The sequence below is a fragment of the Oncorhynchus mykiss genome, chromosome 2 (assembly GCF_057628025.1).
Source record: "Oncorhynchus mykiss isolate SJ-2025 chromosome 2, ASM5762802v1, whole genome shotgun sequence".
Lineage (NCBI taxonomy): Eukaryota > Metazoa > Chordata > Actinopteri > Salmoniformes > Salmonidae > Oncorhynchus > Oncorhynchus mykiss.
Window position 1 is genome coordinate 51,284,328 of NC_143023.1, and position 72,089 is coordinate 51,356,416.

Consider the following 72,089-nt stretch of genomic DNA (forward strand, 5'->3'; position numbering starts at 1 on the left):
GCGCTCGGTTCAACCCTACTCCTCGGCCAGAGAGTCCAGTGTGTGCTCTGAACGTTCCGAATTTAGAAAAGGACAATCTGACAATGCTATGAGTTTACGAACGGCCCAGAGAACATTCTGGCACTCTAGATTAAATTTACGAACACACTCGCAGTATAAACCTCACATGTGAATCCTTAAATAGACGAGTGGGGCTAAAGCTTAAGAGGGTGTGAACAATGCTGAATGGGTGTAGACAAAGAAGAGCTCTCCAGTAAGTACCAAAATATTCAAGGGACATTTTCTCAAAAGTGAGATTATATGTTTATCAACTTTCAAAGCATAAATACTTTCCAATTGTTCCTCAACTGTCGTGTATGATATAGCTCTAGCTCTGAGTCTCTACTTTTATCCAATGTAAAAAACCTAATTTCAAATTTTGCTATGTAAGACCGAATCGAGCCGGTCGGTCACATTTATTAATGTGTTATTCAATGCGTTTCTATGGGCTATAGTAGTAAAGGAAAAATTCAATATATTATCAAATCATTTTTAGATATATATATTTTTTAATACCAAAAGGGGTCCTAAAATTCTAAATCAGATAGCTACATGATCCATGGTATGACCATTTTAAAACAATTTCATATGTTAGTATTGAGAATAAACCAGATTTTATGTATATATCAAAGTCGATCAACCCTTTTCTGAAACCGTGTGAGTGTGCAATAGTTCTAACCAAGATCAAGACATGTTATCTAACGTGTGGACAACATTTTGTATTCTTACTCTAACAAATGGCCCAAATGGCAGGTAGCCTAGCGATTAGAGAGGCGAGCCATAAACCGGATGGTTGTCAGTTTGAATCTCAGGTCTGACGAGAAACACCTGGCAGAAGTGATCTGGCAGAAGTGAGCTGGCAACCGGGGGGTTGCCATTGCCTGCCTGCCGTTAGTCAAGGTAATATGTACATGTAGTAACAAGATGGTGCCGATAGAGATGGCAGCTTCGCTTCTAGTAAACTATGTACTATTTCGTTTTTTACATTGTTAGCCCAGAAAATCTTAAGTGTTATTACATACAGCAGGGAAGAATGATTAAATATTAGAGTGACGTCAACTTACCAGCACAACCAGCACTATGACCAGGAATTTCCTTTGTCTGCACCTCCCAGGGCATTTGAACTGATTCCAGAGGCCGACCCAAAACAACGCCGCCGGAGGAGATGGTGCCAGAGCGGTCTTCTGGTGAGGCTTCGGATGCGCACACACCACCCACCGCTTCCGAGTACATTACTCGCTAATATCCAGTCCCTAGATAACAAAGTAAATGAAATCAGGGCAAGAGTTGCTTTCCAAAGAGATATCCGGGATTGTAACATACTCTGTTTCACGTAGACATGGCTTGCTGGGGACATACTGTCGGAGTACGTACAGCCAACAAGATTTTCAGTGCATCGGGCCGACAGGAATAAACATCTCTCCGGTTAGAAGAAGGGCGGGGGTTTATGTTTCATGATTAATGACTCCTGGTGTAATTGTAACAACATACAATAAGTCCTTGTATGGTTTGACCAATCGGATTCCACTCTGGTTTGACCAATCGGATTCCACTCTTCAAGATTTCTTTGATCACGTGAACTGGGTCACATGAACTCGGATATGTTCCGGGTAGCCTCAGAGAATAACATATGACGCATACGCTGTATCGGTGAGTGAGTTGATAAGGAAGTGTACAGGAGCTGTTGTACCCACTGTGACTATTAAAACCTTCCCTAACCAGAAACTGTGGATTGATGAAATATTAGCAGAAAACTAAAAGCACCTACCACCACATTTAATCATGGCAAGGCGACTGGATACATGGCCCAATGCAAACAGTGTATTTATTCCCTCTGTAAGGCAATCAAACAAGCAAAATGTCAGTATAGAGACAAAGTGTAGACGTATGTGGCAGGAGACGTATGTGGCAGGGTCTACAAACAACCACGGATTACAAAAAGAAAACCAGCCACACGGACACCGAAGTCTCGCTCCCAGACAAATTAAACAACTTCTTTGCGCACTTTGAGGGCAATACAGTGCCACTGACGTGACCCGCTGCAAAAGACTGTGGGCTCTCCTTCTCCATGGCCAACATGAGTAAAAAAAATAACGGGTTAACCCTCACAAGGCTGCCAGCCAAGATGGCATCCCTAGCCATGTCCTCAGAGCATGCGCAGACCAGCTGGCTGGTGTGATTACGGACATAATCAATCAATTCCGACTTCAGGAAACAGCAATGGGTGCACCCCCATATCCACATCGATGGGACAGCAGTGGAGAAGGTGGAACGTTTTAAGTTCCTCTGTGTACATATCACCGACAAACTGCACACGGACAGTGTGGTGATGAAGGCGCAATTCCGTAAAGTGAGTGTGGAAGAGGTGAATTTGTTTTTGTTGTCTATCAACAAAGACAAGCCACCGTGGACTGATCATTTGAATTGAAAATGATTGAGGATAATAGAGGATGATATTGCCACTCCTATTTGCCATATCGCTAATTTAAGGCTACTAGAAAGTGTGCCCTCAGGTCTGGAGGGAAGCAAAAATAATTCCGCTACCTAAGAATAGTAACGCCCCCTTTACTGGCTCAAATAGCCGACCAATCAGCCTGTTACCAACCCATAGTAAACTTTTGGAAAAATTGTGTTTGACCAGATACAATGCTATTTTACAGTAAACAAATTGACAAACTTTCAGCATGCTCATAGAGAAGGACATTCAACAATTGGCTAAGAGAAATTGATAAAAAGATTGTTTGGGCTTTTTTGTTACACTTCAGTGAGGCTTTTGACATTATCGATCATAGTCTGCTGCTGGAAAATGTGTTATGGCTTTACACCCCCTGCTATGTTGTGGATGAAGAGTTTCATGTCTAACAGAACACAGAGGGTGTTCTTTAATGGAAGTCTCTCCAACATAATCTAGGTAGAGTCACGAATTCCCAGGGCAGCTCTTTAGGCCCCTTACTTTTTAAAATCTTTACTAACGGCATGCCACTTTGAGTAAAGCCAGTGTGTCTATGTATGCGGATGACTTAACACTCTACACTTCAGTTACTTAACACTTAACAAAAAGCTGCTGTTAGTTTCAGAATGGGTGGCAAGGAATAAGTTTAGTCCTAAATATTTCAATAACTAAAACCATTGTATTTGGGACAAATCATTCACTAAATCCTAAACCTCAACTAAATCTTGTAATGAATGATGTGGATATTGATCAAGTTGAGGTGTCTAAACTGCTTGGAGTAACCCTGGATTGTAAACTGTCATGGTCAAAACATATTGATACAACAGTAGCTAAGATGGGGAGAAGTCTGTCCATAATAAACCACTGCTCTGCCTTCTTAACAACACTATCAACAAGCCAGGTCCTACAGGCCCTCGTTTTGTCACACCTGAACTACTGTTCAGTCGTCTGGTCAGGTGCCACCAAGAGGGACTTACAAAATTACAATTGGCTCAGAACAGGGCAGCACGCCTGGCCCTTAAATGTACACGGGGAGCTAACATTAGTGATAGGCATGTCAATCTCTCATGGCTCAAAGTGGAGGAGAGATTGACTTCATCACGACTTGTTTTTTGTAAGAAGTGTTGGAAAGCTGAATGCATTGAGCTGTCTGCTTAAAGTACTGGCACACAGCTTGGACACCCATGCATACCCCACAAGACATGCCACCAGAGGTCTCTTCACAATCCCCATGTCCAGAACAGACTATGGGAGGCGCAAAGTACTACATAGAGCCATGACTCCATGGAACTGATGCAAGTAGTGGAATCCAATTAAGAAAACGGATAAAAATACACCTATTGAACAGCGAGGACTGTGAAGAGACACACACACAGGCACACAAACGCTAGCACACAAACTCTATACACACGTACAGTGTAATATTGTTGTATGGGGGAATTATACATTTTGTTTTGTAGTGGTGTAATAATGTCATATGATGTACTGTTTTATATTTTGTTTTATATGTAATATATTATATAATATATAATATATATAAATATAATATATTACGTGACTTAATGGGGACAAGCAAATACATACATACAAACACTGCCTGGAAATAATAGTTTTTTGCGTGGACATAGCCATTGATGACTTCCACCATTTTAAAGTAGTCAACTGGGTGGGACTTCCTATGGGTTTAGGAAGGATCACACAATTACATCCAGGTCATCAGGAGGGATCTGCCAAGGAATTATACTTGTGAGCAAATATTCCATAACTGCAGGTGAAAGTAAATCGGCAGCCTTGGCTTCATACCAGTTCAAACAACACACTCCAAGTGGCAGTGTGTTTAAGTGTGTTTACCAACTCAAGTAGGATAATAAGAAAATTTACTTCTTCTAAATGGAGATGGCCTCAATGGCACTGCCCAATTGGATACAAAGTCCATGTGAGGAACACTTCATATGGGGCGGCAGGGTAGCCTAGTGCTTAGAGCAATGGACTAGTAACCGGAAGGTTGCAAGTTCAAATCTCCGAGCTGACAAGGTAAAAATCTGTCGTTCTGCCCCTGAACAGGCAGTTAACCCACTCTTCCTAGGCTGTCATTGAAAATAAGATTTTTTTCTTAACTGACTTGCCTAGTTAAATAAAGTTAAAATAAAAAAAATAACAAATAAATATACAGCACAGTGTCCTCCTACAAAACAACTAGCATGAAAGTGAAGCTGGATATCAACTCCTGCCTCCCACTCTTAGTACAGTATAGCCCTACCCCTCAGACAAGGCTTGATGGCCCCTTGTAGAGCTGAAAACAACTGAATGGGTGTAAGCAATATGGCAAGCAACTCTGTCCAACCCACGAAAGCCTGCCTGCCTAACCCATGACAGTTTCCACCATAGGGAGACAGTCAGAGACACTGACACTTATCATTACAGACACACTGAACTGATTGTCAACATGACATCCATGTTGAATCTATAATGCATTGAAACACTAATGAAATACGTGCAGTGGTTTCTTTCTGTCTGTCTCACGGTGTAACCTGACACCACTGCTCCAGAGAGAGACCCCCTTCACCCTGCGGACCAGTATGCAACCTGGCTATATTTAAACTTCCCTAGTCAATCTCGTAATGAACTTTCAGGACTGTAACGCATGCAAGGATGACCGACTGTCTGTATGACTGACTGTCTGACTGATGAGGTGACTGACTTGAATAGTTATTATAAAAGCTAATAGCTGGACCTCAGCCTCAGAGGAGAGAGAGACAAGAAGAAAGACTCTTCAGCATTCATACCCTGGTAAGACAACACTGTGTCAGATTAGTAAGTACACTGTTCTGAACTCCTGGTTCTGGAGGGTTGCAGTCAAGGTTGAGGTCAATTGCATTTATATTCAGACAATTCAGGAATTAAACTGAAATTCCAATTCAATATTTTTTCTCATATACAAGCACAGATGTCTTGAGGGGGGAGTTGGAATTTTTGTTTATTTCCTGAATTGACTGAATTAAATGGAATTGAGGTGGTGACACTACTAAGCGTCGCTCAGTTCGCCACACTGATTTAAGACAATGCTCTAACCCTGGTTGCAGTATGAGCAGGGTTCTGCCCTAGCCCAGCACTAACACATGATATTCAGCTAATCAAGGTCTTGAGGAATTAGTTGATTATTTAAATCAGGTGTGTTAGTGCTGGGTTGGGACAAATACCTCCACAAGTCGCAGCTCTCTTGGACCACAAGATATACAGATATACTGTAAATTCTGGATTAGAGGTCAATTCTGGATTGGCTCCTAGCCACAGACAGACTAGATATAGACAATTTGTTGGGGCTCAATTTATACTTTTACTGGACCTTTCTGGTCATAGAGAGAATTACTTCTCAGCTACAATAGTCAAAAAAACTATTTGATTGAGTTGAAGTTATAGTCTAGTTGAAGTTATAGTCTGGTTGAAGTCGTAGTCTAGTTGAAGTTATAGTCTATTTGAAGTCATAGTATAGTTTAAATTGTAGTCTAGTTGAAGTCGTAGTCTAGTTGAAGTCGTAGTCTAGTTGAAGTTATAGTCTAGTTGAAGTCATAGTATAGTTTAAGTCGTAGTCTAGTTCAAGTCGTAGTCTAGTTCAAGTCGTAGTCTAGTTCAAGTCGTAGTCTAGTTCAAGTCATAGTCTAGTTGAAGTCATAGTATAGTTTAAGTCGTAGTCTAGTTCAAGTCATAGTCTAGTTGAAGTTATAGTCTAGTTGAAGTCGTTGTCTAGTTCAAGTCGTAGTCTAGTTCAAGTCGTAGTCTAGTTGAAGTCTTAGTCTAGTAGAAGTCATAGTCTAGTAGAAGTCATAGTCTAGTTGAAGTCATAGTCTAGTTGAAGTCGTAGTCTAGTTGAAGTCGTAGTCTAGTTGAAGTTATAGTCTAGTTGAAGTCATAGTATAGTTGAAGTCGTAGTCTAGTTGAAGTCGTAGTCTAGTTGAAGTCTTAGTCTAGTTGAAGTCGTAGTCTAGTTGAAGTCGTAGTCTAATAGAAGTCATAGTATAGTTGAAGTCGTAGTCTAGTTCAAGTCGTAGTCTAGTTTAAGTCGTAGTCTAGTTGAAGTCATAGTCTAGTTGAAGTCATAGTCTAGTTGAAGTCGTAGTCTAGTTGAAGTCATAGTCTAGTAGAAGTCATAGTCTAGTTGAAGTCATAGTCTAGTTGAAGTCGTAGTCTAGTTGAAGTCGTAGTCTAGTTGAAGTTATAGTCTAGTTGAAGTCATAGTATAGTTGAAGTCGTAGTCTAGTTGAAGTCGTAGTCTAGCTGAAGTCGTAGTCTAGTTGAAGTCGTAGTCTAGTTGAAGTCGTAGTCTAGTTGAAGTCGTAGTCTAGTAGAAGTCGTAGTATAGTTGAAGTTGTAGGATTGTTGAAGTCGTAGTCTAGTTGAAGTCGTAGTCTAGTTGAAGTCGTAGTCTAGTTGAAGTCATAGTCTAGTTGAAGTCGTAGTCTAGTTGAAGTCGTAGTCTAGTTGAAGTCGTAGTCTAGTTGAAGTCGTAGTCTAGTTGAAGTCGTAGTCTAGTTGAAGTCATAGTCTAGTTGAAGTCGTAGTCTAGTTGAAGTCGTAGTCTAGTTGAAGTCGTAGTCTAGTTGAAGTCGTAGTCTAGTTGTAGTCTAGTTGAAGTTATAGTCTAGTTGAAGTTATAGTCTAGTTTACTTGCTGCTGTTTTCCTTTTATTTCTCCTTTTTCTCTGACAGTTCCCTTGTAGACACAATGATAGTTTGGATTGGCTAGTGCATGTTAAAATGAGTTGTTCCCCTCCTCTTTCCCCCTCAATATTCCTGAACAACATCTGGGACCTCAGCTGAGAACTACATTATCTATTCTCTGTTTTCTTGGAAAAGGGGGTTTAGAAATATTAGTGTTATGCCATTGGCATTTTTTTAAATGTCCTCCAAAAAATTGCACAAAGTTGTCAACAGTTTCACTTGAATCACAGAGAAAAATGTATTATGATCTCTTCCTTCTGTTTAAATATTCAAGACAGGTGTTGTTATCTTTTATAGTAAACAATAAAGGATTGTTGGGGGCTAACAGGCTAATATGACAATATTACATTTGTTTGTTGAAAAAGAAAAAGGTAGACAGAATTAGAATTACAGATCATACAGTCTCATTGAAAGTGAGAAATGCAGCATTCCCTCATTAGAGATCTATCTTTTATCCAGTGCATTTGGAAAGTATTCAGACCCCTTAACATTTTCCACATTTTGTTACATTACATTCTTATTCTAAAATTGATTAAATTAAACATTTTCATCATCAATCTACATACAATACCACATAATGACAAAGCGAAAACAGGTTTGTATGCATTTTTGCAAATGTATAAAAAATGTAAAACAGAAATACCTTATTTACTTACATAAGTATTCAGACCCTTTGCTATGAGCCTCCATCATTCTTCAATGAGAGAAGTCTGGAATCACCCAGACTCTTCCTGGAGCTGTCTGCCCGTATTGACTCTCTCTGACAGAGCTCCAGGGCTAGGTACTCCCCAAACTGCAGTTAGTTATCCTCTTCCACTTCCGTTTCCACATCTGCCCAATCACACCCTCTCACTCTCATCTGAACTAAAAACATACTCCACATCCTCGGTCTCGCGTCCTCTCTCTTTTCCCTCTGAGTAGACGCTTCAGACCTCTAGGTGCTCCTGTTTTATCTCACACCTTTCGGGCCTGTGGCCTCCCATTTCTTCTTGAGCGGGTGCCGAAAGTGTCCATGAGGCGCTGCTTTTGGTAAGAGGGAAGTTGTGGTAGATAAAGAGGAGCCAACCCTTCAGGGTGTAGGTATTCAGGCCCTGAACATCTCCACCCAGTTTCCAACTGTTCCTTACTATCCCATTTTTTGCGCAACTGTACTCAGCCTGCATGCCATTGCAGGTCTGAGGGCATTATCTGAGTCAACATTAAAAGGGATACTGCGTTTCTGCTTGACCCCCCATCTCTCCCCCAGTGCCTGTCATTCACCGTTCCAACACTGTATGACTTACTTAAATGACTATACCCACATATTGTACTAGGTACTCCCCTCTCATAGTATAAGCTACATTTATAGTCTGATTGTGTCACTATTGTGGGTGTCTTGTCCATGATATCCTCTGGAACCACATACATGTCTGAATATTCACTTTCCAAGAGCCTCCAGACATCTATCCATCCTAAGGGAGGTACTAATTATTTTCCCTAAGTTTCCCTCTCTTCTCCTAACATTTTATAAAACAGGCCATCCAGTTTTCTAATGTGGCTTCTGCCACTGATCCTGAACTAGGATCTCTGGTCAGTTACAGCCTATCCTGTGGTTTAACCGGGTTCCAGTTTAATTATCATTCTTTCAATTCTACCATTAGATGAATCCATTTATCACAGTCAATGTTTTCACTCATTAACTTTACTTTTACTGTTTCTGGTATTTTGTCCCATACTAAGATTGAGAGGCTTCTTGTCACAACAAATTACTTTAAGTTGCTTTTTCGACGACCAGGTATATTTTACTCTGGCTGTCTTTAGACCAGTTACCTCAGGTCAATAAACTCAAAACTTAACTGTTATAGCCTGGACGTCTCTAATTGGATTTAATGAATTAAGACTCTGTTCCTAGAGTTTTAGTTCTTATACCTCTGGTTTTATTCTTTATTTCTCACGGCCTTTTTAGTTCTTGTACCTTTTATTCTTTATTTCTCAGGGCCTTTTTAGTTATTGCACCTTTTATTCTTTATTTCTCAGGGCCTTTTTAGTTCTTGTACCTTTTATTCTTTATTTCTCAGGACCTTTTTAGTTTGGCGCCTCACCTTTATTCTACTAACCAATTACTTTAGGTTACTTTGTAGATTAGATCCATAGATCCACGTTAGGCGCCAAGAATGTCGAGGTGACTAGTATGGATCGTCTCCCTGATGATCCTACTAAATTCACTCACGCATGGGTAGTCCTGTGGATCTTCACTTGACCTCACAGGTTGGGTCAACTCTCACCACACCTTGTAAGCCTGGATTATCCCATGGTATAAGCCTCTTTCCCAGTGAGGGGGCCTCCCTGTCGTGCTAGCCTAAATTGTGTTTAGAGCGTCAAACTGAATTTTAACAACCGGGTTACCCCTCTTGGTCTATCCCTGCTTGCCACAGGGGTTACCTCACTCCTTCCTACTGATTACACTTCACTGGTAGTTCGTGACAAGGTATACTATAAGTCAGTGGGGGCTATTCTAATATATAATGCTATTAAGCGATGCGATATTTAGTTATAGTACACTATGTACTATTTTAATACGTGGCACGGCTCTTACTACACTGCTGTCGCTGTACTCACAGGCTACGTTCCGCAATGGGGTTATACTACTTATTATAAGCGTGGCATAATCACAAACACTCCTACCAGCGGCTGGTCCTCCCTTCCTAACTGACCGGACAACACCCTCCCACGTGATTCACACTCGTTAAGTCCCGTTGTATAGGGTTTCAACTAAATCATCTTTAGCTGAAAGCAGGGGTTCAGGACTTCGTATGGGTAGAGGACTAAAGCGCTATAGGCTAGACTCCCAGTGCTCCTTTTGAGTGTGCCTTTAACACAGTTACCCTCAAGCTCCCCTTTGGTTGCCTGCTTGAGCTCACAATATGGTTTGGCAACGGGCCACCTTGAAGGTGAAGCCCCTTAGCCAACAGTCGTTATAAATGTTCCATTACTTCTTAGTGCTTTCTCAAACCAACACAATAACTGGTCAATGAAAAACAGTAAAACGTCTTATTTGATTCAGTGTTTAATAGTCACATGTACAGGGAGCAGATTCATTTGATATGGTTCACAACTGATGGATTTTATTAATTTTTAAAACATCTTCGGGATGGGTGTCCCATCCACCAGACGGTTGAGCTAACGTAGGCTAATGCGATTAGCATGAGGTTGTAAGTAACAAGAACATTTCCCAAGACATAGACATCAGATATTGGCAGAAAGCTTAAATTCTTGTTAATCTAACTGCACTGTCCAATTTACAGTAGCTATTACAGTGAAAGAACACCATGCTATTGTTTGAGGAAAGTGCACAATTTAAACTTCAACTAGACTAATAAACAAATTAGGCACATTTGGGCAGTCTTGACACAATTTTGAACAGAAATGCAATGGTTCATTGGATCAGTCTAACACTTTTCACATACACTGCTGCCATATAGTGGCCAAAATCTAAATTGCACCTGGGCTGGAATAATACATTATGGCCTTTCTCTTGCATTTCAAAGATGATGGTACAAAAAAATACAAAACGGTTTCTTTTTTCTTTGTATTATCTTTTACCAGATCTATTGTGTTATATTCTCCTACATTCCTTTCACATTTCCACAAACGTCAAAGTGTTTCCTTTCAAATGGTACCACAAATATTAATATCCTTGCTTCAGGGCTTGAGCTACAGGCAGTTAGATTTGGGTATGTCATTTTAGATGAAAATTGAAAAAAAGGGGGCAGATCCTTAAGAGTTTTTAGCAAACTCACATAATATACTGTCCCATTTACACATTATGTTTAAGCAAAGTTACACAACACGGCATCTCCATTACAGTTGATGTCTAGACAAAGTAACACATTGTCTGCTTCACACTTGACGATGTGGTGGCATCTGCTTCAACGCCCACGTGCCATCTGGCAGCTCCACCAGCTCTAACCCAGGGCTTGAGATCAACGGGGATGTCGCCATATAGAATTTACTTCCGCCCTCAGGCAGAGGAACATCTGTATACATACCATCCACAGCCGCCACTTCCTCCCTGCCTTTAACTGGGCTGTTATGAACCCCTTTGGCCCTGCAGTCTAGGGGGGATGGAAACGAGACCCGTAATATATCTCATGCAAATCATAACAGTGAAAAGGAACAGTGAGAACTAATAACCACAGACAACTTAAATCTACCATTAAACACAATTGATTTATTTTTAAACACACGGTAAAGGGGAGGGGGGGAGCTGAGCTGGACCCAAGGAAAGAAATAATAAACATTCAAAAACCAGGTGGTCCCTGTACAGGGACCGCTCAGCGGAAATTTCAGAGCGCCACCTATAGTACTTTACTTAGTAATCGATAAATCTCAAACTTTCATAAAAATACACATGCAAGGTACTGAATTAAAGCTACACTCGTTGTGAATCTAGCCACCAAGTCAGATTTGTAAAATCTTTCGGCGAAAGCATGAGAAGCTATTATCTGATAGCATGCACCCCCCAAAATACCAGCACGACACGTAAACAACAGATTTTGCGGTAGCTGGCGCTACCCAAAACGCAGTAATAAAATATAAAACATTCATTACCTTGGACGAGCTTCTTTGTTGGCACTCCTATATGTCCCATAAACATCACAATTGGGTCTTTTTCCCGATTAAATTTGTCACTGTATACCCAAAATGTAATTTGCTGAAGGCCAGTCTGATGCTGCAAAAAGTCCATTTACAAGACGCAACGTCACTTTTTAAAATTACAAAAGTCGCCTATAAACTTTTACAAATCACTTCAAACAACGTTTCTAAACCAACTTTAGGCATAAATAAACGTTAATGATGTATCAAATTGATCACGGGGCGATCTGTATTCGACAGCAGCAAGTCTGGAAATCATCGTCCATTTTTTCAGTTTCACAACATACTGTGGTGCTCCTCAAGAAAGGAGGGGTCTATTCGTGTTGTAACCAAGGATAAATGATTCAGATATTGATAGCAATGGTGACATTGTGTGGAAGCTGTAGGCGTTTACATGGGATTCGCATTCATTGAATGGCGGACAAATATTTTTTTTTTGTTTTTGGTAAACAGTTTTACCAGGGATTTTTACTCCTAAACACATTCTGTTATAGCCACAGACCCGATTTAACCAGTTTTAGAAACGTCAGAGTGTTTTCTATCCACACATACTTATCATATGCATATACTATATTCCTGGCATGAGTAGCAGGACTTTGAAATGTTGCGCGATTTTTAACAAAAAGCTGCGAAAATTTGCATCATCCATAACAGGTTATGAACCCCTTTGGCCCTGCAGTCTAGGGGGGATGGAAACGAGACCCGTAATATATCTCATGCAAATCATAACAGTGAAAAGGAACAGTGAGAACTAATAACCACAGACAACTTAAATCTACCATTAAACACAATTGATTTATTTTTAAACACACGGTAAAGGGGAGGGGGGGAGCTGAGCTGGACCCAAGGAAAGAAATAATAAACATCCAAAAACCCCTAAGCTAGTCTTACTTACTTAGGAGCAAAAACAAAAGAGAGATAGCTCAATCCAAAGAAAGAGGGAGAGAGACAGAGAGAGAGAGTTTGGGAAAACAACTGAGTGCGTTTTTAAACCAAGGGAAAGGGGATGTGATTAGGTAAGGGGAAAGGAGCAGGTGTGTCTTCTGTCGAGACTGATTAGAGAATGATGATTGCCACCTGTGAGGAGGGGAGAAGGAGAGAGAAGAAATACACGCAGGACACCTGTATCCGTAACATGGGCCATGCTGTTCCTCAGCAGATCCAGGCTGATCCTTTTCTTGTCCTTCTTATGCTTCCTGTTTCAGTGTTAACAAAGTCCGGTCGGGGGACTGAAGGAGTCATGAAGGAGGTCACAATGACCAGCCTTTTTCACAATACCAGGCAAAAAACCACTCCAAGACAAACCTTCAAACCATAATGTCTACACACAACCTACATCATTGTCATCATATTAGATAATGTCAGAGTCAACATAGCTACTAGAACTAACGCATTAGTAAACCCACAATCTAATCCATGTGTAGAATCACGCAGTAGTGTACGGCAAGCAGTTTAGCAGTTAGCAGATTACCTTGAATTGGAAGTGTTAGATAGCCAGCTACCTAACATAAATGTACCTCCTCTCTATTTGAGTCAGGTTGTTGAGTAGGTTAATTAGCTGGATTAGCTAGCGTAAGTGAAACTGAACCTGAAAGAGAGTTCTCTCTCTGCTGCTTCTCCTTAATTTTTTTTAACTGTTCAACTATTGTTTTTTACTCTCTTTGAGTCAACTACCCGCCACATTGTATGCACTGCAGTGCTAGCTAGCTGCAGCTTATGCTTTCAGTGATAGATTCATTATCTGATCCTTTGATTGGATGGACAACATGTCAGTTCATGCTGTGATAAGTTGGAGGACATCCTCCAGAAGTTGTCATAACTACTGTGTAAGTCTATGGAAGGGGGTGAGAACCATCAGCCTCCTAGGTTTTGTGTTGAAGTTGATGTACCCAGAGGAGCGGAAAAAAAAGTTGTCCTCTGGCTACATCATGGTGCTACCCTGTTGAGTCCTGTTGAGCCTGCTGTAGACCTTCATTGCAAAACAATGTGTTTTAATCAGTTATTTGGTGACATTTAGTATAGTTTGATCTAAAAAAGGATAACTTTTAAAAGTTTCACTATTAGTATTTTTATGAAATTCACTGATAAGGACAGTCCTCCACTTCCTGTTCTCAGGAGCCTACACTGACTGAGACATTGAGGAGCTGAGGGGATGATACTTGTTATGTATGGTACAATGGGCTGTATGTCGTACTGTACGTTGTTATGGTTTCCGACAGTGTGCTGCTTTACATATGAATGGGTTTTCAGAATTAGTGGCACATGTCATAAAACTTCAGAGTGATGTAGAATATTAAACTGTGCAGATGTGTGTTCTTCTACAACTAAGCTAGTTACACTGGTTCCTCAATTAAATGTTCCTCAATTAAATATTTGGAGCTTATGCCGCTGTCAAGGCTCAGGAGTAGACTCAGATGCAAACAGTTTCGAAGTAACAACAGTTTATTACAAAAACAAGGGACAGGTCAAAGGCAGGCAGAGATCAGTAATCCAGAGCAGAGTCCAAAAGATACAGAACGGCAGGCGGCCTCAGGGTCAGGGCAGGCAGAGGTCAATAATCCAGGGTGGTGTGACAAGGTACAGAACAGTACGCAAGCTCAAGATCGGGGCAGGCAGAATGGTCAAAACTGGGAAAAATAGAAAACAGGAACTAGAGAAAGGCAGGAGCACGGGAAAAACGCTGGTAGGCTTGACAAAACAAAATGAACTGGCAAAAGACAAACAGAGAACACAGGTATAAATACACTGGGGATAATGAGGAAGATGGGCGACACCTGGAGGGGGTGGAGACAAGCACAAAGACAGGTGAAACAGATCAGGGTGCGACCGTTTGAGTTCGATGGCGGCACATTGTAGTAAATTGCATGATTCTGGTCATTGCACCACACAATCAGAAGGGGAAGTTGCTGATCTATCAGTAGTCTAAACTGTGGCACAAATTGACTATCTTTTCGTAAATTCATGGAGGGGTGAATGTTTCAGTCCGGTTTTATGAGTGTAATTTCCCATTGTAATACTTCTGACAGCCAAATTTCTAACTCCACCCATCATTTATTTTTTACTTTATAACATTCCCGGAAGGCATGGATTATTATAACCTAATGAAAAACAAACCTGGTAATATAATTTAATTTACTGCAGGCCTAAGACATATGGGTTTAACCTTCAGAATGAATGGTTATATTGAAGATCGAAGCCGCCTCAATGACTTCCGAGAGGCAATCCGTTACCCAACAAAATAATATACCTAATTGTTTTTATGACCACAAATACTAGGCTATTATTCCTCTTTTCCTGCATTAATTAATGTGTCTGCTTGTCTATTTAACATTTGGATAAAAATAATACATGCCATGAATTGAGAACAGATATCTTTTTTTCACAATGCAATTTGTGCTACAGTTTGACAACTCAAATCACTTTAAAAAGCCTTCTAATATTAGACAACAAATAAATACACTAAAACAATAACTTTAAAAATAAGGTCCATTCGTCACTAGATTTCTTCAAATTACTGTGCAGGAAAAGGATGTCATTCAACGTGCCTGGTTGCAGGCTCGCAGCTGGCTTCTCCCTGAAACCACAGATCCATCTGAAGGTGACGCTTTATCCACCGTGCCTGGTCCCAGACTCGCAGCTGGCTTCTCCCTGAAACCACACATCCATCTGAAGGTGACTCTTTATCCACCGTTCCTGGTTCCAAGCTGACAGCTGGCTTCTCTCTGAAACCACACATCCATCTGAAGGTGACTCTTTATCCACCGTGCCTGGTCCCAGGCTCACAGCTGGTTTCTCTCTGAAACCACACATCCATCTGAAGGTCACTCTTTATCCACCGTTCCTGGTCCCAGGCTGACAGCTGGCTTCTCTCTGAAACCACATCTATCTGAAGGTGACTCTTTATTGTTTGGAACCACACAATTACCAGGTGGACAGTAGGCCTCTTGAAGAGATCATGGAAATTCGCAATAGCTGGCCTTATGTTTTCTGCAGTTTTCAGCTGCAGTATCACCTTTTTTCGAAAATCGTCAGTCCACATGTCAAGTGTAATTGCGCCAATGTATTTACCCAAGTTCTCTCATCATTGAATCATACCTGGACCTCATTACCTCCCCTTTATAAGTCCTTTCCTTCTGTTCATTCCTCAGTTGGTATTGCACCTGTGTTCATGTTGACTCGATTCTGTTATGCTGTCTTGTTTGTTGTTTTCATTAAACGTTTTACCTGCACCTGCTTCTGGACTCACAGCGTCAACGTTACATGTGGTCAATCAGAGTTGACTCCTATTGTAAAGAGTAGCCTAATGGCCAAAATCTTGCATCTGATGCTTAAGTACTCTAAAGTTTTACATTTCTAACTCAATATCACAGACCAGATTTGCCCTAAGGAAAAATGCATCCACCCGTAGAAATATATTTATTTATTATAATCCACATAATAATTCAAATGAAATTAGCTGTAGTGAGAGGAGAGACTGCATGCTAAAGACAATCAGAAAGAATGGTGTCTTTAACGTATATTATAATATAACTTATTTTGAACAAACGCCAGGAATGACTGAGCCCTATGCTGTTTCTGCTTCTGTTGCCTATTTGAGTTTTTGTTTTATATCCTACTGATTCTGTGATTACCAAGCCTCATGCAATCGCAAAATGTTGGATCAAGCAATTTCACAAATCCGTCTGTTTTTAAAAACTTTGTTATGCTGTATTAAAGACTTTACAATTTGTTTTCATTAGAACAGACTCGGCGGTATTACTTATACTTTATTTAGTATTGTTTAAACTGTTCCATATCTCTTGTGCTTTTGACAATGATTTTAAATGAGGCCCAATTCACATGACATGCCTAAAATACTTATATCCACTAAGCTAATAAATAATCACATTTTTCCTTTTGATTATGTTATTTTAATGTATTACTTTGGAATACATGCAAAAGCGATTTGGAGTTGTTGAACAAGAGTGACAACATGTATTATAATTCAATTTGAATTAACTGAATGATAAGGATGAAGAAGAAGAGTGTGATTGAATTTAGAACAAAAACATATTTTATTTTGTTTCTACTTTGTCAGAAAAAGCTGTAACTTGTAGCCGTGGCTAATTACTTACTAAACCTTACACTTACACTGTAAGGTTTTTATTCTGAGAGAAACAAAACTGGTCTGTTATATTCCATTATATTCTTAAAATATATGTGTTGACTGAATATAAGCAAATTATGTTTGCTAAATTAACAAGTTGATGTCGAATCCATAACGCCTCTGCTACTAAGCACATCTAATCATATCTACAGTATATACAGTATATGCAAATGAGGTAGGATATGAGAGGTAAGGTGATAAATAGGCCATGGTGGCAAAGTAATTACAATAAAGCAATTAAACACTGGAATAGTAGGATGTGCAAGTTGAAATACTTGGGTGCAAAGGAGCAGTACAGTATGGGGATGAGGTAGAATGGATGGGCTATTTACAGATGGGCTATGTACAGATGCAGTGATCTGTGAGCTGCTCTGACAGCTGGTGCTTAAAGCTAGTGAGGGAGGTAAGAGTCTCCAGCTTCAGAGACTTTTGCAGTTTGTTGGATGCAGTGGTGGGTAGTAAATGGGGCTTTGGTGACAAACGGATGGCACTGAGATAGACTGCATCCAATTTGTTGAGTAGAGTGTTGGTGGCTCTTTTGTAAATGACATCGCTGAAGTCGAGGATCGGTAGGATGGTCAGTTTTACGAGGGTATGTTTGGCATGTTGAGTGAAGGATGCTTTGTGGCTAAAAAGGAAGCCGATTCTAGATTTAATTTTGGGTTGGAGATGTTTGATGTGAGTCTGAAAGGAGAGTCTACAGTCTAACCAGACACCTAGGTATTTGTAGTTGTCCACCTATTCTAAGTCAGAACCGTCCAGAGTAGTGATGCTGGACGGGCGGGCAGGTGCGGGCAGCGATCGGTTGAAGAGCGTGCATTTAGTTTTACTTGCATTTAAGAGCAGTTGGAGGCCACGGAAGGTACCTTGGCACCTTGGCCTCTGCTCTGGATTATCGACCCCTGCCTGCCTTGACATGTCGTTTGCCTGCCCCTGTGGTTACAATAAACATTGTTACATCACACAGTCTTCACTTGGGTCTTACCTTGATTCATGATAGTAGGTGTTTTATTTATGACATTTACTTGTGAAATGTTACCGACTAGATAACAATAGAAAGACTAATCTGGTGGTATTGGCAGAGAGTCAGGTGGAGAATGGAGTGAAAGTGCACTGTACAGTAAGTACGCAACAACACTGTGGGATAGGTGTAAATGGTTTAGCAACCTTTACAATAAATTGGAATACAAAAGAAGCCATCCACCCTTGATGGGCTATCAGCAGAACAATAGACTCTAATCGAGTTGAGACTTTAAATGTATTAATGGGTGTTTGCAAGGCATGTCACTTCACTCATCTCTTTGCACAGCCCCACAAACTTTTCTAACCACATCTGGATGGATCCATAAAGAGTTACTGTGGGAATAAATATCACTGAATGACAGAAATACTGGAATAAAGTAGGCTAATGGCAACAAATTGTTGCTTACTGAAACACCCAAAGTCATCCAATCGTTATAATAGGATTTGAAGCAATCACCTATCCGCGTGTGGTCAACTATTTCAGCACTGTTTCGCGCTGCTTTGAGACAAGCATGGGGACTGGTCTTGCTTTTTTTCTACCTTTATTTAACTAGGCAAGTCAGTTAAGAACTAATTATTGTTTACAATGATGGCCTACAAGTACCAATCAATCAGATTTTTATTTTCACAGAATCTCGGTTTGGGTATGGGTTAGCCTACAATTCGAGTGTGGAAATGTTAGGATTATTTTGCTCTTCACTTGCAGTCGCTTAACAGCCTAGGCCTACTTCTGAATGGTCACGTTGTACAGTTCCTTGAGGGCCATCGTGGTATCGGTGTCACGTTTTGACCTTAGTTCCTTTATTATGTTTTTGTGTTAGTTTGGTCAGGGCGTGAGTTGGGGTGGGTAGTCTGTTCTTTTTTCTATGTTGTGTTTATGTGTTTGGCCTGGTATGGTTCTCAATCAGAGGCAGGTGTCGTTCGTTGTCTCTGATTGAGAATCATACTTAGGTAGCCTGTTTTCCCCATTTTAGTTGTGGGTGATTGTTTCTGTCTCTGTGTCTTTACCAGACAGAACTGTTTCGTTTTTGTTCGTTCTCCTTGTTATTTTGTTTTTGGTGTTAATTGTTAATAAATTATTCAACATGGACACGTACTACGCTGCATATTGGTCCGATCCTTCATACTCCTCATCAGAGGAAGACGAATATCATTACAATCGGCTTGAGGGGGATATACACTGCTGTGACACTAACCGACGAGAATTCTCTTGGGAGATAATACGTTCGGCGATTGATTGTGAGGAATTCTAGGTTAGATGAACAAAAGGACTTGAGTTCTTGTATGTTGTTACACTTACAACATGAGTGGTTAATCATGAAACATACACCCCGCCTTTCTTTTTCCCGGAGAGATGTGTATTTCTGTCTGTGAAAAGCACAAAGAATCCTGGTACCGACTCTGACAGCATATCCGGACAGAGCCATGTTTCTATGAAACAGAGCTTGTTAAAATTCCTGATGTCTCTCTGGAAAGCAACCATTGCCCTAATTTCGTCTACCTTGTTATCTAGAGACTGGACATTAGTGAGTAATATACTCGGAAGCGGTGGGTGGTGTGCACGCCTCCAAATTCTGATCAGAAGGCCGCTCTGTCTACTTCTGCTGCAGCGAAGTTGTTTTGGGTCAACTTCTGGAATCAGTTCCAATGCCCTGGTTGGTTCGGACAAAGGATCCGCTTTGGGAAAGTCGTATTCCTGATAATAAGTAAGTAAGTTAAGTTGGTAAGTTGACGTCTCTCTGCTATCCAATAGTTCTTCCCGGCTGTATGTAATAACACTTAAGGTTTTCTGGGCTAACAATGTAAGCAGTAATACATTTTTCTTTTAAATACTGCAAAGCTTCCTAAAGACTAGAAGCGAGGTGACCTTCTCTGTCGGCGCTATTTTAGGCAATACAACAATATTGAGAAAAGAGTATATGTAAAAAGTATATATTTTCTGTACTTACATTGATTAGGGCTGTATTTTATCATGTGGATTACAGGTGGATATCCTTGATCTAGAAAATGATTAAAAAATACTGCCTGAAACAAAACTTTGTAATTGATAGACATTTAATCCTACAACTGGAAGGTTTCAAATACCAATGTTAATTAGATAGATCGTTTTTCTACTTGTCAAGGCCTTTTAAAACAGAAAAGTCAACTCGGCTGTTTACAGCTAGCGCTAGACAACTGTCTCTTTGGTTGCTAACATTGACTAGCTAGGTCAAAGCAACGTAAAACACCAGTCAAAATTTTGAAAACCTACTCATTCAAGAGTAGAAAAAGAGTGAAACATCAAAACTATGAAATAACACAAAATCATTTAGTAACCAAAAAAGTGTTATTAAACAAATCAAAATGTGTTTGATATTTTAGATTCTTCGAAGTAGCCACCCTTTGCCTTTGACAGCTCTGCACACTCTTGGCATTATCTCAACTAGCTTCACCTGGAAGGCTTTTCCAACAGTCTTGAAGGAGTTCCCACATATGCTGAACACTTGTTGGCTGCTTCTCCTTCACTCTGCGGTCCAACTCATCCCAAACCATCTCAAATGGGTTGAGGTTGGGTGATTATGGAGGCCAGGTCATATGATGCAGCACTCCATCACTCTCCTTCTTTGTCAAATAGCCCTTATACAGCCTGGGGGTATGTTGGGTCATTGTCCTGTTGAAAAACAAATGATAGTCCCACTAAACGCAAGCCAGATGTTTTGGCGTATCGCTAGAGAATGCTTTGGTAGCCATGCTGGTTAAGTGTGCCTTGAATTCTATATAAATCACAGACAGTGTCATCAGCAAAGCACCCCCACACCATCACACCTCCTCCTCCATGCTTCACGGTGGGAACTACACATGCAGAGATCATCCATTCACCTACTCTGCATCACAAAGACAAGGCGGTTGTAACCAAAAAATCTCAAATTTGGACTCATCAGACGAAATGACAGATTTCCACCGGTTTATTTTCCATTGCTCGTGTTTCTTGCCCCAAGAAAGTCTCTTCTTATTATTGGTGTCCTTTAGTAGTGATTTCTTTGCAGCAATTCGACCATGAAAGCCTGATTTACGCGGTCTCCTCTGAACAGTTGATGTTGAGATGTGTCTGTTACTTGAACTCTATGAAGCATTTATTTGGGCTGCAATTTCTGAGGCTGGTAACTTTAATGAACTTATCATCTACAGCTGACATAACTCTGGGTCATCCTTTCCTGTGGCGTTCGTCATGAGAGCCAGTTTCATCATAGCACTTGACGGTTTTTGTGACTGCACTTAAAATAAAACTTTCAAAGTTCTTGAAATGTTCCACATTGACTGACTAATGTCTTTGCTTATTTGAGCTGTTCTTGCCATAATATGGACTTATGGTCTTTATCAAATAGTCCTATCTTCTGTATACCATCACTACCTTTCACAAAAACTGATTGGTTCAAACGCATTAAGGAAAGAAATTTCACAAATTAACTTTTAAAGGAGGCACACCTGTTAATTGAAATGCATTCCAGGTGACTACCTCATGAAGCTGGTTAAGAGAATGACAAAAGTGTGCAAAGCTGTCAGAGGCAAAGGGTGGCTACTTTGAAAAATGTTTTTATCACTGTTTTGAACGAATCAGTTGGAAGGGCCTATAGGCCTATAGGCCAATGCAGCAGTAGACCTAGAACTTCCATCGTCAACTAAGTAAAATACAATGCCTTTAGAAAATATACATACCCCTTATTCCACATTTTGTTGTTTTACAGCATGAATTCAAAATGAATTAAAAAAGAAATTCACCATTCTACATACAATACCCCATAATGACAAAGTGAGAAAAAAAGTGAGAAAAAAAGTGAAATTATTGAAAATGTATTGAAAATAAAATACAGAAATATGTAATTTACATACACTACCGTTCAAAAGTTTGGGGTCACTTAGAAATGTCCATATTTTTTTTAAAGAAAAGCTCATTTTTTTGTGTATTAAAAAACATAAAATTGATCAGAAATACAGTGTAGACATTGTTAGTGTTGTAAATTACTATTGTAGCTGGAAACGGCAGATTTTTTATGGAATATCTACATAGGCGTACAGAGGCCCATTATCAGCAACCATCACTCCTGTGTTCCAATGGCACGTTGTGTTAGCTAATCCAATCCAAGTTTATAATTTTAAAAGGCTAATTGATAATTAGAAAACCCTTTTGAAATTGTTAGCACAGCTGAAAACTTTTGTCAGTCAGTTAAGAACAAATTCTTATTTTCAATGACTGCCTAGGAACAGTGGGTTAACTGCAATGTTCAGGGGCACAACAACAGATTTTTACCTTGTCAGCTTGGGGATTTGATCTTACTAGTCCAATGCTCCAACCACTAGGCTACCTGCCACCCCGTTCTGATTAATGAAGCAATAAAGCTGGCCTTTTTCAGACTAGATGAGTATCTGGAGCATCATCATTTGTGGGTTCGAATACAGGCTCAAAATAGTCATTTACAACATTAACAATGTCTACACTGTATTTCTGATCAATTTGATGTTATTTTAATACACAAAAAAATGAGCTTTTCTTTAAAAAAAATATGGACATTTCTAAGTGACCCCAAACCTTTGAACAGTAGTGTAAGTGTTCACACCCCTCTGTCAACACTTTGTAGAAGCACCTTTGGCAGCGATTGAGTCTTTCTGGGTAAGTCTCTAAGAGCTTTCAACACCTGGATGTGCAACATTTGTCCATTATTATTTTTAGATTTTGAAGTAGATTGACGTCAAAACTGTAACACGGCCACTCAGGAACATTAACTGTCTTCTTGGTAAGCAACTCCAGTGTATATTTGGCCTTGTGTTTTAGGTTGTTGTCCTGCTGAAAGGTGAATTAATCTCAGTGTCTTGTGGAAAGCAGACTGAACCAAGTTTTCCTCTAGGATATTGCCTGTGATTAGCTCCCTTCTGTTTCTTTTTTATTCTGAAAAACTCCCCAGTCCTTAACGATTACAAGGATACCCATAACATTTGTATTTGTATTTATTATGGATCCACAATATCTAGTGCAACAGCAGCAGCTACTCTACCTGGAGTCTAGCAAAATTAAAGCAGTTATACATTTTAAACACATTACAATACATTCATAACAGATTTCACAACGTAAGTGTGAGCCCTCAGACCCCTACTCTACTACCACATACAGTGGGGCAAAAAAGTATTTAGTCAGCCACCAATTGTGCAAGTTCTCCCACTTAAAAATATGAGGCCTGTAATTTTCATCATAGGTACACTTCAACTATGACAGACAAAATGAGGGAAAAAAAATCCAGAAATCACATTGTAGCATTTTTTATTAATTTATTTGCAAATTATTGTGGAAAATAAGTATTTGGTCAATAACAAAAGTTTCTCAATACTTTGTTGTATACCCTTTGTTGGCAATGACAGAGGTCAAATATTTTCTGTAAGTCTTCACAAGGTTTTTACACACTGTTGCTGGTATTTTGGCCCATTCCTCCATGCAGATCAACTCTAGAGCAGTGATGTTTTGGGTCTGTTGCTGGGCAACACAGACTTTCAACTCCCTCCAAAGATTTTCTATGGGGTTGAGATCTGGAGACTGGCTAGGCCACTCCAGGACCTTGAAATGCTTCTTACGAAGCCACTCCTTCATTGCCCGGGCGGTGTGTTTGGGATCATTGTCATGCTGAAAGTCCCAGCCACGTTTCATCTTCAATGCCCTTGCTAATGGAAGGAGGTTTTCACTCAAAATCTCACGATACATGGCCCCATTCATTCTTTCCTTTACACGGATCAGTCATTTCTGGTCCCTTTGCAGAAAAACAGACCCAAAGCATGATGTTTCCACCCCCATGCTTCACAGTAGGTATGGTGTTCTTTGGATGCAACTCAGCATTCTTTTTCCTCCAAACACGACGAGTTGAGTTTTTACCAAAAAGTTATATTTTGGTTTCATCTGACCATATGACATTCTCCCAATCTTCTTCTGGATCATCCAAATGCTCTCTAGAAAACTTCAGACGGGCCTGGACATGTACTGGCTTAAGCAGGGGGACACGTCTGGCACTGCAGGATTTGAGTCCCTGGCGGTGTAGTGTGTTACTGATGGTAGGCTTTGTTACTTTGGTCCCAGCTCTCTGCAAGTCATTCACTAGGTCCCCCCGTGTGGTTCTGGGATTTTTGCTCACCATTCTTATGATCATTTTGACCCCACGGGGTGAGATCTTGCGTGGAGCCCCAGATCGAGGGAGATTATCAGTGGTCTTGTTTTTTCATTTCACCTTTATTTAACCAGGTAGGCAAGTTGAGAATAAGTTCTCATTTACAATTGCGACCTGGCCAAGATAAAGCAAAGCAGTTCGACACATACAACGACACATGGAGTAAAACAAAGATACAGTCAATAATACAGTATAAACAAGTCTATATACGATGTGAGCAAATGAGGTGAGTTAAGGGAGGTAAAGGCAAAAAGGCCATGGTGGCAAAGTAAATACAATATAGCAAGTAAAACACTGGAATGGTAGATTTGCAATGGGAGAATGTGCAAAGTAGAAATAAAAAATAATGGGGTGCAAAGGAGCAAAATAAATAAATTAATTAAATACAGTAGGGAAAGAGGTAGTTGTTTGGTCTAAATTATAGGTGGACTATGTACAGGTGCAGTAATCTGTGAGCTGCTCTGACAGTTGGTGCTTAAAGCTAGTGAGGGAGATAAGTGTTTCCAGTTTCAGAGATTTTTGTAGTTCGTTCCAGTCATTGGCAGCAGAGAACTGGAAGGAGAGGCGGCCATCATTGTCTTCCATTTCCTATTAATTGCTCCCACAGTTGATTTCTTCAAACCAAGCTGCTAACCTATTGCAGATTCAGTCTTCCCAGCCTGGTGCAGGTCCACAATTTTGTTTCTGGTGTCCTTTGACAGCTCTTTGGTCTTGGCCATAGTGGAGTTTGGAGTGTGACTGTTTGAGGTTGTGGACAGGTGTCTTTTATACTGATAACAAGTTCAAACAGGTGCCATTAATACAGGTAACGAGTGGAGGACAGAGGAGCCTCTTAAAGAAGTAGTTACAGGTCTGTGAGAGCCAGAAATCTTGCTTGTTTGCAGGTGACCAAATGCTTATTTTCCACCATAATTTGCAAATAAGTTCATTAAAAATCCTACAATGTGATTTTCTGGATTTTTTTTCTCATTTTGTCTGTCATAGTTGAAGTGTACCTATGATGAAAATGACAGGCCTCTCTCATCTTTTTAAGTGGGAGAACTTGCACAATTGGTGGATGACTAAATAGTTTTTTGCCCCACTGTCTATGCAGTATATCTTGTGTGTGTGTATAGTGTGAACTGTATGTTATTGTGTGTTTGCATGCATGTGTCTATGTTTGTGTTGCTTCACAGTCCCTGCTGTTCCATAAGGTGTACTTTTATCTGTTTTTTAAATCAAATTTTACTGCTTGCATCAGTTACTTGATGTGGAATAGAGTTCCATGTAGTCACGGCTCTATGTAGTATTGTCCGCCTCCCATAGTCTGTTCTGGACTTGGGGACTGTGAAGAGACCTCTGGTGGCATGTCTTGTGGGGTATGGATGGGTGTCCGAGCTGTGTGCCAGTAATTCAAACAGACAGCTTGGTGCATTCAACATGTCAATATACCTCTCGCAAGTACAAATTGTGATGAAGTCAATCTCTCCTCAACTTTGGGGCAGGAGAGATTGGCATGCATATTATTAATGTTAGCTCTCTGTGTACAACCAAGGGCTGCGCTGCCCTGTTCTGAGCGAATTGCAATTTTCCTTATTCCCTCTTTGTGGCACCTGACTACATGACTGAACAGTAGTCCAGGTGTGACAAAACTAGGGCCTGTAGGACCTGCCTTGTTGATAGTGCTATTTATAATGCAGACTACTGTTCAGGCTACTATTGTATCAATATGTTTTGACCATGACCGTTTACAATCCAGGGTTACTCCAAGCAGTTTAGTCTCCTCAACTTGCTCAATTTCCACATCATTCATTACAAGATTTAGTTGAGGTTTAGGGTTTAGTGAATGATTTGTCCCATATACAAGTATTTTAGTTTTTGAAATATTTAAGACTAACTTATTCCTTGCCACCCATTCTGAAACTAACTGCATCTCTTTGTTAAGGGTTGCCTTCATTTCAGTCACGGTGGTAGCTGACGTGTATAGTGTGTTGAGTCATCCGCATACACAGACACATTGGCTTTGCACAACTTGAAAAAAGTAATGGTCCTAGACAGCTGTCCTGGGGCATTCCAGATTCTACCTGGATTTTGTTGGAGAGGCTTCCATTATAGATAACACCCTCTGTGTTCTTTTTAGACAGGTAACTCTTTTTCCACAATATATCAGGGGGTGTAAAACCATAAAACATACGTTTTTTTCCAGCAACAGACTATGATCGATAATTTCTAAAGCCGCACTAAAGGCTAACAAAACACCCCCCCAGAATCATTTTATCATCATTTCTCTCAGTCAATCATCAGTTACTTGTGTAAGTGTTGTGCTTGTTGAATGTCCTTCTCTAGAAGTGTGCTGTAAAATAGCATTTTATCTAGTCAAACACCATTTTTTTCCAGAAGTTTACTATGGGTTGGTTACAGGATGATTGCTCGGCCATTTGAGCCAGTAAAGGGGGCTTTACTATTCTTAGGTAGGGGAATAACTTTTGCTTCCATCCAGGCCTGAGGACACTCTAGAAAGTAGGCTTAGATTTAAGATAATGCATATAGAAGTGGCATTATCGTCTGCTATTATCCTCAGTAATTTTCCATCCAAGTTGTCAGACCCTGGTGGCTTGTCATTGTTGATAGACAACAATAATTTTACTTACTTTACGGAATTCAAAATTACAATGCTTGTCTTTCATAATTTGGTCAGATATACTTGGATGAGTAGTGTCAGCGTTTGTTTCTGGCATGTCATGCCTAAGTTTGCTAATCTTGCTAATGAAAGAATCATTAAAATAGTTGGTAATATCAGTGGGTTTTGTGACGAATGAGCCAGCTGACTTATGATGGAGCGGAGTTTGCCTTTTTCATTTAAGGTGCTCCAAAGATTTGTACTATCATTCTCTATGTCATTTATATTTGTTTCACAGTGTAGTTTTCTTTGTATTCAGTTTTGTCACATGATTTCTCAATTTGTAGTACATTTTCTAATCGGTTGTACAGCCAGACCTATTTGCCATCTCTTTTGCCTCATCCCTCTCAACCATACACTTTTTCAATTCATCATCAATCCACGGGGATATAACAGTTTTTACTGTCATTTTCTTAATGGGTGAATGCACAATAGTAACTGGGATTGGCAATTTCATATATGTGTCAAGTGCAGCATCTGGTTGCTCGTCATTACACACCACGGACCAACATATGAATCACTACAAAACTTTTTGTTTGAACTCTTAAAACCTTTCTAGGGTATGTGGGACGCTAGCGTCCCATCTGGCCAACATCCAGTGAGATTGCAGAGCGCCAAATTCAAATACAGAAATGCTCATTATAAAAATTCAGAAAACAAAACATATTTTACATAGGTTTAAAGATTAACTTCTTGTTAAACCAACCACAGTGTCATATTTATAAAATGCTTTTCGGCGAAAGCATACCTAGCCCAGAACATACCTAGCCCAGAACATAGCCCAGTTGACAAATTATTACAAACAGTAACCAGCCAAGCAGAAGCGTTACAAAACTCAGAAATAGAGAAAATGAATCCCTTACCTTTAATGATCTTCATATGGTGGCAATCAGAAGACATTCATTTACTCAATAAATGTTCCTTTTGTTCGTTGAAGTCTCTTTATATCCAAAAACCTCCGTTTTGTTAGCGCGTTTTCTTCAGTAATCCACAGGCTCAAACGCAGTCAAAACAATCAGACAAAATAATCCAAATTGTATCCGTAAAGTTTATAGAAACATGTCAAGCGATGTTTAGATTCAATCCTCAGGTTGTTTTTTAGCCTAAATGATCTATAATATTTCAACCGGACAATAACGTTGTCAATATAAAAGGCAAACAAGAAATGCACATGAGCATGAAAAAGCTCTGCGACACGGTAGGGTCCACTCATTCAGACTGGTCTTACTCCCTCATTTATAATAATACTAAGCCTGAAACGATTTCTGAAGACTTTGTTCTACTAGATGTCAACAACCAACAAAAAAAACTACTTCCTGAATGGATTTTTCTCAGGTTTTCGCCTGCTAAATCAGTTCTGTTATATTAACAGACATTATTTTAACAGTTTTGGAAACTTTAGAGTGTTTTCTATCCAAATCTATCAGTTATATGCATATCATATCATCTGGGCCCGAGTAGCAGGCCGTTTTAATTTGGGCATGCTTTTCATCCAAAATTCCGAATGCTGCCCCCTACCCTAGAGAAGTTAAGTACTATACTAGGTTTCCTAGATATGGCTACTATATTGTGATCACTACATCCAATGGATTTTGATACGGCTTTCAAACTCATTTCTGCAGTATTAGTAAAGATATGATCAATACATGTTGATGATTTCATTTCTGTGCTGTTTGTAAATACCCTGGTAGTTTGATTGATAATCTGAACCAGGTTGGAGAAACTAGTTACAGTTTTTCTTTTTTGAGTGGGCAGCCTGATGAAAGCCAGTCAATATTTAAATCACCCAGAAATTATACGTCTCTATTGATATCACATATATTATCAAGCATTTCACACATGTTATCCAGATACTGACTGTTAGCACCTGGTGATCTATAGCAGCTTCCCACCAGAATGGGCATTATGTGAGGCAGATGAACCTGTAGCCATTTTACTTCAACAGCATTTAACATGAGATCCTCTCTAAGCTTTACAGGAATGTGGTTCTGAATATAGACCACAGCACCGCCCCCGTATGGCATTTCTATATTTTCTGTAGATCTTATAACCATGTATTGCTTCCACTGTACCATCAAATGTATTATCTAAGTGAGTTTCAGAACATGAATGTCATCTGTTACTAGAAATTATTGATTTCATGAACCTTGTTTCTTAAGCAACATATGTTAATGTGGGCTATTTCTAACACTTTTCTGGGATGCTTGATTGTTTTTCTTGCTTTACTGGGAAGATTATCAGAGGTAAACATGCTCGGGTTATTTTTGTTTGTGCAGGGTGAGCTGCACACAGTGGACTTCCTGCTAGGACACACAGCCTCAGTGTTAATAGTATAATTCTGGTTCATAGGCATATATTACTGCATACAATAGCTGTAGGTTCAGCAGAGACATTCAGGGCAGTAAGAGGGACATAAATTAGGTTACTTACATTGTGTCTATCATTTGAATGGTGTTTCCTCTGACACATTGGTGCAGCTGGGCGGGTGATCAGAAGCGCAGTTTGGCGGGTCATGTTTCGGAGGATGCATGACTCGACCTTTGCCTCTCCCCTGCCCGTTGGGGAGTTGCAGCAATGAGACAAGATTGAAATTGGAGAGAAAAGGGAGAAGAATAAACAATATTCTACAACTTGATTGGAGTCCACCTGTGGTAAATTCAATTGATTGGACATGATTTGGAAAGGCACACACCTGTCTATATAAGGTCCCATAGATTAGGACCTAATGAATTTATTTCATTTGAATGATTTCCTCAACTATAAGTCAGTAAAATCTTTGAAGTGGTTGCATGTTGCGTTTGTATTTCTGTTCATTGTATTTTAAACATGTTTTTACTTGTTACGTTGATAGACAGTGAGGGAACAGGAAAGACAAGAGAAAACATGGACTACATTCCGATTCTCTACCTTACCCAGAATAGATAATAGATAAGGGCAGATAATAAGAACACAGACGTTGTGTCAAATAGGTAGTGGGACAGATTCGTCCCAACACCATGGCCAACACCATACACTACCACCCGTGGAGGTGGTGGGACTAACCGCTCGACCACCCCCAGGCCTCTAGCTGACAATGTCTATTCTTGTTTTATGGTTGTGTACATAGAGGGAGAAGGGCACAACATTGACTATATTATATATAGTATGTATGACAGTATGATTACATTTCTTTATGGCCGATTAATGACAGATTACATGCAAACAATGTTAATGTGATTCCCATGATAGTCTGATCAAAGGATTGTCTGTGTTATATCTGTCCTGTTATTGTTTGTTGTTATTACCTCTACCTTTAGGGAGGTTGACACAAAACAACTTTATTGTCTAATCATATAAATTATTTGTTTTTCAGGATATTCACCAATTATTTGACACACTGAAGTTCTGTGAATATGGTAAGTTCAAAATTAATTTGAACTCAAAATGAATCAAATTTCAATAGCTATTGAAACCAAATAACGACAATCATAAAATGGGAAATTATTAAAACAGAGTATGTTTTTCATTGAGAGTAGTTTTGACTCTTTGCCTATCTCTCTCTTGCTTTGTCCCTCGCTCCCTTCCTCCCTCTTTCCCTCGCTCTGTTTTTCCTCGCTCTCTCACTCACTCTCAACCTGTGTCTTGCCCTCCCCTAAGGTTCGTCCTTCCCGCCCCAGCGGTCACCGCCACTGTGACAGCTGTTTCAGCCAGTGCTGCAAGGCCTCTGTGGAGATCTCGGTGTCATGTGTGCTCATCCCCTGCCACCTACAGTGTGGTGCCCTCTTTCACCTGTGCAAAGAGGAGGAGCATGCACTACTCTGCCCCAATGAGAGGGTGCCGTGCTTAAACGCGGGCTTCGGCTGTCCAATCAGCATGCCCCGTTCCTGGCTGGCGGCCCACCTGCAGGTCTGTCCAGCCAGCGTGGTGTGCTGCTCCATGGAGTGGAACCGCTGGCCAGCCGAGGACGCCCAGTCACACACACATTCGGCCCTGCAGGATAACCTAGTGAAGGAGGAGGGGGGAGGACACGGTGAGGCGCTGGACCTGGCCATGGCTCTGAGAGATCAGCACCATTTGTTCCACTCCCTGAAGATGAAGAATCTCTTCCCTGAGCTGATTGAGAGGGTGGAAGTGGAGGAGAGGGAGGAGCAGAGGAGAAGGGAGGGGAGGAGGAGGGAGAAGGAAGAGAAGGAGAGGGAGGCCCTGGAGGCACAGGGAGTGGATGGAGGACTGTCTTTCCCTAACAGGGTTGGCTGTGTGTCTCCTGCTAATCGAGGATGGTATGGACCCCTACCTGAGGATATTCAGGAGGCGGTTATGGAGAGGGACAGAGAGAGGGAGGAGGAGAGAGAGCTGACCCAGGAGGAGAGGGAGGAGCTGGCCAGGGGAAGGGTGGTAGGATCAGAGGGCCCGGTGGCCTACGTCTGGGAGCGCATGTTTAACATGGAGAGGGGAGGCTGCATGATAGCTGAGGCTAACCAAGAGGCAAGGGCAAGGGGCAGAGGTCAGGGTCAAGCATCAGGAGTTAGAGGTCAAGAGATGGAGTCACATCAATCACAGACTCTGACCACCACAGGGACACACGCACTTAATGACACACACACACACACAGACAAACGCCCCAACCCCCAGTGTGTGGCCTGTCTGGCCGGCACTAAGAAGAAGCAGATGTATTACTACAGCCAGCTGGAGCCCATGAAAATCAACACAGTGAGGACCTTTAAGATTCCCACCAGCTTCACGGCCAAACACACACGCATCAGGAACCCAGGACACCGGAAGAGGGTGGATATGGCCGTGGACACCAGCGACCTGGGGGTGGAGCCACAGGACATGCCTATCTGGGAGGAGGTGCAGGTGAGAGTTCAAGGTGAACTCTTTGGAGATCTCCAGTCAAAGTAGTTGCAGACCAATAGTCTCCCATTATAGTTCATTAGTCTCCTATTAGCATCAATTCATGCCTAACTGAAAATTTGGGCCCACATCAGAGGAAGTTGCCGCACCTATTTAGAGTAATTCCTTTCCTAAGCGGAAATTCTCATTTAAGCTAATACATATTCAGGAATTGGGGGTGTGAGCGTTGTGGTGATTTCCATGTGTAGCAGAGAAATAATGACAAATAACATACTGACTGACAGCTGTCAGAGTAACTAGCTAGTATGCTAACCTTAGCTGGCCAATGAAAGTTATGTGAGCACTATTTCAGTTAAGACGGTTGAAAATAATGATTTCTTAAAAAGACTACCAGCCTACCTGTCAAGAAATGAGTCTCAGCTAAACCATGCCTACACAAGCTGTTGACATGTTGACGTTTGTCTGACTCTTCCCATTTGATAATTCCAGTGAAACTGTGTCATATTCCAGATGTCATTAAGCTAGCTATATATCAGTGCATTATCTAAATTGCGGCTGTGATTATGCCATAGAAATAGAAAGAACATAAGCTCTGGTAATATGGATACCAGGTAGGCTAGTTGAAAACAAGTCTCATTTACAACTGCGACCTGACCAAGATAAAGCAAAGTAGTGCGAGAAAAACAACACAGAGTTACACACGGGATAAGCAAACAGTCAATAACACAATTGAAAATCTGTATAGTGTGAATATACAGTGTGTGCAAATGAAGTAAGGAGGTAAGGCAATAAATAGGCTATAGTGGAGAAGTACAATTTAGCAAATGACACGGGAGTGATAGATGTGCAGATGAGGATGTGCAAGTAGAAAGACTGTTGTGCAAAAGAGCAGAAAAAAATGATATGGGGTTGAGGTAGGTAGTTGGTTGGATGGGCTATCTACAGATGGGCTGTGTACAGCTGCAGCGATCGGAAAGCTGCTCTGACAGACAATGCTTGAAGTTAGTGAGGGAGATTTAAGTCTCCAACTTCAGTGATTTTTGCAATTCGTTCCAGTCGTTGCCAGCAGAGAACTGGAAGGAAAGGCGGCCAAAGGAAGTGTTGGTTTTGGGAATGACAAGTGAAATATACCTGCTGGAGCGCGTGCTACAGGTGGGTGTTGCTATGGTGACCAGTGAGCTGAGATAAGGCGGAGCTTTACCTAGCAAAGACCTATAGATGACCTGGAGCCAGTGGGTTTGGCGACGAATATGTAGCGAGGACCAGCCAACGAGAGCATAAAGGTCGCAATGGTGGCTAGTTGTTACGGTTTTCTTGCGGCGAAAGAGAGGAGGACCAAAATGCAGCATGGTCATTCTGATACATGTTTAATAAAAGATGAACACGAACAAATACAAAACAATAAACGTAATGTGAAAACCTAAACAGCCTTTTTTTTATTTTTATAAAAAATACTTTATTACCTTCAATACCATTCATTCTTTACAACTCATAATTTTCATTCATACTCCAATAATGGTATTTTAATTTAACTAAACAAAAACCACAAACAAAACCTCAGGGGAGCATCTTCCCCCCCGTCATCCTACAAACTACCTTTCCCTATCTCCCTGTCCCTAATCTATCCCCTTACAAATCTAAATGACACCCACCCCTAAACCCCCCTTCCACCTCTCCCGAGCAGCATGCTGCCCCCACTTCCTCTCCTCCCTCTTTATCCTCTACCTCAAATATCCTTCCACCCTCCTCACTATCCCTTCCACCCCCCAATCTCTCCCTGTCTTCACCATGTTCTGCCTGGCTTCCCACAGCCCCCGTTTAAAGAGACTCATGAGAAGCCAGAGCAGAAACCTGTCCCTATCCGTCCCTCTCGCTCTCCCTCCACCTCTCTCTAACCTGGCCCACGTCAATACAAAATCCCCCCTTACCAAACCTAACAACACCCGTGCCCTAGCCCATACTACTCCGGCAAAGGCACAGTCCCAAAAGACATGGCATACAGTCTCCTCCCTGCCACAATAGGATCTTGGACAGGTGGGGGATTGCGCCAAACTATGCCGGAAATAATGACCTTTGCGCCAAACTATGATGGAACGTACCAGCAAGCACTTATGGAGGCTCAACCAATTCAGGTCCTTGAGCCTGTTGTCCAGACCCCGCGCCTGCACCACTGCCGAGATGCCCACTACAGGCGCCGGACTCCCTGCCTGTCTGAGCTCCTCCTCCTCCTACATCCCAGTGACTGTGATCTAAACCTACTCTGGCAACTTCAACCTCAGGGTGCGCACGCAGCCACTTGGCCGCATGACCAAAGTGCCACGGCAGCTGTTCCGCCCGAGGACCCGTGTTAGACCACACCATTACGCTTCTCGCCTGATACGAGAAGAACAACCGCAAGAGGTAACCGCACGGGTGTATCACTGGATGAGCAAGCTCCGTTAACAAGAAAGAAACAAAAATTGCGTCCAGCTTGAGGGGGAGATGTGGTACCCCCCTACCTCCCTTCACGATGGGACAGAGCATACGTGCCCTGGCGACCCACTCGTACCTGCCACTCCACATGAACTGAAACACAAGCCTCACTAGAGGCCTCCTCAGACAAGCCGGCAATGGGTAGATGTACGCCAAATACAAAAGAGACGGCAACACATCCACCTTTAGGACCAGGACTTTGCCCATAAAAGACAAATACCTAGCCTTCCACATTGCTAGCTTTCTCTGTACCACTGCGATACGCATGTTCCAGTTTAGCGTCGCTGAGCCGGAGGTCTCAAAATGGACCCCGAGAATCCTCAGGGCCCCCTTACAAAGAGATAACCCCCCGGGCACATCCGTTCTACCGCGCCATCTTCCAAAAAACTTGACGGAAGACTTTGCATGGTTCAGAACCGCTCCCGACGCTCGGGTGAAATCCCCAAAGATGGCAAGGGACCTTGTCAGGCACGAGTCCTTGCACAGCAGCAAGAAAGTGTCGTCGGCGTACTGCGTCATCTTAACACACAGCCCACCACTTCCAGGGATCAACAAGCCTTCCACCCCTGTGTCTGCCCTAATGGCAGCCCCAAGAGGCTCCATGTACAGAACGAAGAGGAGAGCCGAGAGTGGGCACCCCTGCCTGACCCCAGACGAAAGGTCAAAAACATCACCCAAGTGACTATTTACACTAACTCGGCACCCCGCTCCGACATATAATGTACGAATCCATCCTATGAACTTCTCCCCAAATCGACCTAACACTCTGAATAAAAAGGATCTATTCACGCGATCAAAGGCTTTCGCCTGATCTAGCGCTGCTACCATTAAAGGCAGTCCTCTATCTTCAACCCAAGCGATGGAGTCCCTGATTAACTGTAGGTTCCATCTAATAGAGCGGCCCTCTACCCCGCACATCTGATCCTCATGGACGACGTAGGGAAGGGCTGTGCGCAACCGGTCTGCTAAAACCTTTGCAAGTAGCTTGTAATCTACACACAGCATGGTCAACGGCCACCAGTTGCCAAGGTCTGTTACTTCCCCCTTCTTATATAAAAGTGACAGCACACCAACAGCCATTGATCCCCCCGGGACCCTCGTCTCAAGGATGGCCTTCAAGACTTCGAGGACCACTGGTCCAAGTATACCCCAAAACTTGAGATAAAACTCAGCCGGCAGCCCATCCATCCCAGGCACCTTCCCTTTTCCCATCCTCCTAAGAGCGCTCTCAACCTCTTCTAGTGAGATCTGGGCCTCCATCACTTCTCTAATGTCCTCCGGCAACCGCCTGGACAAGTGTTCTAAAAACACATTTCCCTGCTCTACATCTATTTCCCTTTCCTTAAATAAACCTTGGAAATGATCAGTTGTCACCCTGACCATATCCTCTGGTTTTCTAACTATACTACCATTTTCTTCCCTAACGCCATGCATTACCTTCCTACTCTGTCTGGCCCTAACCGACTTAAAGAACATAGCAGAACAAGTCTCATTGTGTTCTAGAAAGACACTATGCGCACGCTCCAGGAAAGCTCGAGCCTTTCACTCCTGCAACTCCCTGAGCTGCGCCTTTAGGGTTGCGGATCTCTCCCAGTCAAACGACCCACCGAGGTTGCCTGCCTCAGACTCGAGTTCAATTAACCTTTGGATAAGATCCACCTCCCTCCTCTCCTCCCTTTTTTTCCTCTTGCAATACCCTATTATAAAAGCCCTAATCCTCACCTTAACTAATTCCCACCACTCTAACACCCCCTCGCACATGGACCTGAGGCCTTCAAGCCTCCAAAAGAAACCAAAAAACCGTCAACAAAAGCCTGCTCCTCCAGCACATCCCAATCTAACTTCCAGTACCCCCTACCAAAGAGGCAGACTGGCGACCCCACCTGCAGGAGCACCCCGTCATCATCCGAAAAGAAAACAGGCAACAGCCGCCCAGACAACTTACCCAAAGACCTGGGGACAAAAATATAGTCGAGCCTCCGCGCAACCCCCCTGGAGTTGCGCCATGTAGGACCGGCCATTTTCGGAGCAGTGTGCAGGCCACCATCAACCAGATCATGGCAAGCCATTAACCATTAACCCGCCTGAACTGCTATCCCCCCCTATTCCTAAATCTGTATTAAAATCTCCCCCTATCACTAATTTCCTATTTGTGACACAATGGGGCGCCAGACAGTCCACCATCTCCCTCCTGGCTGCCACCACCTGTGGCCCATACACCACCACTAATCTAAATTTACAATCCCTTATCGTGACATCCACCCCTATAACCCTCCCCTGCATCACCACAAAAGAACACTCCACTTTTACCTCCCTGTGCCCACACAAAATCCCTACCCCCGATGAGTGCACTACCCCCAATACCCCAAACCAACTCCCCCTTGTCCAACTCCTTCTTAAACCTACTAACATCCCCTCCATCCCTCAGGTGAACCTCCTGTAAAAAACAAAAATCAAACCCCACACCCTCCAAATAACTAAATACCGCCCTCCTCTTAACAAAATCCCTTAAACCCCTTACATTTAAACTAACAAATGTAAAATTAGACCCCATGAAATAATAAAATAAAAACATGTAATACACTCAATTACTAATCCCAGACAGAATTTTTTTTAAAAACGGAGACTCACCCGATGCTCCCCTGCTCCATATCTACCGGTGATAACACCATTCGTACTCCCGACGTCCCCCCCTCTTCCTCCATCTCACCAACCCAGGATGCAGGAATAGTGTTTGGCTCCGGGGTGCCCTGCACCCTGGGTCTACCCCCACACTCCTCCTCCCCAGCGCTGCAGCTGGTTTGGAAAAAAATAGGGGAGGCTGAGTCCCCAAACAAAAAACTCCCCACCTCCTCCTGTACCCAGTCCTGAGTCCTGTTAGGTGTGTCCACACCCAACAGATATTGAGAGCCTGTGGAAACCAGCAGCAACCCAGAGGTTTCTCCCACCCCCATTACTCTCTTGGCCATCCCCTCCCTCTCACTGTCGGCCAATCGCTCCCTCCTCTTCATTCTCTTCTTTGGTGATGACGGCAGTGGAGAGATACCAACCCCCCCCCCCCCCCGCCAGCTCCTCCACCATACCCCTCATCTCTTCCACCAGGGCACATTCCCCCCAGTCCACTTGCTCTTCCACCGTCTCCTTCTCCACCACCGCTTTCTTCTCTCTCATGCTCCTCCACTCGGTTGCCGTCTTCCGCCGCTTTTCCTGGTTCTCCTACTCCCGTGCCTTCCGTTTCCTTCTCTCTTCCATCCGCCGCTTCTTGCTCCTCCTCCTTCCTTGTGGCCTTCCCCTCTGGACCTGTACTCTGATCATGAGGCGTGCTTCCTTCCCCTCCTCTTCTTCCCCCATCCCCCGCCCCTGCTCCCCCCCCAGCCGCAGACACATATGACCGCTGACGGGCCGGGCACCCCCGCCACAGGTGTGCTGACGAGCCACACCCATGGCACGTCTTAGGCTTGTCACAATCCCTCGCCTCATGATCCTCAGATGCACAAAATCTGCATTTTCTTGTACTGCATGAGGCGAATATGTGACCGTAGGCCATACAGCGTCTGCAAAATGGGGGCTGACGTGCATAAAACAACATCCCCCTGTCAGCCCCTAGGGAGAACATAGCAGGAGGATGGCGGTAGCCACCATGTCCCTTTGGGTCCTCTCTGAGGAGGGCCTGGAAACCTCTCCTCCCATTCCAAAACCCAAGGGAGTCTTTGAGGTGCCTTGCTGAGGAGACGTTATCCATATATCTCCCCAGAAAAGCCCTCACCTCTTCGTCCTTAACGTAAGGGTTGTAAATGTTGACAGTTACAACCCTAAAATTATTCTTCGCCAGGCTTGTTATTTCGTAGTGGCACATCGGCCTCTCACCTCCCACTGCTCTTGCCCTTCTCAGGATATCATCGTGTTTTGCATCTGTATATAGTGCCACGTCGTATGCTCCCTCCAACGAGTTGCCTTGGAAACAAAACACGTCCTTCACCATCAGCTTTAGAATCCCCATCAATATTATCCTTCCAAAAGATTCCCGTCCTAAAGGCTCCATCTCCTTTTCCTTCCAAGCAAACCTAACCGTGTTAGCCAGCCCAATCCCAGGGACCGACCGTGTTGATGTATTTAGCACCATCTCCGCAAGGAGAATGGCGCTCGTTCTCTTCTCTTCCAAAATAAGTGAAAAGAAAAAAACAAATGACTGAGCCTATTTGGTGCAAACAAACACAGAGACAGGAACAATCACCCACGAAACACTCAAAGAATATGGCTTCCTAAATATGGTTCCCAATCAGAGACAACGATAAACACCTGCCTCTGATTGAGAACCACTTCAGGCAACCATAGACTTTTCTAGACAACCCCACTATACCACAATCCCAATACCTACAAAACCCCAAGACAAAACTCACCACATAATTGACCCATGTCACACCCTGGCCTGACCAAAATAATAAAGAAAACACAAAATACTAAGACCAGGGCGTGACAGTAGTATATGGGGCTTTGGTGACAAAACGGATGACACTGTGATAGACTGCATCCAATTTTCTGAGTAGAGTGTTGGAGGCTATTTTGTAAATGACATCGCCGAAGCCCAGGATCAGCAGGATAGTCCGTTTTACGAGGGTATGTTTGGCAGCATGAGAGAAGGAGGCTTTGTTACAAAATAGGAAGCCGATTCAAGATTTAACTTTGGATGGAGATGTGAGTCTGGAAGGAGAGTTTACAGTCTAACCAGACACCTAGGTATTTACAGTTGTCCACATATTCTAAGTTATAACCGTCCAGAATAGTGATGCTGGTCGGGCGGGTAGCTATCGGTTGAGGAGCATGCATTTAGTTTTACTTGCATTTAAGAGCAGTTGGAGGTCACGGAAGGAGTGTTAAATGGCATTAAAGCTCATTTGGAGGTTTGTTAACACATTGTCCAAAGAAGGGCCAGATGTATACAGAATGGTGTCGTCTGAGTAGAGGTAGATCAAAGAATCACCAGCAGCAAGAGCAACATCATTGATATATACAGAGAAAAGAGTCTGCCCGAGAATTGAAACCTAAAGACTGCCAGAGGTCCGGACAGCAGGCCCTCCGATTTGATACACTGAACTCTATTTGATAAGTAGTTAATGAACCAGGCGAGGCAGTCATTTGAGAAACCAAGGCTGTTGAGTCTGCCGATTTAGAATGCAGTGATTGACAGAGTCGAAAAAACTTGGTCAGGTTGATGAAGATGGCTGCACAGTACTGTTTTTTATCGATGGTGGTTATGACATCGTTTAGGACCTTGAGCGTGGCTGAGGTGCACCCGTGACCAGCTCGGAAACTGGATTACATAGTGGAGAAGATACGATGGGATTTGAGATGGTTGGTGATCTTTGTTCACTTGGCATTCGAAGACTTTAGCAAGGCAGGGCAGAATGGATATAGGTCTGTAACAGTTTGTGTAACAGTTATAGTGTCACAGTTATAGTGTGACTTGCTTGGGCCAAGAAACACAAGCAATGGACATTAGATCAGTGGAAATCAGTCCTTTGGTCTGATGAGTCCAGATTTGAGATATTTGGTTCCAACCTCTGTGTCTGTGTGAGACGCAGATTATGTGAACGGATGACCTCCACATGTGTGGTTCCCACCATGAAGCATGGAGGAGAAGGTGTGATGGTGTTGAGTTGCTTTGCTGTTGACACTGGCAGTGATTTATTTAGAATTCAAGGCACACTTAACCAGCATGGCTAAATAAACATTTTTGGGGTCACATACACATGGTTAGCAGACGTTATTGTGTGGGTAGCAAAATGCTTGTGTATCTAGTTCCACAGTGCAGTAATATCTAACATAAATCTAACAATTCCACAACAACTACCTAATACACAAAAAGCTAAGCAAAGGGATGGAATAAGAAATATATATATACATACAGTGCCTTGCGAAAGTATTCGGCCCCCTTGAACTTTGCGACCTTCTGCCACATTTCAGGCTTCAAACATAAAGATATAAAACTGTATTTTTTTGTGAAGAATCAACAACAAGTAGGACACAATCATGAAGTGGAACGACATTTATTGGATATTTCAAACTTTTTTAACAAATCAAAAACTGAAAAATTGTGCGTGCAAAATTATTCAGCCCCTTTACTTTCAGTGCAGCAAACTCTCTCCAGAAGTTCAGTGAGGATCTCTGAATGATCCAATGTTGACCTAAATGACTAATGATGATAAATACAATCCACCTGTGTGTAATCAAGTCTCCGTATAAATGCACCTGCACTGTGATAGTCTCAGAGGTCCGTTAAAAGCGCAGAGAGCATCATGAAGAACAAGGAACACACCAGGCAGGTCCGAGATACTGTTGTGAAGAAGTTTAAAGCCGGATTTGGATACAAAAATATTTCCCAAGCTTTAAACATCCCAAGGAGCACTGTGCAAGCGATAATATTGAAATGGAAGGAGTATCAGACCACTGCAAATCTACCAAGACCTGGCCGTCCCTCTAAACTTTCAGCTCATACAAGGAGAAGACTGATCAGAGATGCAGCCAAGAGGCCCATGATCACTCTGGATTAACTGCAGAGATCTACTGCTGAGGTGGGAGACTCTGTCCATAGGACAACAATCAGTTGTATATTTCACAAATCTGGCCTTTATGGAAGAGTGGCAAGAAGAAAGCCATTTCTTAAAAATATCCATAAAAAGTGTCGTTTAAAGTTTGCCACAAGCCACCTGGGAGACACACCAAACATGTGGAAGAAGGTGCTCTGGTCAGATGAAACCAAAATTGAACTTTTTGGCAACAATGCAAAATGTTATGTTTGGCGTAAATGCAACACAGCTCATCACCTTGAACACACCATCCCCACTGTCAAACATGGTGGTGGCAGCATCATGGTTTGGGCCTGCTTTTCTTCAGCAGGGACAGGGAAGATGGTTAAAATTGATGGGAAGATGGATGGAGCCAAATACAGGACCATTCTGGAAGAAAACCTGATGGAGTCTGCAAAAGACCTGAGACTGGGACGGAGATTTGTCTTCCAACAAGACAATGATCCAAAACATAAAGCAAAATCTACAATGGAATGGTTCAAAAATAAACATATCCAGGTGTTAGAATGGCCAAGTCAAAGTCCAGACCTGAATCCAATCGAGAATCTGTGGAAAGAACTGAAAACTGCTGTTCACAAATGCTCTCCATCCAACCTCACTGAGCTCGAGCTGTTTTGCAAGGAGGAATGGGAAAAAATGTCAGTCTCTCGATGTGCAAAACTGATAGAGACATACCCCAAGCGACTTACAGCTGTAATCGCAGCAAAAGGTGGCGCTACAAAGTATTAACTTAAGGGGGCTGAATAATTTTGCACGCCCAATTTTTCAGTTTTTGATTTGTTAAAAAAGTTTGAAATATCCAATAAATGTCGTTCCACTTCATGATTGTGTCCCACTTGTTGTTGATTCTTCACAAAAAAATACAGTTTTATATCTTTATGTTTGAAGCCTGAAATGTGGCAAAAGGTTGCAAAGTTCAAGGGGGCCGAATCCTTTCACAAGGCACTGTATATGGATGAGCGATGATCGAGTGGCATATGCAAGATGCAATAGATGGTATAAAATACAGTATATACATATGAGATGAGTAATGCAAGATATGTAAACATTATTAAAGTGGCATTATTGAAGTGACTAGTGATCCATTTATTAAACTGGACACTGATTTCAAGTCTGTATGTAGGCAGCAGCCTCTCTGTGTTAGTGATGGCTGTTTAACAGTCTGATGGCCTTGAGATAGAAGCTGTTTTTCAGTCTCTCGGTCCCAGCTTTGATGCACCTGGCCACGCAGTCATTTGTGAACAGGGAGTACAGGAGGGGGCTGAGCACGCCCCCTAGTGAGGCCCCAGTGTTAAGGATCAGCAGGGTGGAGATGTTGTTTCCTACCTTCACCAACTTTTTTATTTTTTAAAATGTTATTTCATCTTTATTTAACCAGGTAGGCTAGTTGAGAACACGTTCCCATTTGCAACTGCGACCTGGCCAAGATAAAGCATAGCAGTGTGAACAGACAACAGAGAGTTACACATGGAGTGAACAATTAACAAGTCAATAACACAGTAGAAAAAAAGAGTCTATATACATTGTGTGCAAAAGGCATGAGGAGGTAGGCGAATAATTACAATTTTGCAGATTAACACTGGAGTGATAAATGATCAGATGGTCATGTACAGGTAGAGGCCCGTCTGGAAGTCCAGGACCCAGTTGCACAGACCCAGGGCCCCAATCTTAATGATGAGCTTGGAGGGTACTATGGTGTTGAAGGCTGAGCTGTAGTCAATGAACAGCATTCTTACAAAGGTGTTCCTCTTGTCCAGATGGGATAGTGCAGTGTGATGGCAATTGCATCGTCTGTGGACCTATATGGGCGGTAAGCAAATTGAAGTGGGTCTAGGGTGGCAGGTAAGGTGGAGGTGATATGATCCTTGACTAGCCTCTCAAAGCACTTCATGGTGACAGAAGTGAGTGCTATGGGGCGATATTCATTTAGTTCAGTTACCTTTGCTTTATTGGGTACGGGAACAATGGTGGACATCTTGAAAAAGGAGGGGACAGTTGACTGGGATAGGGATAGATTGAATATGTCCGTAAACACTCCAGCCAGCTAGTCTGCCCATGCTCTGAGGACGAGGCTAGGGATGCCGCCTGGGCCAGCAGCCTTGCGAGGGTTAACACGTTTAAATGTTTTACTCAAGTCGGCCACGGAGAAGGAGATGGAGGGCCTGCAGTCCTTGGTAGTGGGCCGCATTCACCTGCCATATCAGTTCTGTTACACTCACAGACATTATTTTAACAGTTTTGGAAACTTTAGAGTGTTTTCTATCAAATACTACCATGCATATGCATATCCTAGCTTCTGGGCCTGAGTAACAGGCAGTTTACTTTGGGCATGCTTTTCATCCGGATGTCAAAATACTGCCCCCTGCCCTAGAAAGGTTAAACATCATTATAAGTGCAAAGTGTGCTCGATAAATAGTGAATATCGGCACAAAAGCAATAATGGCATTACAATTAATATAAGTGTCGATATGACAGCAGTCATAAATAGTACATTATTGTCAGCTCATGCTTACATGGCGTGCATTTTTACTCAATGACATCAGTTTGATTTAATTTAGAGCTTATTCCTTGTCCTAACAGTTGACACAAATCTTCCACTTTCATTTGCTTGACACACTTCCCGCAAACACATCACTTGCAGGTTACACAAGTGTCTTGGGATCTGTCTTTGTGCATCTGGCCACCTGGCACCGACTCCTCCCCGGGAGCTGTGAGCAATTGTATCTCACGCAAAGGCTCCCATGGAATCTGTGCTGCTGCCTTGGCCCTCATAGGTCTCAAACGTAGCCCATATGCCAGACTCATGATGAAGTCTCTCCAAAACATCCACACCAACCTATGGAACACAGTAGAGTAGAAAACATTAGGATTATTTTTCCCATAGGAAAAACATGTGTTCTGTCACTTCAAGCATTGTATAAGTTTATGTATGGCAATAGGTGTTATGTAATATTGACATACCTTTGATTGTGGCAGCGATAACGCGGCATGTGCATCCATTCATCTTGGTTTTCTTGTAAATTCATTAAATCACTCACTGTGTACTCCAAGTAGGCCAGAATACACTGATAAAACTTAGTGGGTTTGGTGGACTGATATAGGGACTGATATAGGGTACATTCACATTTGGTGATGACATAAATATCCATAATCTGCTTCCCCTTGCTCATCAACTCACCCATTCCCCCCTTTCTCCCCATCATACATTAAGTAAAGTATCAAATATGTTGTTATATGTGTGAAATTAGTTTCGGTATAGTTTAGGTTAAGTTTAGAAGCAATTATCGGGGTGATTATCAACTGGGCACTGAACATTCCAATGTTGGGAGAATGAGTGCAGCAGGCCCTACTGTCGGGAAGAGGGGCAACGGGGAAAACCATTCAAATACAACATTCCCTACTAAAGCTGGCTATAACTCCAGTTCTGTTTGTGATATTAAGATCATATCAACAGCATGATATATACGTACTTATGTAGGAAAAGCCAAGGATGGAGGAGGGCATGACTTAAAAAATAGCATAGTAATAAAATAAATTAATGAGCAGTCAAAATTACATAACTGACCATTTTTCCAAAATGGTAAATTATCTTAATTTATCCCCCATCTTTGCAGTAGCCAAAGATGATCTATTATATTGCTCAGCTCAGATGTGACTCACAAACTTTGCAGGTGTTTCTGATTAATAAACAATTCAATGCTAGTGGGTAGTACCATTCAAATTAAAACAAGCATTGAAACCAAACTTAAGCAAAGAAAATGTTACACATCATTTCATAGGAAAATACACGTCATTGGCACAAATATGCACGAAGCAGACAGTTCGGTTCTGTCACTTCAAGCACAAATGTATCATACTTTGACTAAAACAATGATTTATTGACTTTCATCATGGGTAAGCTCTGGACAATGTCGTTCAGCTCGAAAAAGTGGATTTCTACTGGTGTGATCGTTTAATCTTGTCCAGCAACAGTGTAAAAAGTTAGGATGTGCAAATCACTCCCAAACCCTTCCTGCATGTATCCTCCAGGCCAGTCTGCTGTGTTCTCTGGAGAAGGAGCAGAGGGGTCACCTGATCGCTGAGTCACAGTCCAGCGACGCCCTCCTGAGCGACACAGGGACGCAGACCTACGCTTTCCTGTCAGCTCCGTTCGGTTGTGACACTTCATTGGCCAGTCTGACGGAGGACCGCCCCCTCCAGCTCCACCTCCAGCTGCAGGCGAAGGGTGTGACAGCCCGACACAACAAGTCTAGCTCCGCCTTCACCTTTCTCTGTGGACACACCTTCCAACGCAGAGAGTTCCCCAAACACTTCAGGTACTCCTAACACTTCAGGTAGCCCAAACACTTCACGTACCTGACCCGCTGTCGTGTAGTATATGATATGGCTTGATATCCTTTAGTATGTTTTCTAAACAAATAAAATTAATGTTCCTCATCATTATTATTCAGGAACGTGCACACCGACATACAGATGTGTGCTAGTGGTTGGTTTGAGCAGAGGTGTCCCCTAGCCTACCTGGGCTGCACTTACAGCCAGACAAGGTTCCAGCCCTCCACACACACTGCCACCGTCACCTACAAGTAAGAAAGCTCCCTCATAGAAACCTACAGACAGCCCTTACCATTACCTTGACCCTGACAATAACTTTATCTAACCTGTACCTCCAGCAAAGAGCTTAGTAGCTTCAGCCTGAGACCCACGGTCCCTGCCTCTCTAAATGAGGAACCCCAATACTCCAAGTCCCAGGCTGCTCCAGAACCAGTCTCAAACCTCAGGAGGCGAAGGTCGAGGGGTGGAGGTGGAGGGGACCAGGACTCTCTGAGCACTCTGCCCTACGAGGTGCTGTACCACATGGCCAGCTTCCTGGACAGCCTTTCCCTGTCCCAACTGGCCCTGGTTTCCCACCTCATGAGGGAGGTGTGTTCCTCTCTGCTGCACGACAGGGGGATGGTCTCCCTCCTCTGGGAGAAGAAGACCTATAAGACTGGCATGGCCAAGTGGAAGGCCAAGAAGGTGGTGAGTTAGCCGAGATAGAAGTTCCTAAATTAGTTTTGCTTTTACTTTGTTGATTTCCTCTCCTCTCTTCTCCTTCCTCCTCTCTGCTCTCCTCTTTTTTGCTTTTTCCTCTTTGTTCTCCTCTTTCTTCTCTCTATTCCTTCCTCCTCTCATCTTCTCCTCCCCTCCCCTGTACTCTCCCTCCACTCCTCTTCTCCGCCCAGGTGTGGCAGTTCAGTACTCTGTTCTCTCCAGTAGAAGCATGGTGTTTTGACAACAATGTACCCTCCATGTCAGACCACCTGAAGGTGTGCCCTTACTACGAGATGGAGCCCAGGACCGAGCGTGTGCTCCTGCCTCACATTGTCAACAACAAAATTAACACAGACACACAAAGCAACAGCAAAAGTCTGGTCACCCTGTTCCAGAAGAATATTTGAATAGTGTTTCATAAGATTTAATAGTGGTTCATAAGCTTTCAATAGTAGTTCATAAGGTTTGAATAGTGGTTCATTTGTGCTGCACTTACAATCCTCTACCCTGAGTGCCAGTCTGTTTGTGCCATCATCCTTGTCACTCATTGTCATGCCAAACATGTATGGCTTGACAATAACATCAATAGAGTTGGCAAGAGCTTAAACATATCTGGGACCAAGTTAGCAATCTACTTAAAGAGCCACTGAACATGCTGATTGGCATGTGTGTTTTTCTGTTGCTCCTTAGAAAAATTAGATTTCAGTCTTGGAAGTGCGTTTCCTGACCGATTCTGCACTTGGTTAAGGATGTTTGTCCCCCATGACACACTGCGGAAGCCTATTTCACTTCCTCAAAATCCCCAGAATAAATCTAAGATAACTAAAGAAATCTGTAATAAATGTTTTACATTTCTGCTAAGGATGATTTAGTTGCGCAATTCTACATCTAACTAAGATGTTTGGTGCAGTATTTCTCAAGTTAAAAACAAAGTGTAAACAAAGTCTGAGCAGCTGGGCAGATCTGTCTCATAGTCTATGCTATTGAATAGAGAGCAATCACTGCAGCTGTTCACCCCATGTTAGTGGGCAAATTGACATCTTCAAATCAAAACCCAAACTTTATTAATTTACCCGTGGTGAAGCACAGATGTTCCAAACCGTCAGTCTGGGAGTGCAACTGGTCAACTGGAGTCAGGTGCAGGAGAGCAGAGATGAGTGAACAGGCACACTTTAATTGGCAGAAGCACATCAGTTGGACGCAACAGCGTCACAACACTCCAGCCAAAGGCAAAAGCGAATAGAGCGCAAATAATGAACAACAATACAATAACACAGGTTCAAAACAATACCCGGAAAAACCCAGCCTGCCGCGTCACACAATAAACGTAACGAACAATTACACACACAGACATGGGGGGGAACAGAGGATAATATACACATAGAGTGATGAGGGGATGTAAACCAGGTGTGCAGAAAACAAGACAAAACAAATGGAAAATGAAAGGTAGAGCGGCGACTGCTAGAAGACCGGTGACGTCGACCGCCGAGCGCCGCCTGAACAAGGAAAGGAGCCGACTTCGGCGGGAGTCGTGACACAAACTCCGTTTTAGAGTACAGCACACATTTTGTTGTAACCCCGGACAAAAACACTTTTCTGCCCTGCTAGAGCTGCCCCGGTCAACTGTAATTGCTGTTATTGTATTTTACTTAATTTAATATTTTTTTAACTAGGCAAGTGGAAAGTGGAAACGTCTAGGAGCAACAATGGCTCAGCCGCAAAGTGATAGACCACACAAGCTCACAGAAATGGACCACCAAGTGCTGTTCTCTGGATGAATGAATCATCTGGCACCATCTCCAACTGACAAATCTGGGTTTGGTGGATGCCAGAAGAATACTACCTGCCTGAATGCATTGTGCCAACTGTAAAGTTTGGTGGAGGGGTAATAATGGTCTGGGGCTTTTTTTCATGGTTCGGGCTAGGCCCCTTAGTTCCAGTAAAGGGAAATCTTAATGCTACAACATACAATGAAATTCTAGATGATTCTGTGCTTCCAACTTCACTGGCCTGCACAGAACCCTAACCTCAACCCCATCAAACACCGTTGGAATGAATTGGAAAGCCAACTGCGAGCCAGGCATAATCGCCCAACATCAGTGCCCGACCTCACTAATGCTCTTGTGGCTGAACGGAAGCAAATCTCTGCAGCAATGTTCCAACATCTAGTGGAATGCCTTCCAAGAAGAGTGGAGGCTGTTATAGTAGCAAAGGAGGGACCAACTCCATATTAATGCCTTTGATTTTGGATTGACATATTTGACGAGCAGGCGTCCACATACTTTTGGTTATGTAATGTACGTACGCATACACAAATTTCCAGCCTTTCACAATAAAATAATTAGACTGCCCACAATTCATCATCATTACACTATTGTTCTAAATTCAATCATCCTCTTTACCCTCATCATTCAGATAAATCAAATTCAATCACCTTCTTCACCCTGCTCATTATTCAGTTCATAGAAGTCACATGCACCATTATCAGTTTCTATCTGGTTTCTATCGCCCATTCATCCGTTGATGACAGAATAGCATATTTAAATTGTATATTTATTATGTTACTAGTTTTTGCTTAGTAGCCAGAGCAATGCAGCCTCGTGAGTGTTCATGCGTTTATGCAAGGACAGCATGGATATAGAGCTGCACCTCTTGAATTTTGAGTTATTTGACAAAGGTTAGTGTCATGAAAACCGCAGAATATGCTCTTTTTTTTACTATATAGAAATAAAAATGTTTTAAATGGATGTAACTCTGAAGGAGGATTTGATAAAGTGATGCTCCTCTCTCTGCATCTGTAAATTAGAATAGAAGAAAACTTTAGTGTCCATCCAGAATGGACATTTTGCTTTGGCATCACATTACTTTCAAAGGATTGTATATGCATATGTTCTCACATCATACACATTTAAACCAGTCAGTCCATCATATTGCATATACTAAAAATATAGAAGACATTCATACATTTACTCACAACTGACCACTGTCCCAACTGCACTGGATAGATAAGTACACATACCGATACAATTTACATTGCATTTAGTAGTCCAACAGCACAAGGAACGAATTAATGCTTGAACACATTCTTCTTGGCCATAGGTATTCTGAAGTGCAGCCAGAGGGAAGCCTCTCGAACTGAGGGTGTAGAGAGCCGGAAAGGTCGCCAATGACAGACGGTGCCTTCTTTTTGGTTGCCTTCTGGAACAGACCGCTCAACTGAGCCTGTGGTCGACCAATTACTGTGCTGGCTGTGTTTTCTCTGCTTGTTAGTTTGCTTTTGCTCCTCACGCTCAGATTACCGTACCAGACTGTCAATTTTTATTTGAAACATTTATTTCACCTTTATTTAACCAGGTAGGCAAGTTGAGAACAAGTTCTCATTTACAACTGCGACCTGGCCAAGATAAAGCAAAGCAGTTCGACACATACAAAAACACAGAGTTACACATGGAGTAAACAAACATACAGTCAATAATACAGTAGAAAAACAAGTCTATATACAATGTGTGCAAATGAGGTGAGATAGGGGAGGTAAGGCAACAAATAGGCCATGGTGGCGAAGTAAATACAATATAGCAATTAAACACTGGAATGGTAGATGTGTAGAAGATTAATGTGCAAAGTAGAAATACTAGGGTGCAAAGGAGCAAGATAGGCTATGGGCTATGTACAGGTGCAGTGATCTGTGAGCTGCTCTGACAGTTTGTGCTTAAAGTTAGTGAGGGAGATATGAGTCTCCAGTTTCAGTGATTTTTGTAGTTCGTTCCAGTCATTGGCAGCAGAGAACTGGAAGGAGAGGTGGCCAAAGGAGGAGTTGGCTTTGGGAGTGATCAGTGAGATATACCTGCTGGAGCGTGTACTACTATGGTGACCAGTGAGCTGAGATAAGACGGGGCTTTACCTAGCAGGGTCTAGTAGATGACCTGAAGCCAGTGTCGAGGACAGGTCGAAGTGGTGGGTAGTACATGGGGCTTTGGTGACAAAATGGATGGCGCTGTGATGGACTGCATCCAATTTGTTGAGTAGAGTGTTGGAGGCTATTTTGTAAATTACATCGCTGAAGTCGAGGATCGGTAGGATGGTCAGTGTTACGAGGGTACCTTTTGGCAGCATGAGTAAAGGATGCTTTGTTGCGAAATAGGAAGCCAATTCTAGATTTCATTTTGAATTGGAGATGTTTGATGTGAGTCTGGACGGAGAGTTTACAGTCTAACCAGACACCTAGGTATTTGTAGTTGTTCAGATATTCTAAGTCAGAACAGTCCAGAGTAGTGATGCTGGACGGGGGGGGGGGGGGGGGGGCAGGTGCGGGCAGCGATCGGTTGAAGTGCATGCATGTAGTTTTAATTGTATTTAAGAGCAGTTGGAGGCCACGGACGGAGAGTTGTATGGCATTGAAGTTGGTCTGGAGGGTAGTTAACACAGTGTCCAAAGAAGAGCCAGAAGTATACAGAATGGTGTCATCTGTGTAGAGGTGGATCAGAGACTCACCAGCAGCAAGAGCGACATCATTGTTGTAAACAGAGAAAAGAGTCGGCCCAAGAATTGAATCCTGTGGCACCCTCATAGAGACTGCCAGAGGCCCGGACAACAGGCCCTCCCATATGAACACTGGTGTCGTCTGAACACTGAACTCTATCGGAGAAGTAGGTGGTGAACCAGGCGAGGCAATCATTTGAGAAACCAAGGCTGTTGAGTCTGCCGATAAGAATGTGGTGATTGACAGAGTCGAAAGCCTTAGCCAGGTAGATGAAAACGGCTGCACAGTATTGTTTCTTATCAATGGCGGTTATGAAATTGTTTAGGACCTTGAGCGTGGCTGGGGTGCACCCATGACCAACTCTGAAACCAGATTACATAGCGGAGAAGGTACGGTGGGATTCAAAATGGTCAGTAATCTGTTTGTTAACTTGGCTTTCGAAGACCTTAGAAAGGCAGGGTAGGATAGATATAGGTCTGTAGCAGTTTGGGTCAAGAGTGCCACCCCCTTTGAAGAGGGGGATGACCGCAGCTCCTCCCAATCTTTGGGAACGTCAGACGACACGAAAGAGAGGTTGAACAGGCTGGTAAAAGGGGTTGCAACAATTTTGGCAGATCATTTTAGAAGGGAAGGTTCCAGATTGTCTAGCCCGGCTGATTTGTAGTGGTCCAGATTTTGCAGCTCTTTCAGATCATCAGCTATCTGGATTTGGGAGTAGGAGAATGGGGAGGCTTGGGCGAGTTGCTGTGGGGGGTGCAGGGCTGTTGACCGGAGTAGGGGTAGCCAGGTGGAAAGCATGGCCAGCCGTAGAAAAATGCTTGTTGAAATTATCAATTATAGTGGATTTATCGGTGGTGACAGTGTTTCCTAGCCTCAGTACAGTGGGAAGTTGGGAGGAGGTGCTCTTATTCTCCATGGACTTTACAGTGTCCCAGAAATTCTTTGTATTTGTGTTTCAGGAAGCAAATTTCTGCTTGAAAAAGCTAGCCTTGGCTTTCCTAACTGCCTCTGTATATTGGTTCCTGACTGAAAAATGCCATATCACGGGGGCTGTTTGATGCTAATGCAGAACGCCACATGATGTTTTTTGCTGGTCAAGGGCAGTCAGGTCTGGAGAGATCCAAGGGCAATATCTGTTCCTGGTTCTAAATCTCTTGAGTGGGGTATGCTTTTTTAACCAGGTGTCCTCTACTGATGGGATGAGGTCAATATCCAGGATACCCGGGCCAGGCTGATTAGAAAGGCCTGCTTGCTGAAGTGTTTCAGGGAGCGTTTGACAGTGATGAGGAGAGGTCGTTTGACCGCGGATCCATTACGGATGCTGGCAATGAGGCAGTGATCGCTGAGATCTTGGTTGAAAACAGCAGATTTGTATTTAGAGGGCAAGTTGAGGGTGCCCGTGAGGGTGCCCATGTTTACAGCTTTGGGGTTGTACCTGGTAGGTTCATTGATAATTTGTGTGAGATTGAGGGCATCAAGCTTCGATTGTAGGATGGCCGGGGTGTTAAGTATGTCCCCGTTTAGGTCACCTAGCAGCACGAGCTCTGAAGATAGATGGGGGGCAATCAGTTCACATATGGTGTCCAGAGCACAGCTGGGGGCAGAGGGAGGTCTATAGCAAGCGGCAACGGTGAGAGACTTGTTTCTAGAAAAGTGGATTTTTAAAAGTAGAAGTTCAAATTGTTTGGGTACAGACCTGGATAGTAGGACAGAACTCTGCAGGCTATCTCTGCAATAGATTGCAACACTGCCCCCTTAGGCCGTTCTATCTTGTCTGAAAATCTTGAAGTTAGGGATAGAGATTTCAGGGTTTTTGGTGGTCTTCCTAAGCCAGGATTCAGACATGGCTAGGACATCCAGGTTGGCAGAGTGTGCTAAAGCAGTGAATAAAACAAACTTAGGGAGGAGGCTTCTAATGTTAACATGCATAAAACCAAGGCTTGTACGGTTACATAAGTCATCAAAAGAGAGTGCCTGAGGAATAGGAGTTGAGCTAGGCACTCCAGGGCCTGGATTCACCTCTACATCGCCTGAGGAACAGAGGAGGAGTAGGATAAGGGTACGGCTAAAAGCTATAAGGGCTGGTCGTCTAGGACGTCCGGAACAGAGAGTAAAAGGAGCATGTTTCTGGGGGCGATTAAATAGATTCAAGGAATAATGTACAGACAAAGGTATGGTAGGATGTGAATAGAGTGGAGGTAAACCTAAGCAATGAGTGATGATGAGAGAGATATTGTCTCTAGAAACATCATTGAAACCTGGTGATGTCATCGAATGTGTGGGTGGTGGAACTGAAGGGTTGGATAAGGTATATTGAGCAGGGTTAGAGGCTCTACAGTGAAATAAGACAATAAACACTAACCAATATTCAATTTGAGGATACTCTCCACCAAGCTGCTGTACACCATCTCCAGAACATCCTGGCTGACCCCAAACCGCTTCCATTTCCTGATTAAAAACAGGCGCTGGTTTGCCTTACAATATGTTTGATTAGTAATAGAGTTATAGTAAATAAAACAGTCACATAACATCTTATTTTTACAAAGTAAAACATAAAAGTGCTGCTAAAGGGTGAAGATCCCTCAAATGTTAATAACTATCATCCTATCACCAAACTCCCTATCCTGGCCAAAGTCTATGAATCCATAGTGAACTCACAGTTTACAAAAAGAACATACTGACTGGGGTTCAGTCTGGCTTTATAAATCGGGGCACAGCACCACAACTGCAGCTATAGCAGTGGAAAATTACATCATTAATGCACTTGATAAAAAGCAACATTGTGCTGCTTTGTTTGTGGATTTATTATTTGATTCAGTTGACCATAAATTGTTGCTAGCTAGACTCAGAAACATTGGTCTTAGTGAAGGGGCAGTAAATTGGTTAAGGAATTATTTTTCTGACAGAACACAATGTGTATATACTGACAATCACAAATGTAGCTTTCTTGAGATTAATATAGGCGTGCCCCAGGGTTCCATTTTAGCCCCAGTGTTGTTCTAAATTTGTATTAATGATTTGGGAAATGGGATGCAACCAGCAAAATTACATCTATATGCAGATGATACAGTCATATATACATGTGCTCCTTCTCTGGTTCAGGCTTTTGAAAAGCTCCAGACTGCTTTTCAGTCACTGCAGGCCTCCCTTTATGGTCTCAAACTGGTCTTGAATGTACAAAAAACTAAATTCATGACCTTTAACAGTTAGAACTCAAAGAAGGTTAGCATTGTCATATCTGGTGGCTTATCCATTGAAAAAGTGTCCTCCTATAAATATCTAGGTATTTGGTTGGATGACAAGTTATCCTTTAAAGTTCATGTGGATAATCTTGTGACAAAGCTTAAATTGAAATTTAGTTTTTATTTTCGTAATAAGGCTTGCTTCCCGCTTATGGCTAGAAAGAAGCTTGTTCAGGCCACTTTTTCACTCTGTCATTGATTATGGTGATTTGTTGTATATGCATGCAGCCTCCTCTGTCTTACAGAGACTGGACTCTGTTTATCACTCATCAATCATATCACTCAAGTCACTCACCCACCATTACACCTTGTACCAAATGGTACATTGGACCTCACTTTATATGCGTAGAAAGATGCATTTGTATGTGTTCATCTATAAAGCCCTTTTTGGTAAACTCCCTCTTTACCTCTGTAGTCTGCTCTCCTTCACCACCAGCATTTACCATACCCAGTCTGCTAGGTGGTTGCTACTCAAAGTCCCCAGGACATTCACAGTATTAGACAAGACTGCCTCCTCTTCTTGTGCACCAGACACATAGAATAGTCTACAATCCATGCTTCATCGAGATATGTTAGTGCCACTGAATGAATTTAAAATATTGATGGGACACTGTTACAGAGGAGTGTAAATGCTTGTTGTAGGCTGGATCATGTTGTATTGTATTGTTGTATGTTTTAATAACGTAATGTATTGATTGTTGCTGCCTTCTTGGCCAGGTCTCCCTTGAAAAAGAGACTCTGTCTCAGTGGGCTTTCCTGGTTAAATAAAGGTTAAATAAAGAAAAGAGAATGGTACAAACCCGCAAGGTGTGCAGTGATTTATTTTTTTGCTGCATAACAAACTCATAATTACACTATTGTCTTTCTAAATTATTAATCAACCTCTTCACCCTTCTTATCATTCAGTTAAGCGTAATTTAAATTCAATTGTGAAGTAAGTTGCACAATTATCCCAAATCATTAAATTTGCCAATCATTCAGTGAGGAGAGAGAGAACCATTACAGCCTGGCTGGGTACCAACGGAACGCTGTCTTGGCATGTTAAGTCGGCAATAGGTATGAAAAAAACCTGCGTAACAAGGCTCTAAATACTTTCTGTTTGTGATTTGAAAATTCTGACAAATGAGCAGTGTAAAATACAAACATTCAGGAAAATCAGGGAAGTCGCAGGACACAGCAATCTTTGGGGGAAGATTTGTTGAAATTTACAAAATCAAACATCAGTGGTATTTGGCCTATGGTGGTTCTAGTGTTAAAGGTAGAGTTTGCACAAATTACAAAATTACATATTGGTTTCCTTACCTTGTAAACAGTCTATGAGCGAGATAAGACCGCAATCTATGCTTGGGTTTTGTTTACCTGGTCACTGTCTCCAACTTTTTAGCATGTATAGCACAAAACCATTGGAAGTGAATATCCCTGATATTAGCATTTTTTGCATTTCATTTCCAAATCATCTTAAAGTAACTTTATTGAGCTATACAATAATTTTTTTATACTTTGGGATGATTAGGAAACGGAACATGGAAATGCTTATATTGTGGATTTCCACTTGCATTGGTTTAGTGCTAAAAATGCTAAACAAAATCAAAGCATGGATTGCTATCTTACCTTGTCCATCTACTTGCTAGCATGCTAGCAAATACCCATAGACTTCCAGTCAACGCTAGTTATCAATTGCGCTAGCGCTATTTAGCAACTTCCATCAAACCGCCCAAGTTCATCTGACTCTGGGGAAGTAGATAATCCTGGTGTATCCCTTTAACAAGTAATACATTGTTTTTTAAAAAGGTAGGGGTCGAAATGATTAACACAGCTAAATATTCTCATAAATAAAGTAGTAAAATGTTTAGTATCAAACATTGAAAAGACCAAACAGTACCAGTCAAAAGTTTGGACACACCTACTCATTCCAGAGTTTTTCTTTATTTTTACTATTTTCTGCCTTAGACCACCTCGCCACTTTGGAGGCCCCCGCTTGTTGTCTTGTGTGACTTAGCTATAAGTCGTGGCGTACAGACAAGAGCCGGGTGCGACTGCAGTATGTGACATCCCGTTTGTACAATCTGTAGGTACTCTTCTGGAAACATGCAGGAAGGAACAGACAACGGTGGCAACGTCAGCTATTCAAGCTAAACACCTTTTATACACTTTTATTCCTCTCCCGTTTGCACACATCTGCTAACTGCCACATAGACAAAGAGGTTGGACTTTTCTATAAAAGTTGAGCGAACTCTGTTCGTTGAGCTTTCTAGTCTGACATTCATGAAGGGTAACCTTTTGTCATTTGCTGTATGGTTGATGAGAAACTCCATATTGCAAATGTATGGTCCCTTACTAGACGTCAGCGAATGTTTCTAAAATTCGCCGACGGCGGCGTGTCATGCACCGGGGACAGATCTTCCAGGAAGTCATCGAACGAAGTCTCTCGGACATTCGATTTCCGTTTTATAAAATGTTCAAATTTTTGTCATTTTTCCGCTGTCCCGGTAAATACCACCAGAGGGCGAATGGAATCATATTGCAAATGTACAAAACATCACCAATCACAACATGGCCAGTGAGAATAGGTTTGGCATAATGGGCAGTTAGCCCCGAACAAGATGGTGTCAAGGCTTCAACGCTTTTTTGGGGGGATTAAAGGCCATTTTTCTGGGATTAAAGGTCAAAAATGAAAATAGAGCGCTAATTTGACCGCTTCACATCAAATCAGGAAAAAAATAACCAGACATTTATCTATCGTAATTTAAGAGAAAGTCAAATGTACAATTGGTGATGCTCAAATTAGTCAGAAATGGCATTATAAATATTCACTTATCTTTGATGATCTTTATCAGAATGCACTCCCAGGAATCCCAGTTCCACAATAAATGTTTGATTTGTTTGATAAAGTTCACAATTTATGTCCAATCACCTACTGTTTGCGCGTTTGGTAAACAAATCCAAACTCACGCTCTCATGTGAAATGCGCATGACCAGCGCGTGGCTCTCTGCCAGACACCTGACTCATTCAGCACTCATTCGGCCTCACTTAACAGTAGAAGCCTCAAACCAGTTTCTAAAGACGGTTGACATCTTGTGGAAGCCTTAGGAAGTGCAACTTGACCCATATCCCACTGTGTATTTGATAGGGGCTGAGTTGAAAATCGACCAACCTCAGATTTCCCACTTCCTGTTTGGATTTTTTCTCAGGTTGTTGCCTGCCATATGAGTTCTGTTATACTCACAGACATTATTCAAACAGTTTTAGAAACTTCAGAGTGTTTTCTATCCAAATGCGAATAATATGCATATATTAGCAACTGGGACTGAGGAGCAGGCCGTTTACTCTGGGCAACTTATTCATCCAAGCTACTCAATACTGCCCCCAGCCATAAGAAGTTAACTTCTTATGGATCAAATCCCGTTAGCGGGATCGATTTGACAACATCCGGTGAAATGGCACAGCGCCAAATTCAAATGAAATTATTAGAAATATTTATAAAATTTCATTAAATCACAAGTGCAATACACCAAAATGAAGCTTAACTTCTTGTTAATCCAGCCACTGTGTCAGATTTTTAAAAGGCTTTACGGCTAAAGCAAACCATGCGATTATCAAAACTCAGAAATAACAATATAATTCATGCCTTACCTTTGAATATCTTCTTATGTTGGCACTCCAATATGTTCCATAAACATCACAAATGGTCCTTTTGTTCGATTAATTCCTTCATTATATCCCCGAAATGTCAATTTATTTGGCACGTTTTATCCAGAAAAACACCAGAAAAACACCGGTTCCAACTCGCCCAACATGACTACAGATGATCTATTAAGTTACCTGTAAACTTGGTCCAAACATTTCAAACAACTTTCCTAATCCAATCTTAGATATCTTAAAACGTGAATAATCGATCAAATTTAAGACAGTCCACTTGGTTCGACACCCAGAAAGGAAAGGGCTACTTCTTCATTTCTCAAAGGAAAAACATCAACCAATTTCTAAAGACTGTTGACATCTAGTGGAAGCCATAGGAACTGCAACCAGGTGCCTCATAAATCTAGTATCCAATAGAAAATATTTGAAAACAGAGTCATCTCAATTTTTTTTTCCCCTGGATGGTTTGCCAAATAAATTATGTTACACTCACAGACATGATTTTAACAGTTTTAGAAACGTGAGTGTTTTCTATCTAAACCTACCTATATATAACTAAATGCATATCCTAGCTTCTGGGCAGTTTATTTTGGGCACGCTTTTCATCCGGACATGAAAATACCGCCCCCCCCCCCCCCCCTAATTTGTGGAGAAGTTGAAAAACTAGTTTTAATGACTCCAACCTAAGTGTATGTAGAATTCCGACTTCAACTGTATGTCAATTATGTAATGATCCGACCTCATTCTGTCCCCTCCCCTGCCATGTATATCTCACTAGGTCGGGGTATTTAAGCCTCCTTATATCCACTAATTCCAATATATTCATGACTTTCATGATTTCCTTAAGTGCCTGAGGGTGAAAGTTTGTAGTGTTATTTCCTTTATGGTCCATAGAGGTGTTTAAATCCGTATTATTATTATTATCTCCCACCATAATAACAGTCTAGTGTTGCTTGTAGAGTTGATCAATTCTTATATATATTTTCAAAGAAGCTTGGACCGTATAGGTTAATAAGCCAAATCTGTTTATGGTCCAATAACATATTTCAAATAATTAATCTAACTTGATGATCTGTTTGGACAATTTGCACATTTGGATCGAAATTACTGTTAATTAATATCATCACCCCTTTCGAATTTCTTTGCCCATGGGAGAAATTTACACTACTGTTCAAAATTTTGGGGTCACTTAGAAATGTCCTTGTTTTTGAAAGAAAAGCAACAAAAAAAATCCATTAAAACACCTGTCTCAATGTCAACAGTGAAGAGGCGACTCAGCAGATTTGCAAAGAAAAAGCCAAATCACAGACTGGCCAATAAAAATAAAAGATTAAGCTTGGCAAAAGAACACAGACACTGGACAGAGGAACTGACTAGAAGGCCAGCATCCCAGAGTCGCCTCTTCACTTTAGACATTGAGATTTGTGTTTTGCGGGTACTATTTAATGACGATGCCAGTTGAGGACTTGTGAGATGTCTGTTTCTCAGAGTAGACACGAATGTGCTTGTCCTCTTGCTCAGTTGTGCACCGGGGCCTCCCACTCCTTTTTCTATTCTGGTTAGAGCCAGTTTGCGCTGTTCTGTGAAGGGAGTAGCACACAGCGTTGTACGAGATCTTCAGTTTCTTGGCGATTTCTCGCATGGAATGGGCTTCATTTCTCAGAACAAGAATAGACTGACACATTTGAGAAGACATTTATTTGTTTCTGGCCATTTTGAGCCTGTAATCGAACCCACAAATGCTGATGCTCCAGATACTCAACTAGTCTAAAGGCCAGTTTTATTCATTCTTTAACCAGAACAACAGTTTTCAGCTGTGCTAACAAAATTGCAAAAGGGTTTTCTAATGATCAAATGGCTAATCCAAGTGTATCATTTTAAAAGGCTAACACAATGTGCCATTGAAACACAGGAGTGATGGTTGCTGATAATGGGCCTCTGTACACCTATGTAGATATTCCATTCAAAATCAGCTGTTTGTAATGCGATGCTACTGGCGGCAGAGAAATCAGGAGCAGGAGAGCGGAAACTGATTTACAACGGTTGTGTTTAATAACCATAAACCACCGTCAACAGAATAATACAATAAATGGGTCAAACAAAACCCGGTAAATACCAGCATACCGTGAACAAGCACTACAACAAACAATTACGGACAAGGACAACTCAACATGTAACTGATGGAACTGGAACCAGGTGTGATGGAAGACAAAACCAATGGAAAATGAAAAGTGGATCAGCGATGGCTAGAAGGTCGGTGACATCGACCGCCGAACGAACAAGAAGAGGGACCAACTTCGGCGGAAGTCGTGGCACCGTTTCCTGCTACAATAGACATTTACAACATTAACAATGTCTACACTGTATTGAAGTTATTTTAAATGAACAAAAAATTATTTTTATTTATTAAAAACAAGGACCTTTCTAAGTGACCCCAAACTTTTGAACGGTAGTGTACATATTTGCAATTCCTAAATGCAATTTCTTTATGTAGAAAAACACAATTTCTACCATATCAACCTCACAGAAACATTGTAATGGTGTTATGGGGTATCCAGTGTACATTCAAGTGTCCGAATGTGGTAATTGTTACGGTAGTTGTTAAATGTGCCTAAAAGTTAGTGTTCACTATAAAAACTGAATATCTACAACACCAACCTATCTCTGACATTGTGGTGGTGTCTGGGGACATACAGGTGTTTTTTCAACCTCTCCAAAGTGCCTGTTTAGCCTAGGCATATCCAATGTATTGGTCCCACATACAAAATAACTGTTTACAAAAACAATATAAAAGTAACAGATATACAGTACAGTACCAGTCAAAGGTTTGGTCACACCTACTCATTCCAGGGTTTGTCTTTATTTTTACTATTTTCTACATTATAAAATAGTGAAGACATCAAAACTATGAAATAACACATATGGAATCATGTAGTAACCAAAAAAGTGTTCAACAAATCAAAATATATTTTCTATATATAGCAACCCTTTGCCTTTATCACAGCTTTGCATACTCTTGGCACTCTCCACCAGCTTCATGAGGTAACCAGGAATGCAATTCAATTAACAGGTGCACCTTGTTAAAAGTTACATTTGTGGAATTTCTTTCCTTCTTAATGCGTTTGAGCCAATCAGTTGGGTTGTGACATGGTAGGGATGGTATACAGATGATAGCCCAATTTGGTAAAAGACCAAGTCCATATTATGGCAAGAACAGCTCAAATAAACAAAGAGAAATGACAGTCTATCATTACTTTAAGACATGAAGATCAGTCAAGAACTTTGAAAGTTTCTTCAAGTGCAGTCGAAGAAAACATCAATCGCTATGATAAAACTGGCTCTCAGGAGGACCGCCACAGGAAAGGAAGACCTAGATTTACCTCTGCTGTAGAGGAAAAGTTAGAGTTACCATCCCAAATAAATGCTTCACAGATTTCAAATAGACACATCTCAACATCAACTGTTCAGAGGCGTGAATCAGGTCTTCATGGTCAAATTGCTGCAAATAAACCATTACTAAAGGACACCAATAAGAAGAAGAGATTTGCTTGGGCAGGGAAACATGAGCAATGGACATTAGACTGGTGGAAATCTGTCCTTTGGTCTGAGTCCAAATTTGCCATTTTTGGTTCCAACCCTGTGTCTGTGTGAGACACAGAGTAGGTGAACGGATGATCTCTGCATGTGTGGTTCCCACCGTGAAGCATGGAGGAGGAGGAGGTGTGATGGTGCTTTGCTGGTGACACTGTCAGTGATTTATTTACTGCATTCTGCAGTGATACCACAGCATTCGTCATCTCACACATACTCTAAAATCAGAAATATATTTTGATTTGTTTAAAACTTGTTGGGTTACTACATGACTCCATATGTGTTATTTCATAGTTTTGATGTCTCCAATGTAGAAAATCTGCAATGTAGAAAATCATAATAATAAAGAAAAACCCTTGAATGACTAGGTGTGTCCAAACTTCTGACTGGTAGAGTAAATTAAAAACATATAAAAATGTCTTATCAAACACAAACTTGGTTACACAAGTGTCCATCACTAAAAAGGAACTATTTACAAATGCTGAACTATTTACAAATGGCATTCTTGTGTTCTTGTGTAGCTTGTGCATGTCGTGATAGTCTTTGAAGTAGTTCCCTCTTTGTCAGAAACAAAAAGTGATCTGGCATTTCGGACAGAAGATCTGTCATTTCACCCTTTTTTCCCCACTGTGTCTTGTGCAACACTTGCAGTTCTTCCTTTTGTCTTTTGGCAGGTGTGTTGGATAGTGGTGCTCACCTTGAGTGGGGGGTCTTGTGATGGTTGTGAGGTTGCTTTGGGGCCCCAATTCAGCCATTTACAACACCAGCTGCTCTCGGAAGGCCAACTGGGAGAGAGGGGTTTGACCTTTTGCTTTGGCCATCTACTTGTTGAGAATGAAAGCATTTACTTTAAGTCTTATACCACTTCCTGGTCTTATGGAGGACCTGGTAGTAGCCTATAAGAGCATCAGATAAGTCAAGACCCCCCATGCTGGGATTGTAGTCCTTCACAGAAACGGGGACATTCTTCCAATTTTCAGACTCCTTGAGATGATCGTTATTGAATGCCTTATGCTGTGTGGTGAGTATGATTACTTCCCTAGTGTCCTTCCATTTCACAAAAAGTCCTGATCCAAAGTATGGTCCCCCTCTCATCTGTCTTTGTCATGTCGTTTACCTTGGTTTTGGGGAAACTGATTATGTCAGGACGAATGGTGCCACAAGCCCCTTTTTTCTTTTCCATGAGGTCTATGAAAAGTGGATGAAGAAGCATCAGACAAGGTTATTGACATAGTGGAGGTTGAAGACCTTGACCGGCGGGGGTGCTTGCTGGGGAGGGGTGGCTCCCAAATGTTATCATCCAAATCCTCTGCATCCTCCACTCTGTGGTGAATAATATAAAGGTATACTGTTAAGACATTTATAAAACAACATTACTGTAAAGTAAAAACACCATGCCTAAATGGTATCTGTACAGTGACTCACATAGAAGGTGTGAACCACACACACAATACAAACAGTAACAAATTGAAGTCAAAGGCAGAGGTGAGAACCACAAATGTGATTCACCACCTGGATTCGGTCTTATGTAGCAAAATGTGAAATTGTGTTTTTTACATTGGATAAAAGTAGAGACTCAGAGCTACAAAATGGTATATTATACATTGCATTTAAGGAACAATGGGAAAGTAATTCTGCTTTGAAAGTTGACCAACTTGAAACTCACTTTTGAGAAAATCTCCTTTGACTGTTTTGGTATCTAGTGAAAATCCCCTCTTTGTCCACACCCATTCAGCATTGTTCACACCCTCTTAAGTTTAGTCCTACCCATCTCGTTTCAATTTCATTACGCTTTTTTGCAGATGTTTACCGACACAGGCCATATTCAACGGGTGTTGTACACACGTCACGCAACGTCAGCTAACGAGCCAGCCAGCTAACGTTAGCTAGTTAAACAACAAATGAACAAAGTGCCAACACTGTCTAACATTAGAGTCTATCTAGAAAAGCAAACAGCTCTGGGAAACAAATAATAATGTCCGCTAGGGAGACGGCCAGCTAACGTTAGATAGCTAGCTAACAGTACACTTAGGCTTAAGACATATAGCTAGCTTGCTAGGTAAACAATGAACCTAGCTAGGTAAACAATGTTTAAGACCACACACGTCACGTAACGTTAACTAACGAGCCAGCCAGCTAATGTTAGCTAGTTTAACAACAATGAACAAAGTGGCAACAATGCCACAGTGCTGGGAGCTAACCAACCACGTCCAATGTCAGCTAGCTAACATTAGGCTCTAACTAGAAATGCAAACGGCTCTGGGAAACAAATAATAACGTCAGGTACGGAGCCAGCCAGCTAACGTCAGCTAGCTAGCTAACAGTACACCTTAACTATAAATGAAACCATAAATGTGTAATATGTGAAAATGTAGCTAGCAAACGGTAGACTATCAACAAGTGCCTCTCTGCCCGGAATGCCATAACACGGTTGCCCTTAATTTGAAGATGTAATCCGGAGATAGATAGGTCTCTCTGTTTAGCTATCATACTCTAATTCCACTGATTTCAAAACTTTATCCTCCAGAAAATGGAGAGCAACATTTATGCAGCTCCACTAGACAATACATATTTTAAAAAGCCGTGTTCAACAGGATTACTAACACAGATTGACAAACTCAAATAGATAGCAGCCTTCAATATGGCAGACCAACCCCGACTCCTCTCTTGGTATTTCCAGCCCAGTCATTATCCCATCCAATCATGGCTAGTGGGAAGGTTGCTAACGTTTTCCGTGGCTTAACCAACAAGCTTCGTAATTTAACAATTTTATTTGTATTTACAGATGATATACAAGTTTGCTATTAAGGCACATGAAAGTTCACATGTTCCAGAAGACATTCCTGACAAAAACCACATATTGTTTTAAAAAGCTTATGCTCAAGTGTCTCTCTTGTGAAGTTGTGACGCTTGACATATGCCTAGTTTCCTGAACCAAGTCACATTTGGCATAGCCAGATCAGGATCGAACATAGAGTGTGAAGGATCTGCACCAGAAGGAGCAGAGGTCCTGGCTGGTATTCCCAGTGTTACACAGTCAAAATCAAATCAAATGTATTTGTCACATACACATGGTTAGCAAATGTTAATGCGAGTGTAGCGAAATGCTTGTGCTTCTTGTTCCGACAATGCAGTAATAACCAACGAGTAATCTAACCTAACAATTTCAAAACTACTACCTTATACCCACACAAGTGTAAAGGGATAAAGAATATGTACATAAAGATATATGGATGAGTGATGGTACAGAACGGTATAGGCAAGATGCAGTAGATGGTATCGAGTACAGTATATACATATGAGATAAGTAATGTAGGGTATGTAAACAAAGTGGCATAGTTTAAAGTGGCTAGTGATACATCTATTACATAAAGATACAGTAGATTATATAGAGTACAGTATATACATATGAGATGAGTAATGTAGGGTGTGTAAACATTATATTAAGTAGCATTGTTTGAAGTAGCTAGTGATATATTTTACATCAATTTCCATCAATTCCCATTATAAAGTGTCTGGAGTTGAGTCAGTGTGTTGGCAGCAGCCACTCAATGTTAGTGGTGGCCTTGAGATAGAAGCTGTTTTTCAGTCTCTCGGTCCCTGCTTTGATGCACCTGTACTGACCTGTACTCGCCTTCTGGATGATATCGGGGTGAACAGGCAGTGGCTCGGGTGGTTGTTGTCCTTGATGATCTTTATGGCCTTCCTGTGACATCGGGTGTTGTAGGTGTCCTGGAGGGCAGGTAGTTTGCCCCCGGTGATGCGTTGTGCACACCTCACTATCCTCTGGAGAGCCTTATGGTTGTGGGCGGAGCAGTTGCCGTACCAGGCGGTGATACAGCCCGACAGGATGCTCTCGATTGTGCATCTGTAGAGGTTTGTGAGTGCTTTTGGTGACAAGCCGAATTTCTTCAGCCTCCTGTCCCGTCGATGTGGATAGGGGGGTGCTCCCTCTGCTGTTTCCTGAAGTCCACAATCATCTCCTTTGTTTTGTTGACGTTGAGTGTGAGGTTATTTTCCTGACACCACACTTGGAGGGCCCTCACCTCCTCCCTGTAGGCCGTCTCGTCGTTGTTGGTAATCAAGCCTACCACTGTAGTGTCGTCCGCAAACTTGATGATTGAGTTGGAGGCGTGCATGGCCACGCAGTCGTGGGTGAACAGGGAGTACAGGAGAGGGCTCAAAATACACCCTTGTGGGGCCCCAGTGTTGAGGATCAGCGGGGTGGAGATGTTGTTACCTACCCTCACCACCTGGGGGCAGCCCTTGCTGTAACTTGCTTGATAAAAGTTAAGGGTCTCATCTATGGCTTAAATCTAAAGTACCCTAAAGAACTGAAATATACCTTTGTGGTATTCCAAAAAGTATTTTTGGAACTTGATGATCTCAGGACCTCTCCACGGGTCCAAGCTCTAAAGATGAAGTTACTTGTTTTCAGAGATACACTCAGAAGCTGTGGTCTAAACCCTACTCAGTAAGCTGAAAAGCTAGTTGCTAGGTGGTATAGGAGCTAAAGTTTACATGATGCTCTTTGTCAGATGAAGTCATAAGAGACATTGTCAATTCCCGTTTAAAAATCAGCTTTGTTTTAAAACTTACTCCATATGCACTAGTGGATATCTTTCAGGATTATTTGGCAGGTGCAAGCTATCTGAATGTAACTTTACCTAAGGAGGCAAGGTGTAGTTATACCCAGAATGCTTACAGATTACAAAATAATAAGCTCTCCACAAATGCCCAAAGCGTAGGGTTTAAGGGGCAATTTGAGATTGAAGTTTGAAGAAATGTTAACATTTTATTCAAAATAAAGGTGTTGAAGTTTGAAACTGAACACTGTTTCTTTTTGCATATTCCCTTATACAGAAATAATACTTTTTGTTATTTATCCCAATAATAATGAGGAAACTATTTGCATCGGCTTTTTAAGTATAGTTGTGATTATATATTTGAGAAGTAGGAACCCAATTTAAATACATTTTACTAACCTGAGTAACATAAGTAACTAAGTAAAAAACATTTGTAGCTAAAACACAGAATATTAATTACGATACTGAGTAAATTCAGCAAATTATACTTACAATATTAGTTATGTAACTGATTACATTAAGTACAGTTGAAGTCAAAGTTTACAAACAGTTAGGTTGGAGTCATTAAAACTCAAAACTCATACCTGTGAATGTATTTCAAGGCCTACCTTCCAACGCAATGCCTCTTTGCTTGACACCATGGGAAAATCAAAAGAAATCAGCCAAAACCTCAGAAAAAATGTATTGAAGACCTCCACTAGTCTGGTTCATCCAACGCCCGAAGGTTCCACGTTCATCTGTACAAACAATAGTAAGCAAGTATAAACATCATGGGACCACGCAGCCGTCATACCCTCAGGAAGGAGACACATTCTGTCTCCTAGAGATGAACGTAATTTGGTGCGAAAAGTGCAAATCAATCCTAGAACAACATCAAAGGACCTTGTGAAGATGCTGGAGGAAACAGGTACAAAAGTATCTACAGTGGGGCAAAAAGGTATTTAGTCAGCCACCAATTGTACAAGTTGTCCTACGTAAAAAGATGAGAGAGGCCTGTCATTTTCATCATAGGTACACTTCAACTATGATAGACAAAATGAGGGAAAAAAATCCAGAAAATCACATTGTAGGATTTAATTTATTTGCAAATTATGGTGAAAAATAAGTATTTACAAACCTACAAACAAGCAAGATTTCTGGCTCTCACGGACCTGTAACTTCTTCTTTAAGAGGCTCCTCTGTCCTCCATTCGTTACCTGTATTAATGGCACCTGTTTGAACTTGTTATCAGTATAAAAGACACCTGTCCACAATCTCAAACAGTCACACTCTAAACTCCACTATGGCCAAAACCAAAGAGCTGTCAAAGGACACCAGAATCAAAATTGTAGACCTGCACCAGGCTGGGAAGACTGAATCTGCAATAGGTAAGCGCTTGGTTTGAAGAAATCAACTGTGGGAGCAATTATTAGGAAATGGAAGACATACAAGACCACTGATAATCTCCCTCGATCTGGGGCTCCACGCAAGATCTCACCCCGTGGGGTCAAAATGATCACAAGAACGGTGAGCAAAAATCCCAAAACCACACGGGGGGACCTAGTGAATGACCTGCAGAGAGCTGGGACCAAAGTAACAAAGCCTACCATCAGTAACACACTACGCCGCCAGGGACTCAAATCCTGCAGTGCCAGACGTGTCCCCTTGCTTAAGCCAGTACATGTCCAGGCCCGTCTGAAGTTTGCTAGAGAGCATTTGGATGATCCAGAAGATTGGGAGAATGTCATATGGTCAGATGAAACCAAAATATAACTTTTTCGTAAAAACTCAACTCGTCATGTTTGGAGGACAAAGAATGCTGAGTTGCATCCAAAGAACACCATACCCACTGTGAAGCATGAGGGTGGAAACATCATGCTTTGGGTCTGTTTTTCTGCAAAGGGACCAAGACGACTGATCCGTGTAAAGGAAAGAATGAATGGGGCCATGTATCTTGAGATTGAGTGAAAACCTCCTTCCATCAGCAAGGGCATTGAAGACGAAATGTGGCTGGGTCTTTCAGCATGACAATGATCCTAAACACACCGCCTGGGCAACGAAGGAGTGGCTTCGTAAGAAGCATTTCAAGGTCCTGGAGTGGCCTAGCCAGTCTCCAGATCTCAACCCCATAGAAAGTCTTTGGAGGGAGTTGAAAGTCCGTGTTGCCCAGCATCAGCCCCAAAACATCACTGCTCTAGAGGAGATCTGCATGGAGGAATGGGCCAAAATACCAGCAACAGTGTGTGAAACCCTTGTGAAGACTTACAGAAAACGTTTGACCTCTGTCATTGCCAACAAAGGGTATATAACAAAGTATTGTGATAAACTTTGTTATTGACCAAATACTTATTTTCCCATCATAATTTGCAAATAAATTCATTAAAAGTCCTACAATGTGATTTTCTGGATTTTTTTTCTAATTTTGTCTGTCATAGTTGAATTGTACCTATGATGAAAATTACAGGCCTCTCATCTTTTTAAGTGGGAGAACTTGCACAATTGGTGGCTGACTAAATACTTTTTTCCCCCACTGTATATCCACAGTAAAACGAGTCCTATATTGACATAAACTGAAAGGCCACTTAGCAAGGAAGAAGCCACAGCTCCAAATCCGCCATTGAAAAAGCCAGACTACGTTTTGCAACTGCACATGGGGACAAAGATTGTACTTTTTGGAGAAATATCCTCTGGTCTGATGAAACAAAAATAGAACCGTTTGGCCATAATGACCATCGTTATGTTTGGAGGAAAAAGGGGGAGGCTTGCAAGTCGAAGAACACATCCCAACCATGATGCACGGAGGTGGAAGCATCATGTTGTGGGGGTGCTTTGCTGCAGAAGGGACTGGTGCACTTCACAAAATAGATGGCATCATGAGGATGGACAATTATGTGGATATATTGAAGCAATATCTCAAGACATCAGTCAGGAAGTTAAAGCTTGGTCGCAAATGGGACTTCCAAATGGACAATGACCCCGAGCATACTTCCAAAGTTGTGGCAAAATGGCTTAAGGACAACAAAGTCAAGGTATTGGAATGGCCATCACAAAGCCCTGACCTCAATCCTATAGAACATTTGTGGGCAGAACTGAAAAAGTGTGTGCGAGCAAGGAGGCCTACAAACCTGACTCAGTTACACCAGCTCTGTCAGGAGGAACGGGCCAAAATTCACCCAACTTATTGTGGAAGGCTACCCTAAATGTTTAACACAAGTTAAACAATTTAAAGGCAATGCTACCAAATACTAACTAAGTGTATGTAAACTTATGACCCACTGGGAATGTGATGAAAGAAATAAAATCTTAAATAAATCACTCTACTATTATTCTGAAATTTCAAATTCTTAAAATAAAGTGGTGATCCGAACTGACCTAAAATCAGAGATGTTTTACTCTGATTAAATGTCAGGAATTGTGAAACACTGAGTTTAAATGTATTTGGCTAAGGTATATGTACATTTCTGACTTCAACTGTAAGTATGTATGTATGTATGTATGTATGTATGTATGTATGTATGTATATTATATATATATATATATATATATATATATATATATATATATATATATATATATATATATATATATATATATATATATATATATATATATAGTGGATTATATATAGTGGATTGGAAGTGATGCAGACAATTACATTGATGGAAGCTACAATCTATCTGCAATATTAAAGGTGATCTACCCACTAATTTGTAATAAAAAAAAAATGAAATAAAACAAAAACACCATCTCACAGTAAATTCTCAGCCGCCATAAACGATCACATGCAACACATTTTGCCATCCTACTGTGCCTTTTGTGTATAGGCATGTGTCTTAAAAGGGATGTTGGGAAACTGCACAGTTTCCCAGACCAATGCATAAGTCACCCCAGCATGAGAGCTCATTCTTCACATGCAAGTCCAGTTCAGGTGTCACATGGGCTGGCCAGCCATGGGAGGTAGCAAAATATGTACATAAGAAGGCAATGCACATCAGCACTTTCCAGATGGCTTTTATTTTGGCTGTTGGATGGACACATGACATGTGACAGTCCAGTTCTATGGTGTCTCTGCCTGTTGTAACTGCAAGTGGGGCAATGGTGGAGTGGACCTATTGAGGACAGTTCTGGGAGATTCAGGATGTTTTTTTGTTTTTTTATTTAACCTTTATTTAACCAGGCAAGTCAGTTAATAACAAATTCATATTTACAATGACGGCCTACCCCTGCCAAACCCTAACCCGGACGACACTGGGCCAATTGTGCGCAGCCCTATGGGACTCCCAATCACTGCCGGTTGTGATACAGCCTGGAATTGAACCAGGGTCTGTAGTTACGCCTCTAGCACTGAGATACAGTGCCTTAGAGCACTGCACCACTCGGAAGCCCATTGCATTGACATTGGAGAAGTGCAATTCCTATTACATGTGAAGGACCACTAAGTTTATGGCATTTCTCTTCAATGAGTGTCAGGTTGTGTTGGTTCACATGCCTTATGTGCTAGTCAGGTGTGTTTGCATCCTCCCCATACACCATGATGTCACAAAGTCAATATACATGACCAAAAATATGTGGACACCAGCCCTTCGAACATCTGATTACAAAATCATAGACATGGAGTTAGTGAGGTCGGACACTGATGTTGGGCGATTAGACCTGGATGGCAGTCAGCGTTTCAATTCATCCCAAAAGGTGTTCGACGGGGTTGAGCTCAGGACTCTGTGCGGGCCAGTCAAGTTCTTCTACACCGATCTCGACAAATAATTTCTGTATGGCCCTCTGTGGGCATGAGGGCATTGTTATCCTGAAACAGGAAAGGGCCTTCCCCATACTGTTGCCACAAAGTTGGAAGCACAGAACCGTCTAGAATGTCATTGTATGCTGTAGCGTAAAGATTTCCCTTCACTGGAACTAAGGAGACAAAAAAAAAACAGCCCCAGACCATTATTCCTCCTCCACCAAACTTTATAGTTGGCACTATTTGGGCAGGTAGCGAACTTTATAGTTGGCACTATTTGGCTGCCATCCGCCAAACCCAGATTTGACTGCCAGATGGTGAAGTGTGATTCATCAGTCCAGAGAAAAAGTTTCCACTGCTCCAGAGTTCGATGGCAGTGAGCTTTACACCAATCCAGCCAACGCTTAGCATTACGCATGGTGATCTTAGGCTTGTGTGCGGCTGCTCGGCCATGGAAACCCATTTCATGGAGCTCCCAATGAACAGATCTTGAGCTGAGGTTGCTTCCAGAGGCCGTTTGGAACTCGGGAGTGAGCGTTGAAACCGAGGACAGACAAATTTTACAAGCTTCAGCACCTGGTGGTCCATTTCTGTGAGCTTGTGTGGCCTACCACTTTACGGCTGAGATGTTGTTGCTCCTAGACGTTTCCACTTCACAATAACAGCACTCACAGTTGACCAGGGCAGCTCTAGCAAGGCAGAAATTTGATGAACTGACTTGTTGGAAAGGTGGCATCCTATGACGATGCCATTTATAAGTCACTGAGCTCTTCAGTAAGGCCATTCTACTGCCAATGTTTGTCTATGGAGATTTCATGGCTGTGTGCTCGATTGTATACACCTGTCAGCAACGGGTCTGGCTGAAATAGCAGAATCCACTAATTTGAAGGGGTGTTCACATATTTTTATGTATATAGTGTATAAGGCAACTCCAGGGCAGAGAGCCAGGATGGTGGACATGATTGTCTGGAAGAAGCAATGTGCCAGCTCAACCCAAACAGGACAAAAATGCACAGGAACATCCCAATGGGCATCACAATACAGTGAGCCAGCAGAAGGTCATGTTGGATTCAGGTAGATGTATTGGACTAGCAATGAATCAAAGCTCACTTCTAGATGATAAGGAGGTGACTTAACATACCAATCCTGGAGGCGCAAGTTATACCACAGTGGGGGCAAGTTGTTGAGCAAGGGAGAGGGTGTCAGAGTCCAGGATTTTCTTTTCTTTAATTGGAGCATCCCAGTTGTCTTACAGATCCTCAAAGAGGCTGGTGACTTGGAATGCTTGGTGTTGCCATGGCAAGCAGTCTGTTGCCTTTTTATACATCCAGACAAAGGTATTTGAGTGTATATGATGGGCATATTAGATTTGTTGAAGTACACAAAAATAGTGTTGAGTACAGGTCATAAGTGCGGTACACAAATCTGGAAAAAGTATCTAATTTAAAACGTGTACTTCTACAGGTGATTAAAACACCATTTAATGGTATTGTGGAAGCCATTTGGATTTTGGACACCAAATTGGATTTGGAGTCAAGTCTAGGAGTAATTGCAAGTGTAGGGGCTGAACATATAGAATCCACAGAGGAACAGTTACCTGGAAAACATGACAGTTTTCAGAGTCTGAGATCACTTGCCTTAGAGCCGATTCCGGTAGCCACAACATCATAAAACATGTAACTTCATGCATTTTGTCAGGCAGGCCATACAGCACTGAATTAGAGCACATTTGACTTGGAAAGTTGTCTATTGAACAGATACCAAAGAGTTAACTTCATCATAAATATTCAAAGTTGATATATATGCCGATTGTATCTGTGTGTTTACAGGTTTATATTTCCAAAATGCTTTAAGATATTCTAATGCTGTTTTTTTTTCATGTATGTGGGGCAGACAATTTACTATTTGTATTTCACATTTTTGCAATATCAAAGCTTGCAATATTGGGTTACATGAGTTTACGTGGCCCCCTCTCACAACAAATTATTTCCCATTTGTAATTGGCAATGAAACAAAAAAACATTTTCATTATGGCCATTGGCCGCAACCAACATGA

General features: G+C 41.9%; 1 protein-coding gene across 1 annotated transcript; it reads left to right on the forward strand.

Moving 5' to 3' along the window:
• Positions 1–5,099: 5,099 nt before the first annotated feature.
• LOC110491302 (F-box only protein 40) lies at positions 5,100–54,306 on the forward strand. The gene is made up of 7 exons (XM_021564659.3): positions 5,100–5,281; positions 30,210–30,252; positions 30,494–31,693; positions 44,779–45,065; positions 45,201–45,332; positions 45,420–45,768; positions 45,972–54,306. The coding sequence occupies exons 2-7, from the start codon at positions 30,250–30,252 to the stop codon at positions 46,185–46,187; spliced, it is 2,187 nt and encodes a 728-aa protein (XP_021420334.2). The 5' UTR covers positions 5,100–5,281; positions 30,210–30,249; the 3' UTR covers positions 46,188–54,306.
• Positions 54,307–72,089: the final 17,783 nt, after the last annotated feature.

Excerpts from the sequence above, each read along its gene's own strand:
- LOC110491302 (XM_021564659.3), top strand. Across the intron at positions 45,066-45,200 it reads GAGTTCCCCAAACACTTCAG|GAACGTGCACACCGACATAC; the intron begins GTACTCCTAACA and ends ATTATTATTCAG. Across the intron at positions 45,769-45,971 it reads AGTGGAAGGCCAAGAAGGTG|GTGTGGCAGTTCAGTACTCT; the intron begins GTGAGTTAGCCG and ends TTCTCCGCCCAG.